The sequence below is a fragment of the Melanotaenia boesemani genome, chromosome 8 (genome assembly GCF_017639745.1).
Source record: "Melanotaenia boesemani isolate fMelBoe1 chromosome 8, fMelBoe1.pri, whole genome shotgun sequence".
Classification (NCBI taxonomy): domain Eukaryota; kingdom Metazoa; phylum Chordata; class Actinopteri; order Atheriniformes; family Melanotaeniidae; genus Melanotaenia; species Melanotaenia boesemani.
In genome coordinates this window covers 4,779,773-4,834,937 of record NC_055689.1, presented here as the reverse complement: position 1 = coordinate 4,834,937, position 55,165 = coordinate 4,779,773, and the positions used below count along the sequence as shown (strand labels likewise).

Below are 55,165 nucleotides of genomic sequence, written 5' to 3'. Positions count from 1 at the left end.
CCCAATGACTTTGTGTTGACAGCTCACGTGTTCAGGAAACAGCAGGCAGGTTTTTCATTCACACCTTTCATCTGTAGAATTTATCATGTTGTTTGCCTTTTGGTGGATTTCTTTGTGTCCAAAAAGAGATGTTTACCTATAGTCCAGCGTATAAGGGGCACTTCCTGTCCCCATGAAGCACTGCTGTTTGCAGGGTTGCAAGTAGAAGCTTTATTCCTCACTAAACAGGATTTATCTTCAAATAAAGTGTTTAACAGCAGAAATGCACCAAAGGTAAAGTGTTATTTGTCATTGTCTCAACTTACATGCTTTGTAACCAACGGCTGGGGAGTAGATGCAGTTGATCTCAATAGTTTAGGATAAAAGTGGCTGTAATTTTTCACAGGGCTTTCCAACAGTCGTGCCGTTCTGCTTCAGCCAGCAAAGGAGGACGGGGATCATCAAGAAAGATGTTTTTTGTAGCAGGGGCCAAAAATACTGCAGCAGCAGGGAGAGGAAATGAAAGAAGGTAACAGATTTTTACATTTCAGGCCTGAAAACACTGACTCATGGGTTGACAAGAGAGGTTTTCTTACTAATAAGTCACTTTCTGTCAGTGTTTTGAAACTTAAACTTTCATTTTCTATCATCAGGTCCATTTATCAGAAATTTCGTGAGGTAGACTCCTTTTTAGACAAGAAGAAGACAGTGACAGCCCTTAAGCCTGGAGAGGACCGGGCCATTCTCCTGGGACTCGGGATGATCCTGTCTTCAGTCATGATGTATTTTGTCCTGGCTATCACCATATTACGCTACTATGCAGACAGGTACAGGCTCGCTGTTAGAGAAGAGCTGATTTTTCACCGTAAAAGAGTGAGAAATTAAGAAATGTCAACCAGAAACGTGTTTTACTCATCAAACTGTTTCACTGCTCCTTCAACCTGAAAATAGCAGAAAATGAAAAGTTAGATTTGCCAGAACAAATGATACCCCCTAACACTGAGCAGATGTTTATTTATGTTTTATATCAAACTGGATCTTCATTTGAATGTCGATGCAGCGTGTGGACAGAGGAAGGCGTGTGTGTGGTTCTCAACTCCACGGTCACAACAGAAATGAACTGTTCCTACAGCTGTGGGTCAGACTGCTGGAGAGTGTCCAAATACCCTTGTCTGCAGGTCTATGTGAGTGTCAATAACACAGGACGAGTCACTCGTTTATCTCACAACGAAGAGACGCAGGATGCCAGCTCTGAAGTGAGTACTGTGTCAGAATGAAAATACTAGGAATTACTGAACCGTTTCAAGTGTTGACAACAGCAGTCAGATGTTGGCCTGGTGACAGAGCAGAGTTTGGCCACAATTGGTATGGAGCTAGCATAGAGACATAAGTCGTGTGGCTTTGCATTTCCAGTGACTGATAATGTAGCTGAGTCCCAGTGGTCTACTCACTTCAGAGTGCACAGACTACATAGTGTATGCAAGGGTTCTCTCTGGGTACCCCGGCTTCCTCCCACCATCCAAAGAAATGCATGTTAGGTTAACTGCTCAATCTGTGTGTGTGTGGTTATCATCTTCTTGCATTAATACTTAAACATTGAACAGTTGTATACATACATTCAAAAGTTTATAGAAAGTCAAATTAAGATCACCTGTAAGGGTTATAGTGGATTTTAGCTTCATCCTGATGTCCTACAAAAAGCTCAATATCCCTAACTTTTTGTTTGAAGCCGAGAGCAGCCAGGCTCGACTATTTTATTTTTTATTTTAATTGTTATCTCCAGATAACAAGAAAGTTTTCTTGTTATCTCGAGAAAACAAATTAGATAACAAAATGATTAAGCTGGGCTCAAAAGTAATTGTTACTGTGTTACACCTGGTTTTATTGATCAGAATAGACCCCATGACAGCTGGGGAGGGAAGTCATGGTGTATATGTGTTATTCTGTGAATGACTGATTGTAAAACATAATTATCAGACACGTCCACATTTCAGCTTTTATCAGACCTGACAGAAGTAAAATTGGATGCATTGATCAGTGATGAATGTTCCTCTATTTAACGTCAGCTTGCATCCGTTGACTGTACTAAAGCATCCCAGTACAGAACAGCTCTGTACTGGGATGCTCCTTGCAGTGACCAGTTAAGGTGTTAGGCGAGAGGGGGATGATGGCTAAGCTCTCATCGACGTTGAAGGGCAGTTTTTCTTCCCACCGCCCCACACCCCTCCCGAACACTGACAGCCCTGCAGAGCTCCTTCAGCAACAGACTGCTGCATCCAAACCAACACTGCTCCCAGTAGACCATACACTCAATAAAAGGCAGTATAATTTAATAATGTACAAAGACATGCATGTTAGGCTGATTTGAGTCTCTAAAGGTCCTTTCTTACTAGTACCTACTAACTCCAGCCTGACACCACTCCTCCTGATTTGTAGATATTCCAATCAGGATTTTCCAATCAGGCATGCAGACACATTTTTAGCATCTACTTTGTTGGGGTTTTGAAGGTGCAGAGCCAGGCCGAAAACCGTGACATGTCGAGATAGCAGCCAGAATTTGAAGTCATGGGATGAGTCATAAGAGAGAATCCTGGCCCTGCCATCTTTTAAACTCTGAAGCTGTGACTGTGGATAACAACATTGGCCAACAGCCTTCTCTGGATTAGCTCAATAAATTGTCTATGATTATAAGCATTAAACCATGTAAATCACGAGCTCAACGTCCTCCGTTGTTGTTCCGCGTAGTAGTAGTAAAGGCCCATTTATGCTCAACGCAGATGACGGAGCAATATCACCATAAATACCACTGGAACCTTGGGGAACATGTGGAGTTCCCCAAGGTTCCATCCTGGGGCCTCTTCTGTTTAACATCTACAAGCTCCCACTGGCACAGGTCATAAAGAAAAACAAAATTAGTTACCATAGCTACGCAGATGACACACAGATATATATTACAATGTCACCAGGAGACCGAGGCCCCGTACAGGCTCTTAGTAAACGCATTGAGGAGATTAATAACTGGATGTCCAAACTTTCTTCAGTTGAACAAAAACAAAACTGAAGTGATTGTATTTGGAGCCAAAGAAAAACTATTAAAGATCACCACAGAGCTTCAGTCTATACACCTAAAAACCACCAACCAGGCCAGAAATCTGGTGTAGTGATGGACTCAGACCTTAACTCTGAGAAACACATTAAGGGAATTACAAAGTCAGCCTACTATCACTTTAAGAACATGTGAAGGGTAAAAGATCTGATGTGTCAGCAGGACCTGGAAAAACTAGTCCAGCTTCCATCTTTAGTCGGTTTGATTATTGTAACAGTGTTTTTACAGGTTCTGCCTAAAACATCAGTCAGACACCTGCAGCTTATTCAGAACTCTTCTGCTTCAGTCCTCACTAAGACCAAGAAAGTGGACCACATCAGTCCAGCTCTGAGGTCTTTATACTGGCTGCCTGTTCATCAGAGGATAGACTTTAAAGTTCTGCTGCTGGTCTAGAAAGCTCTGAATGGTTTAGGACCAAAATACATCAGTGACCTCTTGACCCAGTATGAACCTACCAGAACCCTCAGGTCATCTGGATCCAGTTTCTTATCAGTTCCCAGAGTCAGAACCAGACATGGAGAAGCTGCATTCAGCTTCTATGCTCCACATGTCTGGAACAAACTCCCAGAAAGCCTCAGATCAGCTGAAACACTCAGTTTATTTAAATCCAGGTTAAAGACCCACCTGTTCTCTGCTGTTTTTCAATGGTTTCTATTTAGAAGTAAAAATCTACATCTAGTTCTTTTAAGCTGGAATCTTTAAACTTGATCATGTTTTAATACTGTTTTTCTCCATATTGGAACTTTATTTCTTGCATTTTATCTATTTTATTTTAGCCTTTTCTTTCTGTTTTTGTTCATTAATTTTATTTCTTTTAAACTCAGTTTTTTTTAATGCACTTGTATTGCTTTTTGTACCCTGCTGTAATGTTTTATGTAAAGCACTTTGAATTGTCTTGTACATGAAATTTGCTTTACAAATATATTTGCCTTGCGTTGTTACAGTTTCAAATGTAGAGATACGAGTAACAAAACTGGTGATTCAAGCTGCAAGACTCAGGTCTCTATTCTAGCTCCATAAAGAAGCCCCAAAAGCAAAAAGTGTGACACACACCTATTGCTCGGTGTAACCTTCACTCCTTTCTTTGCAGTGTGTCTATGTGCCGCGGTGCCAGAAGGACAGCATGGCCATGCACGCCGTAATCATGAACATTTCTGAGCATCTGAAGGTGAACCAGCAGGTCTCCTGTTACTATGATCCCAGCGAGCAGCAGGAGAACGTCCTCCTGACACGGCTCTATGACCACAGCGTCGTCTTCCACTCGCTGCTCTGGCCCTCGTGCATGCTCTCGGGAGGGGCCCTCATCATCATGATGGTGAAGCTCACCCAGTACCTCTCAAGACTTTGCGAGGAGATAGGGAAAATCAAGAGGTGAATTACATGTAGCAACGGTGACAGGCAGTTAGATGATGGACATCTATCAGGAAAGGGAATGTTTGAACCAAGCGCACTTATGACCCCTTGCAAACTTTCCTCCTGGGCTGAGACACTGGGAGCAGCTGACTTCCACTGCCAGAGAGGATGTTTATAAAAGTGAACTGAATGTTCCAAGGCGGAAACCAGGCGAACATGTAACAGGCTGTTGCTAGAAAAACAAAGATTGCATTTTGCAGGATGTTAAATGGTTGTAAAGCCTTTCAGTGTACTTGTTTACAATTGTTTGCTATATGCTATATTATGAGCATGTGCTTTTCATGCTACTTGACAGAGAACACCTCTGTCTGCATAAATGGTTAAAAATGCTGAAAATTTTCCTGCATTTTGATGTTTTCTGGAACAATGATTATTCTTAATCAACTTTAACAGTGACCAAATAAAATGTGGTCTTCCGGTGAACATTGGTGGTTAATTTATTTTTTTCTTTTTCTCTGATTATGTTATGAGAAACTCTTCAAGACATGTTTCCAGTTTGGCATCAAAGTTTACTTAATCCACACTGGTTTAATGTCCCAATCCTTGAATATATGACTCATTCGAGGGTGGATGTTCTCATTTCTAAGAATAACCCAATGAGTATTGAGGATTCAGTACATTTTGCTGGCCACAACTTTTTCCTTTAGCTCACTGTCAGCACAATTTAAAGTTTTTTTGTTTTTTTTTTACAGATGCTGTCAGAACAAGTTGGGAAAACATGATTTATATTGTGGGTTAAAGCAGTAAAGCAGACTATTGATCTTAGCGAACTGTTCTCTTCTCTTCTATGAAGGATCTATTCACAAACAGCTAGAAGGAAGAATTATATTTGCTTTCGGCTCTGCATATGACTTTGTTCAGTAATAGACCAACAGCTTAGCCACTGTTTTCATGTCCTCTTCGGTGACATTTCTTAATGTGTACTTCAACACGACAAAACACTGACAATTTGGACGTAGTTTTATCCCGTTTATGTAAACACAAACTGATTCTCCAGCTGCTAACTCGGAGGGCGGTCCGTGTGGAAATGATGAGCCTGGTAGCTAGCTGCCCCCGGACAGTCTTTAGCCGCTAGCGTGCTAGCAAACAGTTCAGTTTCTTTTTGGGACAGCACGATGACGAACATTATGAACTATTACAGACTTATTCCGCTACAAATTATTGACAACACTACCGGGAGCTAGGGACGGCTTTCTTCCCAATAATCTGGGACTGCCCTGACCACCTTAAGACAACCGTTTAGATGGACTAACAACGGAGCTAGCGCTGCTGCTGAGACTTCTGGAGCGGGCACGAATGGGATTAGCCGAGCTAGCCGCGGCTAATGACGGTGCTGGCTGACTAGCTTCTCGGCTAACCGGTTGGCGTTAGTTAACACAGGTAGCCTTATTTATTTGCTTTTTCATTAGTGATCAGCTAAAACAACCGATCAGTTGCTCACACAACAGACTATCGGAGCGTATAATTTAGTTATAACAGACAAAAATTAGGTCATGTATGAGGCGATGTTTTTATGTAGCAAATGACATTTATCTGCTTAGTGAACTTGGCTAACGTGCTAGCTAGCTCGCTAAGAAACAACATTTAGCTAAAGTTTAAACAACTAAACACTCCCAAAACTAGTTCAACTGACTGTCCAGCTCAGGCTTAAAGTTGAATCTTAAAATTGTTAGCCAAATTTAATTAATGTGAGGTTAAGATTGGTTAGCTAGCGAGTTTGTTTACATATTGTAGGAAGTCCAGTTAACCGACATCACTGGACATTATCAGATTAAAGCTACCCCATAATGAGTTATGAAATATTTTAACATGCCAGTCATGTAAATGTGTTATTGTCGATTATTCGTCTGGAATGAGATGATGAGGTTGGTCACGGTTGTAATAATGCTCCATCAACTGACAGCTAAATGGTCGAAGTTGAAAACAAACGAAATGAAAGTAACTTATGTCTGAGTCATGATTAGCCCAGAGTCGCAGTAATTTGTTGAATAGTCCTCCTTAGATATTTAGTTACTCAACTTTTCTAGTACTTTTGGGACCCATTGTTAACCTTGAATTTGCTAGGAGTGTGTATTTAACCTTTTTAAATGTCCTATCACATTGTTAGACTCATGTATTTTTGACAAGTGTTTTGCATTTTTGCACACAAGACCGCAGTTCTCATATAATTATGTTTCCTTCTTCCTCTCAGTTTGGTTGACATCGCTCATCTGGTAATTACCAGGCTCTAAATAGAGCAGATTTGCTGGCACAACCATGCCTCCCCGACCCTCCTCAGGAGAACTATGGGGGATGCACTTGATGCCCCCCAACATCGAAGTGGACTGCCTTCTGCCAAATGGCATGATTCTGACATTGGAGTGCCTCCGAGAGGCCACGCTCATCACTGTCAAGCATGAGCTTTTCAGAGAGGCCAGGAAGTACCCTCTTTACCATCTGCTACAGGAGGAGAGCTCCTACATCTTTGTCAGCGTCACCCAAGAGGCAGAACGGGAGGAGTTCTACGATGAGACCCGGAGGCTGTGTGATCTTCGGCTGTTCCAGGCCTTCCTCAAAGTTATCGAGCCAGTGGGCAACAGAGAAGAGAAAATTCTCAACAGAGAAATAGGTATGGGTCTGTTAGCTGTCTGTACTTCTCAGTAACGTAACAGCTGTTGGCCTTGGCAGTGTTGTTACCCATAGTGAGAAGGATTAACTTAATACTGCGTCTCTTATTCTGTGTATTGTGTTTCAGGGTGTTATTATTATATCAAATGTCACAGTACAATGTATCTGAAATATTTTTACAAGCAGTTTTTTTCCTTTTGTAGGTTTTGCTATTGGAATGCCGATTTGTGAATTTGATTTAGTTAAAGACCCGGAAGTTCAGGACTTCAGAAGGAACATTTTAAATGTTTGCAAAGAAGCTGTGGACCTAAGAGACAGTAACGGGCCTCACAGCAGAGCTTTGTACGTCTATCCTCCTAATGTAGAATCCTCAGCAGAGCTTCCCAGACACATCTATAATAAGCTAGATAAAGGTAAGACTTCTTGGGGCAACGAGGGTTCATTATGTAGATAATATTTATATGGCGCTAGGATAGGGACATACCTTTTTCTAATTTCATATTTGAAACTGTAAGAAGTATGAATAAAATTTATTACAAGTACACATGAATTCTGCAAGTCAGAAAATACAAGTAGCCTAAATCTTTATAAACCAGAAAATATATTTCAATTGTACAAGTCTGATAATACAAGTCCTAAATTACTAGTAAATCTTACAAGTAATATTGTACAAGTCTTAAAATGTACTTTTTAATGTTTCCTCTGCGCCCCGCTGTAATGCTGTTAATGTTTTATTTAAAGCACTTTGAATTGTCTTGTAAATGAAATGTGCTTTTCAAATAAACTTGCCTAGCCTTACTAGTACAAGTCAAGTCTTAAAATACTAGTAAACATTGGTCCCACGTACTTGTAAAACAGATGTGTACTTTCAGACTTGCACAGTTAATCCATACTTGTAGATTGTACTTGTGCCTTTACTTGTTGTTACTGTTCCAAATATGAACATACAAGTTACAAAACTATGTCCCTGTTCTAGCTCCATTGTTACCCAATATTTTGCAATATCTAATGGGATAAAATTAAGAGATTTCTTTCTCTGTGTCCCAGACAGACCTGTGAGCAACTAGTTTTACTTCCAAACTACAGCATGTTTGATCATTTATTTTCCTTCCCCACAGGTCAAATCATCGTAGTCATATGGGTCATTGTTTCACCGAGCAACGACAAACAGAAGTACACCCTGAAGATCAACCATGACTGCGTACCAGAGCAGGTCATTGCCGAAGCCATCCGTAAGAAGACGCGCAGCATGTTGCTTTCCCAGGAGCAGCTGAAGATGTGCGTCCAAGAGTACCAGGGGAAGTATATCCTCAAAGTGTGCGGCTGCGATGAGTACTTGCTGGAGAAATATCCCCTGAGTCAGTATAAGGTGACTTACGTTCCCCTGTTATTAAGTTTTAGCTTCAAAATGAAGCAATCAGTGCCATCTCAATATGTCACTTTGTCCTCCGCAGTATGTCCGCAGTTGCATCATGCTGGGAAGGATGCCAAACTTGATGCTGATGTCCAAAGAAAGCCTGTATTCTCAGCTGCCCATCGACAACTTTACCATGCCGTCATACGCCAGGCGTATATCCACAGCAACGGCGTACATGAACGGGGAAACGGCCACCAAGTCTCTCTGGACTATCAACGGCGTGTTGAGGATCAAGATACTCTGCGCTACTTACGTTAATGTAAACATCAGGGACATCGACAAGGTACAACAGCTGATTTTATGTTAGAAGTTTTTCTTTAATTTGAAACAATGTCTCCTATATACAAAAAGTAATTTCATCTGTGCACATCCTCTGCTCTTGTTTCTTCTAGATCTATGTCAGGACTGGGATTTACCACGGTGGAGAGCAGCTGTGTGACAACGTCAACACTCAGCGCGTGCCCTGCTCAAACCCCAGGTACAGAAGACGTAAAGAACAGCATTTCATGTGCTGTGATTTGAATATATTGACCTCGTCTTTATGAAGCCTTTTTTTATCTGCCACTTGAATGAAAAGACATACCCCCCAAAAATTAAGTTAATCTTCACAACTACAAGGGCTGTAAGTATGGTTTGGTCTCTAAAGAAAGCTGAGACATGTGAGATTACTGCAGAAGTGTCAGGATAAGGACATTAGTTATTGTGTCAGAGTAAATTCACCTGGAACACAGTAGAGAATGTAAATGATTATCTCCTACTAAAAATAAACCCATGTTACTTTCAGTAAAAAGGATAGCAGCCAATTTAATCTAGGAACGAGTAAAGTAATGTCTGGTGAGGAACTGTGTAGAAGTAGAAGCTAAAAAAGGGATCCTGAGCAGTTTTACATGTCTTCTAATAGACGTGTTACACAGGTAAATATCTCAGGAAGCCATCAGATGGTTGACTTATATGTCAATCTGTCAGTCAGGAGAATCCAGGGATAGCCCCCAACTTCTCTGTAGAAACACCATGAGGATCCAGAAAGAAGTGCAGCCCAAGATAGTAAATGACAGGTAGCGTGAATGCTTAATTATAAAACCTCCTTCATCTCCATGGAAACCAGCAGGGCCTTCGTGATTCTGTTCTCATGGTTTTGTTACAATCTCATATTGAGTTGTTCGGTTTAGATGAAATGCTTGGTAGAGTCTTTTAGTTGAGTTTCACCTCGTCATTGTGGTATGCTACATGTTAGCATTGCTGCTTCCTAGCATGTGCAAAAATCTTCTGTGTTGCATGAATCTCAATGAGGAAGAGATGCCTGAGATTTACATCCTGTTTATTAAGACTAGATGGAAGTGACAGGCAGGAAAGCCAGACTGACGAGTAAATGCAGATTATGATGTAAGAAACACATTTTTACTGTGTTTGTCATTCAGCACATGGAGGGGGATACTCCCATATGATCTTCCTGCTACTACTGCTGCCCTCTGTACAGGGGCTGTCCTCAAGAAGAGGTTAATGCTTCTTTTTGTTGTTGTTGACTTCAGGTGGAACGAGTGGCTGACCTACGACATGTACATTCCAGAAGTTCCCAGAGCTGCCCGACTGTGCCTCTCCATCTGCTCTGTGAAAGGACGGAAGGGAGCTAAAGAGGTTAGAAATGCTGCCTCATAATCAAAACAAGAGAGAATCGCTTATTTTTTTAAAAAGAAGTTTAACAGTTACAGGGTTTTTGTTTTGTTTTAACAGGCTAGAAGTAAATGGGATTAGGCAGAAAATGGCCCGCGTCATATTTGTAGACACATTTGTTTTTGCTCAGAGCTGTTTATGTTTCTTCTATTCATGTTCAAATCAGAAGGGATAACAGAACCGGTTCCTGATTGAATGAGGAACTACCGCTCCTCTCTGTTCCATAGCCCCGAGCTGTCACCTTTCTATTGATTTTAATTTTTATGGTCACGCCTGTGCTTTCCTGTAGGAGCATTGTCCCCTCGCCTGGGGCAACATCAACCTGTTTGACTACACCCACACACTCGTAGCAGGAAAGATGGCTCTTAACCTGTGGCCGGTCCCACATGGCCTGGAGGACTTGCTCAACCCCATCGGCGTCACAGGTTCCAATCCCAACAAGGTAACACTGTTTTTACATATTAATCATACTGACATGTCTTTCTCATGACCAGCTGGGGGCACGCTGCGAAGCCTCACAGCCGGCCCTGATCCGCCTTGATCTAAGCACCCAAGCTCCTTATAACACTTAATTAATTACTCGTTGACACAGGCACCTTACTGTGTTTACAAACCTCATATAACCCCTTTCCCCTCCCACCACTTTCACACAGGAAACCCCTTGTTTGGAGCTGGAGTTTGACCAGTTCAGCTGCCCTGTCAAGTTCCCTGATATGGCCACCATTGAGGACCACGCAAACTGGAATATATCCAGAGAGCTTGGCTTTAATTACTCCCACACTAGTCTGGTGAGATCTCATCTGGCCTCTGAGCTGCTTTTACATCCTAGAAACCACAAACAGAAAGCTAATGTTGCAGTTTCATCCACAGAATTAGCTTTCAGAGCCCACATCTTGATAAAATCCATCGTCTTATTGAACTGCTTGTCATGTGTTTTTGTAGAGTAACCGGCTAGCTCGAGACAACCCCCTGACTGACAGTGACAATGAGCAGCTACGGCAAGTGTGCAACAGAGACCCGCTGTCTGAGATCACTGAGCAGGAGAAGGACTTCCTGTGGAGGCACAGGTAACTTACATCTGAGGGGTCTGTTTGGATTAAATGTTCACATTTCTGTATCCTGAGCTACAAATAAAGTCAAACACCAGAGTCTGATCTTATGGAAACATATTGCTGCCACCTGAGGAAAGATGGAGACAGTGATGGATGCTTTTATCAGACCTGGAATTATTTTAACTTACTTTTTTATTGACATTAGGCAGGCTTCGCTCTTGTGCTGGTTCAAAGTGCTGTTGCACAAATTCGAACTGGTACAAGCAAACAAGAGCACATCAGTCCGGTTTTAGCCTCACTTCACCATCAGCTGAGTGTTCCAACCATGGCCATAGCTTTCGTTGAGGACACAGAGGTCTGGATGTCGGTATTTTTCCACTGTGTTCATAATAAATTTATTAAAATAAATGCTTTTGAGCTTCGTGGTTATCTGAAAAGAGTAATTATTAGTGATGTGTAGATTGTTAGTGTAATATCAGTTCCTTTCATACCAACTATTTATAGTCTCAGATTGATTTTCAAACTAAATCTGCTGCTCATATTAATAGTTATCACTAACATGAACACAGTGGAAAGTAACTAAACTATCAGGATAGGTAGGAAGTACTACTTCTTCCGCCTGCTCACTCTCTGATCAGTGATCATTCAGTACAAACAGCAACAGCAGTTTGATGTGAGAGAAAACCACAAACTGAGAATCAACCAGAACACAGAAGCAGAGGCGATGAGGTCATGATGGGGTGATCTGAAGAGGAGAAGGACAGGTGCTGCAATAGGGTGAGACAGACGCCACTCTGGAGTCCTTTCATGCTGCAGTCAGGTACTATCCAGGTACAGAGAGAGAAAATTTGGAGCTGTTGTAGACGTGTTACACGGTCACTGACTTTTGGGAAAGTAATTTCCATCTCTTTTAGGTTTAAGTTTTTGTGCTGATAATCAAACAGGACTTGCCTGCAATCTTAAAACTAAGGCTTCCCATTTTCAGTATTTTGATATAAGTAATGAAATAAGTAAATGCAACAATATAAAGCTGCATGAGTTCAGCTTTAGTGTTAAGTTAGTATGGGCATGGTAATTAGCTCACATCACTTCAACAGGCCTACATAAGGTTGTCTGCAGAGTAAATCCTTACGCAGACCAGGTGATGTTAAAACATCCAGCACAGGGAATAAAACAGCCACTGTAAGCTTTTAAAGACGAAAAAAATGACTAAAAATGTTTGATAAGATCAAACAATAAAATCCACCAGTCTAATTTGTTTAACTGAAGGAAGTGGATGGATGGATGGATAAATGTCCCCGTGTTCAAAACAAACTAAATCTGATAGCCTCATTCCATCCAGTGTAGACTTCTGACCACAGAGAGATGTTTTTTTTCCACATAAAAAAAAACAAAGGAAGGTGAAGATAACTTAAATGTTTCTAATACACTTTGGTAGGAGAGATGTGGGAGGAGACAGAAAGTTCAGAGGGAAGCAGAGGAAAAAAATGGGACGATGACATGAGACAGAGGGAGTGGTTTGTGTAAAACAAAAGTTCCTTCCTTTTTCAATAGATGTTGGTCCTTGTTTTTGTCTTTTAAAATGTGTGGGCGGTAATGGGTGTTGGACCCCAGTATATCTAAAACCCTGGATACGGCCCTGGTTCTAACAGCATTTTATATCCTGGTTTGGAAACCTCTCAATTAAACAAGAAGAAACTACTACAAATGATTAATCAGACCAGGTTAAGAGTGGGACGGGGCAATAGGGGCAAAATGAAAGCTCAGAGTTTTTTCAAACCAGATCAGATTTTAATGGATTTTTATTTCTTTTCTTTATTAAAAATATTGTTCAAATCAAAGAAGATTTTTACAATATTTTTGCTGCTATTTTGATCATCCTGTCTGGGAGTTTACCTGCATTTACAGTGCTTGTAAACAAAATAATAATAATGGATTAGATTTTTTTGTTATAGCGTTTTGCAAGGCACCTACAGCGCGTTACGTTGTATCCATTATTCATTCACTTCTTAGTAAAGCCTCGTTTCCACTGAGCAGTTTGGTCCAGGCTGGTACGGTTTGGAAGTTTTAGAATGGTCCAGCTAATTCAGGTGGGCGTTCCCACTGCAAGTCGGACCGTCACTGGGCATGCGGGGTTTAGACCAAATGCCTAGCATGGCGTCATACTAGTGCAACAACAACAAACATGATGTTACAAACAAGAGTGGAGGCCGGTCAGCAACTGGTTTTTGTTCTGCTTGGCTTTTGGTTCTTTGTACAAACTATACATGCCGCATTGTACGGCCAGACCTTACTGTTGTTTGCAGGCATCCTTTTCCTCTTATCTTTCCAACATCCAACTGAACCATGAACTGTACAGCAACGTTGTTTGTTTCACGTTTGCTTTTGTTGTGGGCAGCAACATTTTTCTGTCCACCAAGCAATGAATTATATCGTTATGGTAACAGTAGCTCTACCTTAATGGTAGCATTTTCCTATGGACCTACAACTGGAGGGGGTCCATAAATGGTGCAGTACGGTTCGGTTGTATGGGCCCCTTTTATAATGGAAGCACAGAAAACAAAATAAGTGTACCGGACCTCATCGGCCTGAACTGCTCAATGGAAACGAGGCTTAAGCTACATGTGTAGCCACAGTTGCCCCGGGGCAGACTGACAGAAACGTGGCCTCTCCGACCACCACCCCCCACATTCATACACCATGCTTCTGATTATTGGACGATCCGTTCTACCACCTGAGCCACTGCTGCCCCGAATGCCAGGTCCTAGCATTATAAACAACCATGTCATAACTGCGTCTCCAGGCATGTACATGATAAATGTCAGTGAGGTTTAAGGTCAGAAAGTTACATAGTGCTACTTTAAAAACACATTTTATTGTGTCATTAAATATATTTTATTAATATATTTCTGCTTCCTGGCTCTATTTTAACTCGGTGGGATTTGTTGTTTCACTATATTTATTCATTGTTATGAATAGACATAACATGTACAGCGGCAGCAGGAAACATCCAAAACCTGCAGGACAGTGGCCCTCGAGGACCCACGCTGCATGCACACTCTGCATACTGTTATATACTCCTGTACAATCTGGATATTAGAACCTATCTAACCACTTTCTTTCCCCTCACCTTGTAGACATGACTGCATTAATATGCCAGAGATCCTTCCCAAGATCCTCCTGGCTGTGAAATGGAACTCCAGAGATGAGGTTGCACAGGTGAGCTCAGGTTTCGACACCTGACATGAGCTTGTGCTCTCTTCTGTATTTAGGGTTATAACATTAAAATGACTGAATATTTGTGTCAATTGCAGATGTATTGCCTTCTGAAAGACTGGCCCGCTATTAAGCCAGAACAAGCCATGGAGCTGTTGGATTGCAACTTCCCAGATCCCATGATCAGAGAGTTTGCTGTGAAGTGCCTTGAGAAGTACCTGACTGATGACAAACTCTCTCAGTACCTGATTCAGCTGGTTCAGGTGTGTTTGGTCTTCAGAGGAAAATCTCCAGCGTGTTGTATATGATAAGTGAGCTGATGTTATTTTCTGTGCCCAGGTTCTAAAGTATGAGCAGTACCTCGATAACCCACTGGTACGCTTCCTCCTGAAGAAGGCATTAACCAATCAGAGGATAGGACACTTCTTCTTCTGGCATTTAAAGTGAGTTAATTTAAAAAAGGCCTTCTTTCAGGAAGACGGAGCTGTTTGTGTGTGAAAAGGTTAAACTGTTGTTTGAATGTCACTGAGCGGACTGTCACATTTTTCCATCAGGATGCAACCTCTTAATGTTTGTTTTTTCTTTTTAAAGATCAGAGATGCACAACAAGACGGTGAGCCAACGCTTCGGTCTGCTGCTGGAGTCGTACTGCAGGGCCTGCGGTATGTACCTGAAGCACCTGAGCAGACAGGTGGAGGCCATGGAGAAACTCATCAATATCACCGACCTCCTCAAACAGGAGAAAAAAGATGAGGCACAGAAGGTAATCTGACAGCTGGCAGCTGTTAATGTGATCTGCTGAAGCATTGGGTGTAATCCGTCCAACATCTGGACCAATGTGGCAACAGAGATGCCAGGAAGTGCTGGAGTGATGCAGCTTGGAGCAGTTCCTTTTCTCTGTTAGCCTGCAGCCAAACGGGGATGAGACATGTCTAAAAAGAAAGAAGTCTTTCCAGGAATAGTCATTGATTAAACGTCTTTTATGCAGGTTTGGTGACTTAAAAGTTTTTATCTGGCTTTTGATGCTTTAATGAAGTATGCAAATAGAAGGAAGCTTTATTGTCATTGTCGTTAGGACAATTAAACTTTGTTGGCAACTGTCAGTCAAGTAGCAGATACAAGTAAATAAAGTAAATCAATATATAAGTAATATAAAAAGATGTAGTTATTAACATATACACAACTGTAACAATAGGCCAAATTACACTAAAGGCACAGTCACAATATTGCACAGATCTCTCTTAGTACATATCCATCTGCTTTCAGTGGATGATGTAGCAGCGTGTCCACAACACAAGGGAAGGAACTGTTTCAAAGCCTGTTTTTGCATCCTCTGTAAGCCCTCAGAGACAAACACTTCAAGTAGCAGGAAGATCATATAGGAGTATCCCCCTCCATGTGCCGAATTCCAGACAGTAAAATTGTGTTTCATACTTCATAATTAGTCTGAAATTGCTCGTCAGTCTGGGTTTCCTGCCTGTCACTTATATCTAGTCTTAATAAACAAGATGTTAATTACAGGCACCTTCCTCACTGAGATCCGTGCAACACAAGATTTTCACACATGCTAGGAAGCAGCAATGCTAACATGTAGCATACCGAAATAACGGAGAGAAACTCTACCAAGCATTGGTGTCTAAACCAAACACAGTTGTGGATCTGTCCACTTTAGAGCTTATTTCTCAACACAAACAAAAAGTGTCACATGTAAACAGAGACTTTGCTGAGCTAGCAGCTAAAGAACAGCAAAGAAAACACCTCACGGAATCATAAATCATGTCTTACCTTTGCTGTTTCCTGGTCAAAAGTTTAATTCCATCTCTATAAAATCTGCTAATGTGTTCCCATATGACTCTGGCTTTGTTTGATATGAATCATGAGGTTCCTGGTTGTTTAGAAAAAGACAACGGGGTCTACGGTGAGGTGTGCGCCCTTCTTACAATATACAAGCTTTGAGTTTACTTTCTGGAATGTTATTGGTGTGTTATTGGTGTTATGGTGAATTTTGGTGTCTTTTTATTCTCTGGACTGTGATTGGTTGATAGAGGTATTGTTAATAAATGTCAACCAATGGGTTGCCAAGATTTTTTTTTTTTCCCAGTGAAACAGAATTAATTTTCCAGTCTGATACCCGAGAGACAGCCTAAATATACAAAATGGAACATTTAGGTGGTTTTGCCTAAAAACATCAGTAAAACGTGATTTTTTTAGCTTTTACTTTTGCACAATTAGTAATTAGATATTTTGAAAATTCCTAGATGAATTGGGCTGCTGTTTTAAGATTTAAAGGTTATTTTTACTGTGAATGTAGTGATTTTTTCATAGGCGGAGATCAGAATTAAGATCGTGCTACTATGTCAGAGTAAATTTGGTTTGGAACACAGTAGAAAGATTAACATTTGATCTCCGCCAAGACTTCACAGCTGATTGTAGCTGTCACTTTTTTTAAACCTCATTGTGGACAAATTTTCTGGAAATGACTGAAACACTGTGACAGAAAAAACATTTGGTTTTCGGTTTTGGCCAATCGATGACTTTCTTACAACATGCATGTGTTTGGAAGGGAGGAAGCCTGAGTAACCGGAGAGAACCCCCTGTTTGAATCTCCCCCGCCTGAGGCTCGAACCAGCGACCTTCTTGCTGGGAGGCTGCAGTGTTGACCACCACACCACCATGGATTTACCTTCTTCTTCTTAATTTGTGGTGGTTTTGGGGAATACTGCCCCCTAGCGAGCAGTAGTTGTAACTGTGTGATGTTGTCCAGGCGGTTTGGTCTGATTCAGTGTGAAAGCAAACCGAAGGAAAGTCTCCCAGACTATCCTGGTGTGAATGCATTCATACTTTCACTATTAAACATAGCTCTGGGTTCTGTTGGTGCTTTTTTCATGATTTGATTTCACTAAACGTTTGAGCGATCACTGATCGCCATCGTTCAGGATTTTTTTTCTGGCCACATTTCTTCCTGGAAGACGATAGTTCCCCACTATCCTTCCAGTTTTTAATCATGTGTTGGACAGTTCTGAACCCAGTTTTAGTAATTCCTGCTTTTCCTTTGATGTTTTCCCTGCTTGATGCCAATGATTTGACCCTTCTGAAACAGACTAACATCTTCTACGGCCACGAGATGTGTCTTCCAGCGTGGTTGATTAAGAAATGAGAAGTTGCTCATTACATCAGTTGGGGTTAAATAGTTTGTCACAGCTACAACATCGTTATCCATGCAGTAATTGTCCAACAGGAGACTCTTAACTATTTACACAGTTAGAGCCAGGTGGTGTTAAAGGACAGTGTTATTTATGCAGCATGTAAATGAACAAAATCTCGTTGTCACTTGGATTTTATTCAGAAGTTGTGGGTGGAAATGACAATTTTCTTCTTTCACATTGACTGTTTGGTCTCTTTACTGCTGCTTTGCTGCTGTTCACATCCATTCACACTGATGACATGTGCTCCAGTGAGCTTCATCCTGATTGTGACACAGCCAGTCAGGCTGTGGTTTGGGTCGTGTGGAGGAGAAGAATCTGCTCTGAACCGTGCAGTGTGAGTGTTTCCTCTGAAAAGCATCATAGCTGATGTGACACTGTCGGATCAGCCATGTTCACTTGATGCATTTTAGATGATGAGGGTGTTTCCACAGCCTTTGTTTTTTTACTCATCAGTGACAAAGCGGTGCTCCCCTGATGGGCCACTAGAGGGTGTGTATTACTACCCAAAAAAATAAAACAAAAAAACTTTGTAAAGCAGCATTACCGCACCGTGAGTTATAAACTGGTCTGCTGAAGAAGAGTTTACAGCGCGTAAACCAGACCAACCAGAACTGATGGGTGTCTGATTTCTTTAAAGGTTCAAATGAAGTTCCTGACGGAGCAGATGAGGAGGCCTGACTACATGGATGCACTACAAAGCTTCACTTCCCCGCTGAATCCAGCCCATCAGCTGGGATACCTCCGGTATAACAGTGCTTTCTTATCTCACCCTGTCCTCTCAGAAGGTTGGAGCAGAATGTTTATTTCCTCTGCTGGTGTTGACTTTAGCCTTTTCTTCAAGGCTTCGACTGTCACTAGATACAGTGAGAATTGCTTGTGGGTAAAGAACATTTAGACATGATGTACTCACAGCTTGTAGAGCACAGAGAGTTCCTTTATAATAGAACTGATGAGCGTTTGAATGTTTATTCATTTACAATAAAAAACCTCCATGTTTTCAGGGCTTTAAGTCTTCCAGCACCGTGTGCTGCAGTTGTTAAAGCAGGAGAGGAAAAAAGATAATTTAATAACTTGTTCATGTGAGTTGTTGTCACATTGAGTTAATTGACTATGGTATGAGAGGAAGGCAGCTTTCGCTCTCATCCAGACAGATTGCTAACCACTCAGAGGTTCAGCAGGTCTTGGAAAAGTTTGGTTGAAGAGATGCAGCTGCATGGTAGACTGGTGCCACACTGCACACACGACAGAGCCGCTACAGTCTGTCAGTCATGTTGACGTCTGAGTGAGTGTGTGTGTGCCTGTGTGTCTGCATCAGGGCAGAAACAGCAGCTGCACATTAACTTCCCATTCCTGATTGCTGTTTGTGATGCAATTCCACTGCTTTTTTGTGGACCATTAGACCAGGTCCTGCTGAAAAACTATGATTCAGGATGTTCAAATCTGGGTTAAATTGTTCCACAAAGCATGTAGATTCATTAGCACGCAGGTACTGATGTGTGAAACCTGTGCTCTGTTTATTAAATTATTGTTTTTTTGGGGGGCATCTGGACCACATCAGTCCAGATCCTGTTACAGATTGAGCACTTTAGCCACCTGCTTAGCTTTGCTGTCTGTAAAATGCCAAAATATGGCAGGTAGATGCTTTAAAAGAGATGGGAAATAATTTCAAATAGTATGTTTGCGTTGAGGCAGGATACTTTTTGCTTTAACTCCTGTGTTTGGTTTTAGCCTGGACGACTGCAGGTTGATGTCATCTGCGAAGCGACCACTCTGGCTGAACTGGGAAAACCCAGATATGATGTCAGAACTGCTGTTTCAGAACAATGAAATAATCTTCAAAAACGGAGATGGTGAGTTCTGGATAGATGCTTCAGTGAAAGCCCGTCACACCCACAAACACACACACCCATCTTCCTGCTTTTTTTTTTAATACACAGCATATTTAGAAACATGTTATTTTGCAGCATTCTTCACTGCAGCAGTCTGTGTGTTGAGCTGCATCTTCTGAGATCGGCTTTACTCTGACAGCTCTGCTCCATAATGCATCTCATAGTTGATCAAAGCAGCTAAGCAGCTAACATCCGCCTCGCTGTTATGCACCTCCTCTCCTCCGCAGATCTGAGGCAGGACATGCTGACGCTGCAGATCATTAGGATAATGGAGAACATCTGGCAGAACCAAGGCCTTGATCTCAGGTAGGCTCCTCACTTCCTCCTGACAGCGGGGATGCAGGTACAGCCACTGGGACCTTTAATGTTCTGCGCTCCACACTTCAGCCACTTTAGGTCCTTTTATATTAGAATGAATCTTTTTTTTTTCTGCCTCTCATGTTGTCTGTTCTTCCTCTCAGGATGCTGCCGTATGGTTGTCTGTCTATTGGCGACTGTGTGGGTTTGATAGAGGTGGTGAGGAACTCTCATACCATCATGCAGATCCAGTGTAAAGGTGGTCTGAAGGGGGCGCTGCAGTTCAACAGCCACACGCTCCATCAGTGGCTCAAAGATAAAAACAAGGGAGAGATGTGAGTGAGACAAAGCTGTGATTTTTACATGCAGTTACTGAATAATCTGAGCTGAGTTATTCTCTGTTTGTTGTTCTCAGGTACGACCAGGCCATAGATCTGTTCACGCGCTCATGTGCAGGCTACTGTGTGGCTACATTCATCCTGGGAATAGGAGACAGACATAACAGCAACATTATGGTCAAAGATGATGGACAGGTAAAAATGACTATTTTGTTCAGTTACACATTCATGGTCCACTGTATCAGGTCCACCTTACTAGTGGACTGGTTATACTCCCTCTTACCTTCGGAAATGCATTAATCCTCATGCATTTTTTGTCCATTTTGCAGAGCCTGTCGGCTGCATTTTGTCTACGTTTGTGCATAAGGCTTGGGCTGGGCCATTAATCGAATTTTAATCTGTGTTTTCAACATTCATAAAAATGAAATGATCTGATTTTCTGCTCCTTCTCAGTTTACTCTTGTGCTGTTTTCGGTGGCAAATCGAGCGCCACTGGCATTGCAGCGCTCTGCTGCAGACTCCTCCCACAGCCCCAACTGTTTTAGTTTAATTCAGCACGAGTTGCCAACACCTCTCAAGTTAGGCTGAAGAGTCGCAACTAAATAATCCACCAGCTCCCAGGCAGACAAAGAGACAACACACGTTATAAACAAACATAACTGTTTTTTTTTGCCAAAGACCAGACTTAATTAACCCAGTGAACAACCCGGGATTTAAGAAGCTCACCAACACTTTGGACAAATGGTATCACTGCCATGTCGTCACAATGTTAGTGGAGTGTCTCTCCTGCCATGTATGATGAGTGTGGTGAGGGTGTTGTGAAGGACGTGGCTACAGTCCAATGTTTCGCCACCGCTACAGACCTGTGGTCAAGCTGCACCGTAGAGCCGCATATAAATGTCACGCTACATTTTATTGACGCAGATTTCAATGTGAAAACAAAGTTTCTCCAGACTCACTTTTCCCAGATCACACCAGGCAGAACATAGCTGCTGGTCTGAGACAAACAAGAACTACATGGGACCTGGGTGGAAAGAAAATAATCTGTATTACCACAGACAACACTGCCCCCCCAGTCAAAATAACCGTGATTATCATTTTTCACATAATCGAGCAGCCTTACATAAGGCACAATTTTTTCTTTGAAAGTCTCATAAAAAGAAACTTTTCTAATTCATATTAATTAGATGGACATAGTCAGCAACAATACTCAGGTAGGCTGTGGTGTTTAACCCTTAAAACTCTGCTAGACCACTGGTGCTTATACTGTCAACAGTTTCTCAGGAACCGTAGTGTGTAACTCTGTGGGGTAAATTGTGATGGATAACGTACCCTTTAGGTGGTCTACTGAAGTTTTTCAGGCATTTATATCCCGTCCAGGAGGTTTACAATCCAGCTGCAAAATGTTTATTCAGAGACTTTATAGTAAATCCACAAAAAGTGATTCATGATAACATTTCACACATTTTTGTAATAAAAAAAAGATCACTATCACTTGCTAAGAGACCTCTGTTTTGACCCAGAAATTCTGATGAAGCCACTTCCTGTCAAACTCTCCAATCAGAGAGCTTAAATTGATAGTAATGTCCAATCAGGAGCCAAAGATCAGCAAGTGAGAGAAAGTTTTTTGTGTCTGAAAAGGAAAAAAATAATGTTCCTCAATGGCTGGAATAAAGCCAAGACGATTCAAAAAGCAGCAGAATGGATTTTGTGAGGATGAACAGTAAACAGTAGCATAAATAACTGTAAATAGCAAAACTGGCTGGAGGAAAAATGTAAATAGTTTCTGTTGTGTGTTTGTTTCAATGCCAATATTTTTTCCCCGGAAGCCAAGACTTGAGAGAATGAGTGCCGATGGGAAAAGGCTTGGCCAGTGTTGATCTGTGGGTTATCTCTACAAACTATAGTTAGTAATAAATTCGGCCTTTTTGATTTGTTTGGCCTTTATGCTGCTATATCTATTGATGCATTGTTGACATCATTTAGCCTTATAATCTGACAACTGAGGCTGTCCTGAAAAATAATGTCTGGATGTTGACTGGGATTAAAAGGGTTGAGCTTCTACATAAATTTTTACACTAAGAAATTCAAAAAACAAAACAAAGCAGGTGCACCAAAAGTAACAAAACATGGCGGAGTTTTAGGGATAAACCAGACCACGTTGGTACTAAGACGCCCAGAGTGGGCCAAGAAAATCTCCCCCCACCATTACACCACCAGCAGCCTGAACCGTTGATCCAAGGCAGGATGGATCCATGTTTTCATGATGTTTCCAGCAGATTCTGATCCTAGCATCTGAATGTGGAGCTGAAATGGAGACTCATCAGACCAGCAACGTTTCTCCATCTTCTATTGTCCAGTTTTGGCGTGGCCGGTAAGTGTACTATAAATAACTTAAATGTTTTCTGTGTTGCAGCTGTTTCACATTGATTTCGGCCACTTCCTTGACCACAAAAAGAAGAAGTTTGGCTACAAGAGAGAGCGTGTACCATTCGTGCTCACGCAGGACTTCCTGATTGTTATTTGCAAAGGAACACAAGAGTGCACCAAAACGAGGGAGTTCGAAAGGTAGCAGCAGCAAAAAACAACAAAAAAAAAAACCCAAACAAAACGATCCAAACCTAAAACAATGGATGGATTATTATTGCATTTTCACATGGAGCTGACCCAGCTTCCTTCTCCTTCCCCCTCAGGTTCCAGGAGATGTGTTACAAGGCGTACTTGGCAATCCGACAACACGCCAACCTCTTCATCAACCTCTTCTCCATGATGCTGGGCTCAGGCATGCCTGAGCTGCAGTCTTTCGACGATATCGCATACATCAGGAAGACTCTGGCCCTGGACAAGTCGGAGCAGGAGGCCCTGGACTATTTCATGAAGCAGATGAACGACGCTCACCATGGCGGCTGGACGACCAAAATGGACTGGATCTTCCACACGATTCGCCAGCATGCCATGAACTGAGGAAGCAGGCAAGCGAAGAACCGTGGCAACAGCAGCACACTAAGAAACAAGACCTGGTTATTCTTTCTCCCAGCTTCTGACCCAAACATTATCCACGTTTAGACTACAAAACGAGGATGCTCAGAAAAGCTTATTTTATGGACAAGATGCCTAACAACTTGTTTGAATTTAGTTTTCCCTGCTTAATGTAATGGACCTCGACGAGACTGGTCTCTTTGTGAACTACAGACAAATGTTTATTTTTCTTACCTTTTTATTCCTTTCCATCTCCAGCCATCAGCACTAAGGGCCGGTTGTTCAAACGTATTCCGATGGGATTTTGTTTAACAGATAGGATCAAATCTTGAAAATGGGTTATTCAGAAGGGATATCCGGATTCATAAATTGGCTTGGATCACGTAATCCAATCCTGGTTGTTATCCGGATAAAACCCTCAGTTTGGGTTGTTCAAACCTTTTGAGTAGGATCCGGATAACTTTGATCCAAAAAAAACAGGATTACCCTGATCCCAACAGATTACAAGGCGGATTTCAAAAGGAAACTGCAGTAAAACCTCAGATTTGAACAAACAATAGTATCTTTTTAGTCGGTGCATATGCTAACATTTATATCTATAATATAAATAAAAACATACCTTCATGCTGTCCCCGTGGAAATAATCCCAAACAAATTCAATAAGAACACACATAAAATAATTGATTTACCAGTCAGTGCTGCATAATCAGGCCCTGTCAGAAATAACGTCTGCATCTCTCGCTACACGTCTGTCCGTCCCTCATTCTGACAGAATGCTGGAGGCTGGTCCGGTTCCTCCACACGGGGCTCTGGTGTCATTAACATTGTCACAGAGAGGGACATCCGCAATGTAGTTGTTAACAGAGTAGTATTATCTTTGTTGTGGCTTCGATGGGAAGTCATACACTTAGACCTGACGTGACCCCGTACCTGCTGTTCTTCACATAGCCGGAAGTCCACATTGATCTACATGCTGGAAATCCAGATTTGGTGATCCTGAAAAACAGGATTCTGGATCAGGATGATCCAGTCCTATTTTGCTTTGAACAACCGGCGTAAAAGTAAGCCGGATTACGTGATCCATCGTCCCAAAAAACAGGATTCCCAAATCCGGATAGCTTTTAACTGGATTAAATTTTTTGAACAACCGGCCCTAAGAGAACATCTACCATGAGACATCTAGCTTTTTCCTAACCCAACAGAGGGCAGCAGACTTATTTCTTCTACCTATTTTGAAACTGATGAAGACGAGGTGTGTGTGGTGAGGGATGGGGTTATTAACATGCACACAGCCAGGAAGGTGTAAGCCTGCAGGCGCTCACAAAATGCAAGACTGTCCTCTACAGCTGTGTGAACAGTCCACAACACTTTAAGCAACAGACTGACGGTGGGTGGGTTGTTGAAGCACCTAAATTAGCATTTAACACTTTTTGGAGCAAACTTGTACATCCGTATATCCACATACATGTATGCACACGGTGCACATATTCCAATTTTCTACTGAGCCAAAGTACTACATGTATAACCCCACTACAAAGCAGTCTTATTAAGAAAAGAAAAAAGTCACTACTATTCCAAGATTTTTGTGTACATGTTGCACTGATCCCTGCAGTATTTGTTTAGTCTATCAGTATTACTCTGTGTCCGAAAGCCTCCATCATCCAACCTAACACAGACGGACCAGAGGACCCCCTATGATGGCTCGCTGGCATGTAGGATCCCACTTCTGTTTTTGTTAGATTTTTTTGTGTGGGGGCATTTCCCGAAGGAAAAAAAAAACGACCCTTAGCAGTCATTTAGCATCCTGTGCTGTTACACTATGCAAGTCAGGGACTTCAGATGTCCTGTAACCACAAACTAAAGAACAAAAAGTGATGTCTGAAAGAGGAAAGAAGAAGAATCATTTTACCTGACAGACGTGTACAGAAAGGTGTGTGAAAACGGTGGGAAGAAGAGGGGAACAGAAAACAAGGCAAAATGCTGCCGTGGGACAGTTTGGAAGCAGCTCTGGATCCTGCGTCTACTTCTTGCCATTCTTCTAACTTTGAAACTTTGATTCAAGCCATTGGGTTAACGTGTGAAGTGGAGTTTCCCTCTCGTCACACCCACAGTGTTTGAAGCCAAGATGGGGACATAATTTGTATCTTCATATTTAAAACTGAAAAAGCAAGTACAGGTACAAATCAAATCTACAAATACGAATTAATTGTGTAAGCCTGATCCTATAAGTCAATTTTACAAGTCAGAAAAATGCAAATAAATTTTACAACTTTTACAAAATTTAATAATAATTTTCTGATTCTATGTGTTTGTATTTTCTAATTCTACATTTTAAAAGTTAATTAGTCCTGAAAAATGAATTTCACTAAATGATTTTTAATTGAAGTCATACAATTCAAGCAAATTTTACAACTTGTAAAATTCACTTGTATATTCTGAGTTGTAAATGTACTTGTACCTTTTGCTTTGTAAAATGTACTTGTATTAAGTATGAAATAAAAGTACATTTTACAAGTCAGAAAATACAAGTAAAATTCAAGTAATAAAATTCAAGTAAATTGTAAAATTTACTTGAATTTACATTAAATTTATGTAGTTTATGTAATTTACATAATTTATGTTTTCTTTTCTGACTTGTAAAATGTACTTCTATTTTCCAATTCTAAAAGAAAAGTATATACAATAATTTTACAAGTCATGAAATCTACTTGTATATTCTAACATGTAACATGTACTTGTATTTTTTTTCACTTGTATTAAGTGTGAAATACAAATACATTTTACAAGTCTGAAAATATAAAAAATATTTAAAAAATACACGTAAATATTCAAGTAAATTTTACAGGTAATAAAATATAAATATAATGAAAGTATGAAAATTCAAAACTTTTGAATGCAGTAAAATTGATTTGCGTTTTCTAATTAGTAGAATTAGCTTTTTTCAGACTTGCAGAATGAATTCATACATAGATTTGATTAGTAAATTTGCTTGTTACAATTCCAAATATAAAGATACAAGTTAGAAAACTAGATAAAAGTAAAAAAACAAAAAACTTATGTTTCCATCTTTACTCCACAGAAGTGAGTTTTTCTCAACCTTCCAAGTGTCGTCTTCTGTACTATTCCCTTTTTTTTGTTTTGTTTGTGAAGAGTTGCTGCAGAGGCCCATTTAGTGTTAAAACACTACAAAATGACACAGAAAGACCAGGAAACCGATCCCACCAAGATGCTTGTGCTTCTGTACTGGATACAGAGAAGTGGGCCGGACCCCAACTGACAACTAAACCGTGCATACTTTATTGAAGAACAACCTAAATGATGCCATTTCCCTTTGTTCTAGTTCTCGTTCTTTTCTTTCTCACACTGCATTATGCATGAGCTCCTCAAATAACTACTTTCTTTTTTTCTTTTTCTTCTTTTTTGTCCTGATGTTGTTTACTTGAATTTCATGTCTCAAAATGTTACTTGTTTGAGGTACAAAAAAAAAAAAGAGTCACAATGAAGGTAACAGATACTGCTACTACATGTGCAAATGCTTTCCTTGAATAACTACAGAGGTAATATATTTTTGTATTTTTAAATGTAAACAAACGTATATGTAAACTGCTAACCAAAATAAAAAAAGGCTTCCTCTTGCAAAGTTCAGCAAACATCCAGCTAGTTGTTGAAAGGAAGAGGTAAATGAAGGAAACCTTCTCAAACACCATTCTCGCATCTTTCTGCCTTTTAGTGGAAGTCTGTAAGCACAATAAGTTTGAAGAAACTACCCTGCATGTTTTAAAGCGACCCAGAGTCATGTTACTCATATATATTTATCTGTATATATCAAAGCTGCTTCAAATAACTTGTTTTAATCATCCTCATATGTCTGTCTGATAAGAAACTGTATGCATTCATTTATTGTGCTGTTAAATAAAAGCATTTTCCCCACTTGGATACATTTATAAAGGAATTTATTATGGGTATATGTACAGTTTAAAAAGCATTATTACACAGAAAAATGTAAAAATGAGGCTTAAAATTCAACTGTCAGAAGTCCTTCAATTTACACACAAAGTTTATTTTTATGTCAACAGGTTTCCAGAAAAACTGCCGAACCAGGGACAGTGAAGTAGAGCTGAGGCGACATCACATGATGTTAAATGTTTTTCATCATGTGGCTGTTCTGTCAGCAAGTTAGGATTCTGCGTACACTCAGCATGAATCAGCTCTACCTGTTCAACCACTTAAAAATATCTAATCAGCCAATCACATGACAACAACTCGATGCATTCAGTCATGTAGACGTGGTGAAGACGACTTGCTGAAATTCAAACTGAGCATCAGAATGAGGAAGTAAGGAGATTTAAGTGACTTAGAAACTGCTGATCTGCTGGGATTTTCTCACATTACAAGTGGCGTGGCAAGACTATCATGTCACATTGACATGAGCACGTGTCCATTGTTTCTCTGTCCATTTGTGTTAAGTCCTAAAAAGTCTGTTTTTTTACAGTTTCAGGTTACATATGTGGATGTTGCAGTGGACCATGCAGACTTCTGAACCTATTTGGCTACACTGACCACATGCAGGGATCAAAGATCGTGCTCATTAAGCAGAGGTTTCTGGCATTGGTCTTTGCACTGCAAGATTTCATAGACTTTGCTTTTAGGCATATTTTTGGTGTTATATTTTCAGTAGTGATGGGCAACTAGTAAAATTTTTAATTGCGATTAATCTCAATTAATCACATTGTTTGAAATTATCTTTCCTTTAAAAGAAGGCCTACTGCTACATAAAGAAAATGCAGTAAATTTTGGTTTACAAACACTACATAAGGGGTCTCCAACCTGCGACTCTGGAGCCACAAGTGGCTCTGTGGACTTTTCACAACGCCTCTAAATACATGGCTAGAATATTTTTTTTAAATTTATCTTTCTTGTCAACCATGGACTTTTTTTTTTTATTTTTTACTTCACATCATTTTCCACAAATATCTACATCCCTTAGAAGAAAGTCTGTCTATCCTCTTTTTATAAAGGTTAATGTTTTTCTTTATTTTAAAACCTAAAAATGGAAATAAAATGTGGTTCTTCAAAAATAACAAATATTCTTATGTTCGTGAAATTGGGGAGGGGGTTTAATAAGCTATTAATTAGTTTTAATGAATACCATGTTCTTTTTCATTCAATTTCATACTCAGTACATGTATACTTGTGTTTCTTTAGTTAGATTGACGCTAACAGAATTATTGATTATTCAAGACAGTCAAAGCAGTGATTTGATAAGTGTTTTTTTTTTTGTTTTTTTTTTACTTTTATACAAGAATGAAGGCGAGAGTGCAGCATTCTACCAGGTGGAACTTTCTTTAGGGAGTCTGTATCAGACTTTTGAGACACAGCTAAGCTAAGCTTGAATGTTAGCCTGCCCCCGAGCAGGCTGGTGCAGTTACCATGGTTACTCAGCGGGCATTCAAATAAGCCACCTTGATAGAACGGAACTCTGGCTTAAATGGGCCAGACATCTCAAGATAAGCCCGGCTTTTTCTTAATCCAGCTTCGTGAAATACCCCCCAGGTACACAAAGTCAGAACAATATGTAAACACATATGACATATGATCTCCCTGTGGCCACCCGATGGCATGAACACGAACAAATGACTCCTCTACTGAAACCTCACATCTCACAGATTCTACAGCTGGAAGTTTCATCTCACTAAGACCAAGGTTCACCGAACCAGAGGCAGAAGAAGGCCAGATTATTGCTTTACATTTGTAAAAGTCAGACATGTCTTACCTTTGCTGTCTTGCCTAAATGAAAACCGCATTTATTGAAAAAATAATAATAAATAAATAAAAAGTTTCTCATTATCTTTTGGGAGCAGTTTCCCGTCCAGAAATCACAATGTTCTACCCATGGGTTTTGACAGACAAAGAGAAAAGTCGGTTCTTCTTCTTTCTTAAGTTCCAGACAGAAAACGTCTCTTCATTTTAATAAACCCGCTCTCTCCTGATTACATCAGACACACCGTTGCAGCAGGGAAGGGAGACATGGACGCCATGTTTCTGTGATAACAGCCAGCGGTCAGCAACAACAACAACAAAAAAAAAACAAAAACAAAAAAACAAAAAAACAATGCGCGATTAAAGAAATGAATGGCATTAATTAATCATTGTGTTAATGTGCAATTAACGTGCCCAGCCCTAATTTTTACCTGCACCAACTGCCAAGAAAACAAGAAGAAGAAGACAAAGGACAAGAAGAAGTTGTTGCATCTATATAATGGGGGACTATGACCTGATTGAAAAACCCGTTGGCCCTTTATATATGATTCTCTGACTGAATTTGGAACACAGTTGTGAACAGCAATTCATATTTGCTTGGAAAGACCGAGAAATTGGTAGAGTTGCCTTTTATACCCAATCCTGGCACCCTCACCATCACCAATGAAACTGCTAGTTTTAGACTCTTCTCAAACTGTGGCATTTATATGGACTATAAATTGCTATGTGATCATGGCATATTTCAGCATAAACACTGAATATGTCATGAAGGAGACTGCATACTGGGCATACTGGATCTCTGCAGGAGCCTATACAGTTTGCCCTGAGTGTGTCTTGAAGTCATCTGCCTTCCTCCTGCTGTCTCACTGCTTATTTCAGAAGACACATGAGCTAAGCACTGTGTTAGCTTCACAAGCCCCACCAGCAGAGCTCCACCAGCCAACATCAGACATGGCCACAGCAGCCCAAACAGGGCTCTTCTGAAAGTGTACTTCATGGTGTAGATGGCGTGGTTGGGGTACGTTGTCTTGTTGCTGAAGCAGGACAGGGTGATCCCCAGCTTACTCTCCAAGCTGTTTTGTACATTCCGTGTTTCATTTTTAAGAGTTTCTCTGTCCATTTGGCATTTTGGTAGGTAAAAACACTGGGAACAAAAATAAATTTTTACCACATGACTAGTTGGCAGCACTATTTGCAATCAATTAAAAAAGTTTTTATGAGTCCTTTATGACTCAAACATTTTTTAACTGTCCCATATGCTGCTATGGGACTGAAAAGTGCTTGATTCAATGGCTTTATATATATCTGAACATTTCTTAATGATATATGTTATTTTACTCACAAATACATAAATACTACTTTTCCATCATGTCCGTTGGGACAGGATTTGTGTCCCTTTTTAATATTCTTTCCTAAGTTAAAGTTAAACTCCCAAACTTTAAACTGCAATAAATTCTTACCTCAGAACCAAGGAGAACAGACTCCTCGTCAAAATGAAGGAAGGTTTCCTGATTGGAGTCACTGAGGTTAACTTTCACTTTGAGACAGGGCACTGTGCTCACACCTTTGCAGTCCACCCATTCATCCAGGATGAGGGTCTTCCACAGCACACAGCTGGTCTTCTTCCAGGAACTAGAAGACAACCGCCAGGAAAGGTTTAGAAAAGCCTGACCTAGGCACCTAGTATATAAAACCCACATCAGAGAAGCATTAAAGGGGCAATGCAGACCAAAACAAAGGGTGTAATGAACCACACCTTTCTTTTCCACTACTTTCTTTGTCCACAAACAAAAGTGCAAACACACTGAGGAAAAGAATATCACCATTTTGTGGAACGTGTCGAAGTAACTCATAACATTTTTGCTGCTACTTACCTGTCCAGAAGTGCTTTCCTTTTTAGAAATACAAACCCAATGTTAATCTGGGTTATGTCCCTTTCTTTATCAGACAACTTCTTCGCCAACGAAAGTTGTTTTTTTGAGGGAATGTCGGATTCTGGTTGTCGTCTGGTGAATGTTTCGTTCTGCTCTCTTATTTCACTTAGAAAATATGCGCTGCTATTGCTTGCTGGCTGAAGCCTTTTATACTCTGAATTTTGGTCTTAAACAAACATTCCCATCAAACTTATGAGTGTTGATGGATGGTAATGAGTGTTAGCATGCTCAAATGACAGTGTGACTATGGTAAAAATTACAGGTTCTTATCATTATGCTAACTTTGTTCAGACATTCCCTACAAGCTCACTTGCGTTGATTGATAATAGTTAGTTATCTAACAAGCTCGAATGACTGTGATGATAATGGTAAAACATCACCATCATCATGCTAACATTAGACATTCCCATCAAGCCTCCTTCTGTTAATTGATGCTACTTAGCCGGTATAAGCTAACATACTCGAATTAGTGGTCATTATGGTAGAAATAATACCTCCTCACCATCACCATGCTAACTTTAGGCATTCCCATCAAGTTTACTTTTGTTAATTGATGCTAGTTAGCCAGTATTTGCTAACATTCTCAAATTACAGTGGTGATTACGGTAAAAATACCTCCTCAACATCATACTGCCATTAGGCATTCACATCAAACTTACTTCTGTTAACTGATGATAGTTAGCCACTGTTAGCTAATGTAGACTTGAATGACAGTGGTGATTATGGTAAAAATGATACCATCATCATGCTAACTTTGTTAAGACATTCTCATCAAGCTCAAGTGTGTTGACTGATAGTACGTTCCAGTTGTCTTGATTTTCCGAGCGGTCATGAATATGTGATATCATTATCATGTAGTTGGCATTCCAACTGCACCAACTCTGAAAAAATTAAACCTTAGTGAGCATCTACAATTGCCATATGAAAACTAGAAAATCACAAACCCATAAAAAAATTGTGCACTATGAAAACACCAGCTAATTTTGGTGAAAGTAAACCACACATACTGACATGGTTTTTCACTAACAAACCCTCCGTAAACAAAGTAATTATTGAGAACAAAAATGTGCTACTGTTTACAGTAGAAACTTAACAGACACAAAATATAAAGAATTTTATAATGACAACAATGCAAGTGGGCGCAGCCATCTTGAAATCTGGTATCCTCCGAATATTATGAGTTTGCCGCTTGGAAAAACGAGATCACTATCATTTCGTTGCAAAAATTCCTCGGAATCTAGTAATGCTAGAAGTGCTAGCAAACTTATTTGAACAACAGTTTATATTTTTCTTACTTTATAGATCTGACTTAAACTTGTATTATGAGGGGACTCAGTTCAGGTGGTCAGGATTACTACATACATATGGAAATGTACATGTATGTACACTGAAAATGTATGTACACGCATGTACCCACATCGGGTACAGACCTGTGAGTCTACCTGCGTGAGTCCCCTGAGCAAGGGCGCGAGCTATAACCTTCTCACAACCAAATCATCGCACAATGTGAAGACGTGTCCAAGACATGTCACCCGTAGACAACTCAATCTGCAAAACTTGTCCTTTCCAGTGGCATGCACGTCAGCCACATCCTCTGTTACCTTCGGTCTCTGGAACCATCAGTCCGCAGTGAACAAAACAGAATTTATCAGTTCATTGATAAATCTCTCAGACATTCAGGTCCTAGCCCTGGCTGAGACCTGGATCCATCCAGAAAACACAGCTACACCAGCTGCCCTTTCTGTCAATGCAGAATTTACCCAAACACCTCGCTCAGCTGGTCGAAGTTATGGTAAGGTCATTATAATTTCTAAAAAGTGGAACTTTACCTCTCTCTGTCCTATGGCTAACTTCTAAAGGTCTCTACACCCATCACTGCATACATTCTGGTAATTTACCGCCCTCCGGGAGGCAATATAAATGAGTTTGTCTCTGAAATGGACATGATTCCCTCTGACATTCCTGATGATGGCACACCACTAAATGTCATGGGAGACATGAACATTCACATTGGCAAACCACAGTGACTGACTTTCTGGCTCTCATCTACTCATTCAATCTCAAACTGGTACCGACTCCTCCAACACACAAAACTGGCAATTCTCTTGACTTGGCGATGACCAGAAACTGTTCCGTAGCCGACTTGTCAGTCACCCCACTGCACCTCTTAGACCACTTCCTGGTTAAGGTGATTCCCAATCTGCGCACTTTTATACTTAGGAACACTACATTTAAGTGCTTAGTGTGCTGACAAAGAAATTTCAGTAAAAACTCAGTGCACTGAAAGTACCCGGATGCTGCCCTAAACTCGGCCAAAAATCTAGTGCGAACAGATGGACGCTACGCGCACTAAACGGACGTCATCTTGCTGACATAGCAGAAGGGGAGGAACTTTCGACCAGTTTTCCAGAGCTGAGTAATGGCAGCCAACGACTCAGCTGTACTGATGCAGAAAGAGGCTATTTTGTATAGATGTAAGTATGAAGTAATAATAATATAATAATAATAATAATAATTCTAATAAAAACTGCAGCATGCTACCTATCTACTCTATCCCCGACAACAGTTATGAATCTGATAATTTGTTGGAGGCTACAGTAGAGTTAGCACACGTAAAAGTTGGCAGTTTCTTAGCCGGTATCGTGGACGTAGATGGGCTATAAGTGTTAGAAATTATTAATGCTATGGGTTCTGTATGTATGATTGTTGAACCTCCAGATTAAGCACTACAGGGTCTCTGGCGTAAACAAAATGGTCCTTGATCTAAAAACTGATTAGGAAACACCGCTGGTTAGAGAATCGGCCCGTTTCCATGGTACCATTGAGTAGCAGTAGCTGTTTGTACATCACTTTAGATAAGAGTCTGCAAAGTACCCATAAAGTACATATAAACAAAAATAATGTTTGCTTTCATATAAACTGCCAATGTATGTTCACCGTAGGTCACTGTGGCATCAAACTACCGAGTGGCACTGTGGCATTTACCACCTGGGTGCTAGGACCCTGCTGTGGAGAAGAGGAGGCAGCAAGAGAGAAATAATTCAATAAAAAGTTTCAGTAAAGAGTTTTCTGGATCCCTGTGTTTAAGCCTCTTCATTACTGCAGATCATATTTTAAATGATGATTTCCAATATAATCGGTTTCCTGTATATGATGTAAAGTTCTTTAATTCCGTGAAGATATCTTTGCATATTTAAAAGCTGTTTTACTAGTGTTTTAAATTGCACTTTATACTAACAGGTAAGGGGAGACATGCAAATACACATGAACGTGTGTACTGATGGTTTTTATTGTTATCAACTGAGGTAGACTAATACAGTGTAGGCAACAGTACTTTGTTTCACAAATGAGGCCTTTTAAAAGACATTTAATAGCATAAAGTATGACATGCAAACACTTATGTGAATGGGATTTTGGATTTGGATAGAGCACTCATTCTCTTTGCGATTCGGACACGAAGCTGCCTATTTTTTCCTCACCGCAAACCACGTGACAGATGTCATTACAAATCCAATCCAAAGTTGTGTGTAAATATTTTTATTTTTATTCCTTGTGTTGTATTTTATTCTTTGTTTGTTTGCTTATAGGTGATTTCACGCAGCTCAATTTCTTCGCCTCCTTGCGCCATGTTGAGCTTCTGCCCGCAATGCATTGTGGTCTATATTGACCCGTCTAGTGACCATCGATGCTCACTACTTTTCAAGATGCATTGTGGGTAATTTTGTGTGCCTACTTTTTTCTCTCTGGACATTCGGACACTCCGACAAAATGGCCTGACCCCTATATAGGGCACTATGTAGGGAGTAGGGTGCACATTTGGACACAGCCTCTGTTTTCTTTCCTCACGTCACTCAAGCAGCTCCAAAAATGGCGTCCTACCGTGCGTGCCATCTTCAGTCAGGTCTCACAGTTCCTCCAAGACAACAACCTGTTCGATCCATATCAATCTGGCTATAGGCAAGGCCACTCTACTGAAACGGCTCTCCTGTCAGTACTGATTCCCTACGGGTTGCCAGATCCGCTGGTCAATCCTCAATCCTTATACTGCTGGACCTGTCTGCTGCCTTTGACACGGTCAACCATCAGATCCTCCTCTCCACACTCTCAGAGCTTGGCATCTCAGGATCTGTCCTCTCGTGGTTCATCTCCTACCTCACAGGAAGACCCATCAGAGTATCGTGATAATTTACTTGTACATTATCAAGATACATTATTACTTTTTTATGTTTATTTTTTTTAATTGGTCCAGCCCTATTTGAGATCAAATCGCACTGAATGTGGCCCCTGAACTGAAATGAGTTTGACAACCCTGCCCTAAGCCTTCATGATTACCTGTTCACATAAGGTTTGACTGTGGTGATGCCGACCACAAAGAACATGAGCACAGAGAAGGCCATCATGGTGAAACCCAGCAGGATGGCTCGGTCCTCTCCAACACTTGACACCAGCATCTGGGTCTGAGCTCCCCCAGCTCCACGTCCATCCACTTTCCGTTTCCACTCGTGCTCAGACGTTGCTGCTGTGTGCAGTAACTCCCTGTGTCTTTCATACACACACATAGACACAGGAGTTAGGATAGGTATATACTGTAAGTACATAAGTATCTTCAGTTACCATTTAGACGTACTGCTTTTGGAAAGGAAGTAATTTCTGGACTAATCATTTTACTCTTCTAAGAAAGTGTTCCACATATTCCAGCTTTAAGGCTTATTAAAAAAATAGCTGAAAGAACATCAAACTTGTGATAATTTTTACTTCTTATCTTATCTATATGTGTCTGTTGTATGTTTATTTATATTTATTGTTTTATCTCTTTTTGTTTGTTTTTATTCTACTGTATCTTCTTACCTGCTTTAGTATGGAAACTAGAATTATTTGCTATAATCCAGCATCTTTTGTTTGTAACCTGCACTGTTCCAGTTAAATAAACACATAAAATAAATGAATATTTGTAACTTTAAAACAAGTACAGGTACAAATCAAATCCATAAGTATTAAATAATTCTGTAAATCTGAAAATACAAGTCAGAAAATACAAATAAATTTTAAGTACAAAACATTTGTCACACAATTTACTCAAGGACCAATCAGAAGTCTCTAATCTTGAACTAATTGCGGAGAACGAAGGGTTTAGATTCTCTGTACCCACAGACAAACTTTGTATACATGATGTAGAAAAGTAGCGCTACGACTGACCAAGGCTAGCGTGACCATCATAGCCCCCTAACAGTAACTTTGGTTTGGATATTCTTTATATTCTTTCTGGAGATGGAAAAATGCATCTTTTCTATTAACTAATTCTTTAGTGTCTTTAAGTGTTTTATTTGTCCATAAACAGACTTACTGTTAGGAAGTTATGGATGACGCGCCGGCTTTGGTCACCTCGCTCTGTGATTCAGAGAAATCTAGTTCTTGAATAGGCGTAAAAAATGTTTTGTCCTTGTAAAACTGACCTGTATTTTCGACTTGCAGAATGAATCCGTTTTTGTTGATTTGATTTGTACTTTTTTTCAATCTGAGTAGAAGTACTTACTGATACCGAGTACAGATATGAGTACTAATAAATTCCATTACAGTTTCACTGATAAGGAGTTTGGACCAGACTGTGAGATGCGATGACACATGATTTTGTGATATATCAAGTGGGTCTTCCTGCAACCACATCCTATGAATATAAGGCTTGAAAATGGTCAGAAACTTAATAAATAACAAGAATAAACTATTTTTAAAATAGATTCTGTTCACAGCTGTAACAAGGCACCTACATGCCCAGAATCAGCTTCACGGGAATAATGCCAAATTCGGATTTTTAATATGGCACGAGTAATAATTTAGTTGTATGTGTTAAAAAATTAATCTCACTAATTAATTTATTTACATTAACGGATTAATTTTCACAGCCCTAGTTTTTTCAGATTATCATTGGGTTCTGTAGTATTGGAACATTTCAATGAATACTAAGTACTAGTACACACACATAGTATCGGACTAATACCTGATACTACTATCGGTATACATCGGCTCCATACATGGATAGTAGTCATCCTTCAGTAAACTGAACAGTAGACTTCAACAGATTTCACCTTTACTCCAATTTTAAGTCAGTTCATATTCTTTGACTCTGCATTATCCTACTTAATCTTTAAAATGAAATATTTGTCAGATTAAGATGTTTTAGATACAAATGTGCACTATTTGATGACACCATCAGGGGAATTTTCATTTTAAAGAGCCACAGGAGACATGCAACAGCTTTTCCATTAAAAAACAGTTCTAGTCAGGGCAAACCTGGAAGATCCATGCATGTATTTTAAACGCTGCCCCAATAGACACCTCTAGTGTTTACACTGTGAAGCACTGGTTAAATTCAGCCATACTTTTTTACATTATAATGAACTCCCAGCAGTGTTTCCAAAAGTCTTGCTGACCGCTCCACTCGATGGTCTGTCCTTACCGTGTCTGCCGTCTCAGAGCACCATGCAGGTTGATGCTAATGGGGATGCTAAACGACCTCCGGGGAGAAGTTGTATTCAAGAACATACCCACTCCTTTCTCAGCCACCACCCAGCCTTAAATATGGATATCCACATAACAAGCTCTATCTGAAAGTCAAATATTCTTTTGCCAACAGCTGATCATCTTATATCTCTAACAGGCTCTAGTACAGTGACTGACTGGATGCACCAGATTGTAGGTCATTCACCAGGGAACATGCTGTTGTTTACCAAAGCTCAAAGGTAAGAGCAACATCTTCCACCCTCATGCGTTTCTATAGAAACAACCACAGGTAAGGCAGGTAGCATGCTAATGGCCCCTCACTGGGCCTGTGACACTCAGCTAGAAGTGTTTGTCATTAAAACAAGCTGAGCTGAGTGAACCCCCTGCTGACTGCTAACTTTTCGCACAGACAGAAGCAGCACAGTGATAATGCACCAGCATGAAAACTCCTAAGACTTGGTGACAACTAGTTTGCAAACCAACCTTTTTAAAACAAAACAATCATTTTTTAAACACAAAAAGAGAAGACACTTACACAAGCACATGAGCCCTGTGGACTTTCATCACCACTTAGGTCCTAGGAGCTAAAAACACTCAGATTATGTGGAGACTGTGTGACATAGGAGCAAGATGCAGAGTGAGTTTATATGTGTTATTCAAACAATCAGAATATCCTCTATTATTCATGGGTTGCTGAAAAACAGATGGAGGTATTAACCTGGTGGCAGTTCAGTTTAAAATAACAAGCCCAGGGCTAGAAACACCACAGCAGCTTGAAAATGGAGCAACTTCTCATCAGAACAGACAGCATCGTCATACCTGGCTTACTCAGTATTGGATTCAGTGTATAAACATAAACATGCAGACAAAAACACATTTTTCCATGCAGCGTCAATATATGACTGCTTCTTTGCAAGCTACTGTTTACAGTTATATTTCTGGATACAGCACCAGAGTAAACATGGTTTTCCAAGGTTTTCCTGAGCCCATATGGCCGAGTTGTGTTGCATTCAATTCAGTTCAGTTTAATTCAGTTCAAAGCCTTTGTCATTACACATAGTAGTGCAACAAGATTACTAGGCACTCCGATTACATAAAACACATAAATACAATGAAAAAAGACACATTGAGTATATTGGAAATTATATATTAAATAACAAAATGAGTAAATAAAACTAAATGAAAGTGAATTGTGCTTAAATGACTAATGTGTTCTAATAAAGTGCAATTGGTCACGAGTTGGTTATTTTTTTTGTTCAGTAGGCAAATGGATAAAAACTGTCTAAACCGAGATGTCTGTGCTCTGGTTGCTTCTACAGAGGGCAACAATTCAAAGTGGTGGTGACCAGGGTGGGAGAAGTCCTTCATGATGTTTGAAGCTCTGCTGAGGTAGCCTGCATGCAGTGCAGCTTGGGGGCCAAAGCTTATGGCCATCCTGTGGTGGTTTATCCTGTGGTGGTTTCTGTCTTCGGCCTTTATTCATTGAGATTCCCGAGACTCCCTCCATCTTTTCATATGATTATACATTGAAATGTTTAAAAATCTGTTATTTGCAGTTTGCAAAAAGATTTTTTGCAGGCATGAGCAGTTTAAAATAAATTTAACTGACAAATTTTACAATTCATTCATTCATTCATGTTCTATACACTTAGTCCAATTAGTTTAGGGGGAGCTGGAGCCTATCCCTGCAATTACCAGGCAAGAGGCAGGTACATACTGGACAGGTCGCCAGTCCATCGCAGGGCCAACAATTATTATAGTATAGTCTTTTAAAGTTTCAGCTTCTTCTCAGTGTTTACAGATAAATATATTTATTACATAAGATGGAGGATTACCACGTGGTGACGTCAAAATATGAACGGCTCTATATTCTAACAAGGACAGAAAGTTGAGGTATGAACTGCTTCAGTTACCAACTACAAGATGCAACCTGGGGCCAAAAACTGAAGTTTCCTGTAGAAGAGGTTTCTACTTTGTCCTTGTAGTAAAAACTAGACAGTCTGATTTATCTTATTTACACCACAGCTCCTCATTTCTGTCTACATGATGACTTCCACCCACATGTGCACACACACAGACATGTGCACATAAACGCAGGTGTGTTGTATGAGGAGAACGTATGTCAGACAATATGTGGCTTCATCCAGCTGAAAATCAGACCGAAAACCTGTTTTGTTTTTTGTTTTTACTCTCTCAGGGAGGTGAAGTCAGGAATACTGGTGCTACGCTGAAAACTTCATGTCCATCAGGGAGACGCAGCTGAACAAACTGAATCTACCGTCATTCTGGTCATTTCTGAGTGGTATTACAGCTTAAAATGGATCCAGTATTCTTTTAAGGTTTCATTAACTTCAACACGTTACATGAGATCTGAACTTTAAGATATTTAGAATATTTATTTAATATTCAATATTAAGAATATTTATTTAATATAAAAATATTTATTTATAACTCCCTTCACTAAAACCATCTTTATTCACTTCACCTGGACTTTTCAGGAGTTGGACTGTTTTCTTTCCTCTGTGTTTTTCTCAGCATTCAGTTGTGTCAGTTATTGAAAATTTGTCTGTGATGAGGCTTGAAAATGTGACTTCACAGTTGAGTGTAGCTGTCACATGATGTTTAAATAACTATAACACAAGAAAGATGACAGGAATTACAGCTAAAGCGAGTGGATTTGTAAAATTGTGGACACTGCAGGTTTGAAACCTGAATTAAACGCAATGTAACATGAAAATTAATTGCACTCCTTTGCTCATTTGCTAATTGCAATACTTTAAATTGTGATTAATTGAAAATCAATTAATCATTGTTGCTTAATTTTCCTAATTCTTTTGCATAAATTAATGATCATGACCTATAGTGCTTAAAAAGACTGAGTCTTGGTGGATACTCCTTTTATACCCAATTGTGACACCCTTACCAGTCACTGATTAATCTGCTGATTGCTGACTCCTCCAGAGCAGTTAAACTTATATATTCCATTAAAGCTGCAGTGTGTAAGAATTACTGACATCTGGTGATAAAGATGGTGATAAAATTACTTTAAATGCTAAACACAGTTGTGAATAGTAACTACTTCAAAATTGTGTACGTTTTTACTGTCTTCTATAGTCCTTTCAGGTGTTACGTATCCCAGTTGATGCTCTAGCGCCGATCAAACAAAGCCGGTACTGCAGTTTCAAAGCTTCACACAGAGTTGTTTGTCCATTCAGAGACATTGTAGTAAAAATAGAGGCACAAATATGGCAGCTGCCATATATGTGGACCTGCAGTAAGTAGATATGAATGGCTCATTCTAAGAGAGTAAAATAATTTATTTTAGTAAAGTGATTAGATAACAATGGAAATACAGTTTTTAAGTAAATCAATTTTTTTTTTCGTTGACCTGTAAAATTGTTACACATGGCACTTTTAAGCTTTGTTTTCCTGTTGTTGTAGACTTGTTTAAATTGACTAAATTCGGTTAAGTTAATCAGTAAAAAAATATATATTCTTTGTAAAATCAAGCTCCAAGCAAATTAATAGATATACAGATTTAAGTTTTTTCTTGTACTTCAGAAACTTCACAGCTCTTCTGGGAAAGAAGTTTGTCATAAGAAGCAGTATGATTAGTTACAGGTTTTGTCAGGAGATGGATGTTGGGCTCCCTTTTTCTTTCTTTTTTTTAAAGTAAAAACCACAAAGTTATTCATCTCTGTAACCTAGAAAAGAAGATAGGCTTTGCACATTTCCTTTCAGGGGTCTGGTGGATCAAATGCTTTTGATGAAACTGAAGAAAACAAAATTAAATATGTATAAAGCGCGGGCTACTTTACCTCAGCTGGCAACCTGAGACCTTGCCTTGACCGTGAGGCACGCAGTGTTGCACCTCACTTTGGTCAGGACTCAAACAGAATTTCATCTTTAACATAAATGCCAAATGGAATAAGACTATTCTCTTCAAATAGTTTCCTGTGCAGATTTTATGTGTTCTGTCCTGTGTGAAGGCCTCACCACTGCTCGTTTTTTTTTTTTTTTTTACATTGAAAAAGCCTCATTTTTTGCCATTTGTCCTTGAGAAGTTGTGCTATGATCTTGTACAATGATACAACTCATTCCTCTAGGTAACGGGACTAGCAGCTGTAAGTGGACACATGTTGTTTCTTGTTATCTGATTTGGCCTCTGAACATCATTTCAGTACATCATGCTCTGACAGAGATCAGTGCATAAAAGGCAGCGGCTAAATGAGAACAATGGATAACACCCATAAGAGGACTCTAACTTTTCTAACCATTGGACTGATATTTATGCTGAGCGGCATAGAGTATGGTAAGTTTATGCTGACAGCTTTGTAGAAAGGACTGGAGTTAAAATCAGATTTTGCCTGTAAGCGCACATCACAGACGACTTGGGATCTGATCTAATTTTTATAAATTTTGCTCTGGGCGCATGGTTCTCCCTCCTCTTCTCTATACTCATCCTCCCTTATTCCTCTGTGATACTCTTAGCTGTCATTCTACCTACAATATGGAAGTATCTGCAGATTTTGGAGGCTCCACCTTACTTCCTGGGTTTGGGTTTGTCTGCCTTCAGTCTGAGTGGGCTGTTAACTGGTCCACTTTTTGGGTTCTGGTCAGATCGGAGCAAAACTACAAAATCCATCATCCTCTTCTCCAATCTTTTTGAGATTGCTGGTGAGTAGCTAAATCACAAGACAAATCACATGACAGTTTAAATTAGACCATTTGACAAATATCTCATTTGCTTTTCCCTGGATTCCTCAGATAATTGTGTGTAGACTAGTGTGTGTGACAGTGAGTTAAAGTATTTTTATTTTTTTCATGTGGCAGCCATTGGAATGAACTAACTGAAAGCTAATACTGGCACTCAGAAACTGTGATACTGACAGTGCTAACACAGATTTATACCGTGGTCAGGAAAATATGGAGTTTTTTTATGTTAGCATGCTAACAGTACAGCTGTGGATACTAGGACGGTAAAACATTGACATCAGCTGTTTTAGATCCAACTTTTATGTAGACTTTGAAGCATTCATCAAGTTCACATGCAACTCGTTAACAAACCTGGTCGTCTCTTTTTCTTTCTATCCATCCTCAGGTAACTTCATGTATTTTATCGGATATTCAAGGTGGCTGTTATTAAGCAGTCGGTTTGTAGCAGGTGACAAACAGACACACACACACACATACACACACACACAGGCATGCCAGTTATTAATTAGGCAGAGAATATACATGTTTTTTATTCTCACATTCACTAAAGCAACCAGTTCCATCTTAAGTGTAAATGTTTACACACAGTGGTGTGAAAAGTGTTTGCCCCTTTCTTGATTTTTTAACTTTTTTTTGCATGTTTGCTTAAATGTTTCAGATCAACAAACTAATTTAAATATTAGTCAAAGACAACACAAGTTAACGCAAAATGCAGTTTTTAAAACAAGGTTTTTCTTACTAGGGGAGAAAAAAACAATCGAAACCTACATAGCCCTGTGTGAAAAAATGATTGCCCCCTCTGTTAAAACATAACTGTCATTTATCACACCTGAGTTCAATTTCTGTAGCCACACTCAGGCCTGATTACTGCCACACCTGTTCTCAGTCCAGAAATCATCTAAATTGGACCTGCCTGACAAAGTGCAGTAGACCAAAAGATCCTCAAAAGCTAGACATCATGCTGAGATCCAAAGAAATTTAGGAACAAATGAGAAAGAAAGTAATTGAAATCTATCAGTCTGGAAAAGGTTATGAAGCCATTTCTAAAGCTTTGGGACTCCAATGAGACACAACGAGAGCTGGGAAGTGGTGAACCTTCCCAGGAGTGGCCGGCCGACCAAAATTACCCCAAGAGTGCAGCGACAACTCATCCAAGTGGTAATAAAAGGCCCCACTTAAACATCTAAAGAACTGCAGGCCTCGCTTGCCACAGTTAAGGTCAGTGTTTATGACTGCACCATAAGAAAGAGACCGGGCATAAATGGCCTGCATGGCAGTGTCCTAATACAAAAACCACTGCTGAGCAAAAAGAACATTAAGGCTTGTTTCAAGCTTGCCAGTAAACATCTGGATGATCCTCAAGACTTTTTTGGGAAAATACTCTGTGGACTGACGAGACAAAAGTTGAACTTTTTTGGAAGATGTGTGTCCCATTACAGCTGGTGTAAAAGTAGCACCACATTTCAGAAAAAGCACATCATACCAACCATAAATTATGGTGGTGGTAGTGTGATGGTCTGGGGCTGTTTTGCTGCTTCAGCACCTGGAAAACTTGCAGTGATAAATGGAACCATAAATTCTGCTGGCTACCAAATAATCCCGAAGGAGTGTCTGGCCACCTGTTCGTGACCTCAAGCTGAAATGAGCTTGGGTTCTGCAGCAGGACAATGATCCAAAACACACCAGCAAGTCCACCTCTGAATGGCTGAGGAAAAACAAAATGAAGACTTGGTAGTGGCTTAGTCAAAGTCCTGACTGAATCCTACTTAGATGCTGTGGCATGACCTAAAAAGGTGGTTCGTGCTCGGAAACCCTCCAGTGTGGCTGAATTATAACAATTTTGCAAAGATGAGTGGGCCAAAATTCCTCCGCAGCGCTGTAAAGACTCACTGCAAATTATCGCAAACGCTTGATTGCAGTTGGTGCTGCTAAAGAGAGCCCAACCAGTTATTTGGTTTAGGGGGCAATCACTTTTTCATTCAGGGCCATGTAGGCTTGGGTTTATTCCTCCTTTTAATAATAAAAACTTTCATTAAAAACTGCATTTTGTGTTTACAGTGTTTTGGACTAATATTTAAATTTGTTTGATGATCTGAAACATTTAATTGTGACAAACATTAAAAAAAAAAACAAAGAGAAATCTAAAGGGGGCAAACACTTTCACGTCACTGTATTTCTTGTGTACTACTAGAGGATTCCACTAGGGGCACATTAGAGACTCAGACAGGATATAGTTGTCAAATTTATTGGGTGTAAACAAGACAATAAAAATGGAAACCGAGTTACTATTTCTTTCATTTTGAGATGGCAACAGAAATATTGGAAGCAGTGGAATAGCAGATGGTACGTAAGGCCCTTAAGCTACACATGTCATGCTTTGTCTTCGAAATGTTATGTAAATTTTTTTTTACTGCTGACAATTGTGTAACCTTACATCTGATCAAATTGGTTTCTACACTGCACCTATTGGTTAGTTGCATGTTGCAGCTTGTGAACGCATAGCGTTAATTTCTATGAATGCGCAGAAACAACACTTTAAACCAGGGGTAGCCAACGTTGGTCCTCAAGGGCCCCAATCTGGCAGGTTTTCCAGATTTCCGTGCTCCAACACACCTGACTTAAACTAACGAGTCATTGTGGAGATCCTTATAGGCTGTTGGATCCAATTAATTTGAGTCAGGTGTGCTGGAGCAGGGAAATCTGGAAAACCTGCCGGATTGGGGCCCTCGAGGACCAACGTTGGCTACCCCTGCTTTAAACAAAGAAAAACATCATGATAAACACATACGTGTAATTTAAAGTAAGTATATTCTCAGCCTTAGACAACACCAAATTCATGCACGGGCTGTATTATACATCTGTACAGAAAGTTTAAATATGAATTATTGGCACCACTGAACAATAATGCAGAATTAACAAAGAATACAAATAATGAAGGTCTTTTGCCAGCTTCTCGAAGTTTCTGCCACCACTTACATTGCCAGAGTTCCTTATGCAGTTACAAATTTCAACTCTTTCCAATGTTTTCGAAGGAAGTTTGTTTGGGATTCAGCACTGACTTTTGTGATTTATGGATTGTTCTCTTGAGGGAAATTCAGTAGTACCCAGAACTTGTGTGATGCAAATTTCATTATCTAGTTCATTGGATCCCAATGTGACCGAATGTAGGCAGCCCAAATATTTAGTAATCACGCTCAGCAAGTCGTTGATGCAGCTAACCCATATGGACATGGAAACCATGTCCCTAGCCTTAATAAGGAGGCCAAGCCTTTTCCCTTCAACCTACACTATCTGACACTGGGCAGAAAGATCTTTGTATTCCTTTGATTCTATCACTTCTTTGATAGACCAAAGCAGCCCTACAGCATGACGAAACATCCACCATGTTTTACCATAGACAGGCTGCTCTTTTTTATGTTTGCATAATTTTATCGTCCAAAAGCTCATTAACTGCATCTCCAAAGAACTCAACTTTGAGCTGTGAAGAACATGAGAAACAAACAGAGATGGCCTCTTGGTCCTTACTAGTTGAGTCCGTCTTGGTTCAGTTGGGCTGAGAGAATAAGATGCATGCTAAAACTACACCTCTGGATTCCACCCAAGACTCTTCAGATGTTTTGGATGGTGTTTTCTTCCTTAAACCTATGAACCTTTTCAAGACTTTCTCATTGTTTCTTAGTGTCTTTTAAACATTGAAACAGTTTTATGAATATCCATCCATCCATCCATCCATCCATTCATTTTTTTTTTTTTGCTTATCAGGCAAGAAGTTGGGAAGGAAAACCTAGACATCCCTCTCCAGCTCTCATGCTGGATCCTAAGGCATTCCCAGACCAGAAGGGATATATAACCGCTCTAGCATGTCCTAGGTTTTCCTGAGTGTTTGGTCCCACTGGGAGTGCTCGAAAGATCTGCAGAGAGAGACGGCCAGGGCACATCCTAATCAGATGTATATATCACATCACCCGACTCCTTTCAGCATCTCTCCTCCCAGCTCCCTCCAGAGGCTTAAGCTCCTTACCCAATCTCCAAGGCCGAGCCCCACCACCCTCTGAAAGAAACTCATTTCAGCCACTGATATTTTTGATCTCTTTTTTTCAGTCACTACCCAAATCTCATGATCACACGTGAGAGTTAAGATAGACCAGTAAATTTCGGCCCAGCTCCTAATTCATTACAAACGACTGGAGCAATGTCCTCACAACTGCTGACCTGCCCATCTCTCGCTCCATTCAACCATTACTTGTAAACAAGAACATAAAATACTTAAATGCCTCCTCTTGAAGTAAAGACCCATCCCTGACCTGTAGGGAGCTTTCCACCCTTTTCCAGTTTAGAACCATGACCTGAGATTTAGAGGAACCATAAACCAATTCAGTGTGAGATGAAGGCCATGGCTAGAGGAGGCCACACTGAACCACAAAATCCACAAAAGGTTTTATGAATGTGCAGCTTTTTTTTTTTTTTGAGCAGCTGACTGTAAACTTGGAATTTTAATATTTTTGGATTAGAACTTTTGTGATGCTGTCAGACATCATTATGCTTCAGGGATGCCAATAATTCTGACTGAGAACACACGTGAATGTTGAGAAGATGAAACTAATAACTTGTTTTTCCTCTCAGGTATTGGTGCAGGAGCAGGCTCCTCCATCTTTGGTTTTCTAACCCGGAGCACTCTACCAGAGGAGCGTGCTGGTATCTTTGCAGCCATCATGGCCTGTCGACAAGTTGGCCTACTTGTCGGTCAGTTTTTCCTTTTCCTCTTCCTGCAGAAGGAGGGGTCTTTCTCACCTCTGTGCGTCCCCATTTTTCATTCTACAAACTCACACTAGGAAGGATTTTGAGATGTTTTCTTTGATGTGTAGTTTCAACTGTGAGGAGGAAAATGTATTCAATAAAATCACTAAGGTGTAAGCCACTGTCTTCACACATTTTCCATTTATCTTATCTTTAAAGAACTTCGTTCTGTTTCTCCAGGGCCGGCGTTCAACTTGTTCCTGCGGCTGTGTGATTTCAAACTGGGGCCCTTTGTTGTGAACAAGTATACGTCTCCTGGGGTAACAGCATCCTGATAATCAGTAATCTGAGGCTCTTCAAAAGACTCATGCATACTGAAACAACCTTTAGAAACAGCTGCTCTAAATTCTGAACAAATAGCTTTTTCTTCTTTACCCTCCTCCAAATTAGAATACAATACTCTGGCCTGTACCAGCAGATCCAGTGATCCAATGAAACACCTGTAACACAGGTGCAGATTAGTTTAAATAAAGTACAAACTCCTTTACAGTTTCATCCATTTTCCATATAATTAAAAATAATTGACATCCAGATCCTTTTCTAAGATTCTGATGTAAAAGATATTGAATAAATTTGTGCCTTTTCTCTCCTTGGTCTCAGATCTTCATGTGCCTGTTGTGGGTGTTGCTCCAGTTTGTCGTCCTAACCATTTACTGGGATGTACCACCCATCAGCTCAGAGGGGGGTGCCATAATGATGGAGATAAAACAGGAGGAGGAAGAGGAGGGGGTGCCGTTGATGGGGTCGGACGAGGACCTGGTGCACTCCTACAGAGCTGTTAACTCTGACCAGTTGGAGACTTCCTTCTCCTCAGAGATGCAACCTGTCCACGGAGCCATGAACCCCTTCAAAAACTTCAATGCCAGCAGAGGTGAGGGAGTGGGTCTGACTGCCATCCTGTGTGATGACTGTCAGCCCTATTAGTGGGCGTCCTGTGGGAAGAGGTGTCACAGTCAATACACATGTTTTGTATCTACTCCATTGATTTTCTTGCATTCGCACACACAGTTATACTCACACTCTCTTTTTCTGGTCTCTCTGAGGGATTTTGTGCCGCATGTCAGATCACATTCCCTGTGTATTGATTGGACCTGTGTGTGTGTATGTCATGTTTATATAAGTGTGTGTGTGTGTATATATATATTTGATGTCAGGTGTCCTATCGGATAAACATCGTAATAAGTTTACATATGATGTGAGCAGTGATTGTGTGCCATCATTGATTATCCTCTTCTGTACTATATTAGACAATATGTGTGTGTGCATGTGTGTGTGCATGTGTGAACTTACTTGTGTGTGACAAATTAAAACCATCACAATGAGGACATTTTCAATTTCTCAGGGTACAGATTAGAATAAGATCTCAGTGTAAATAAAAGATTTTTTTAAAACATTCTTGCTTGAAATAAGCACACTGGGAGAGTATTTCACCATTCAGCAACATGCTGTTGAAGCTGCAACCATTATTTAAACAGAGAGCACAAAAAAAACAAAAAAAACAAAGAAAAACAAAAACAAATGGAGGAAGCCCATGTTCAGAATTTTCAACATTAACAGCAAATCTGGATGATAAAGACTAATCATGGTAATTTTCTCTTTGTGCATTTCAGACCTTCTGTAGAGGTGTTTTAGGCAGAAAAATGTGTGTGAGTTGACTACATTTGTTTGTCTTCCAACACAATGTTGCACAAGGTACAAAACAGCTTATTTTCACTTTCATGGTCAGCACTAGTAAAGTATTTTCAGACTCTTGGACCTTTATTAGTCAGGAAAAGCATGTCGGAGAGGGGAATAATGCAGCAATAAGTCCCCAGCCGGTATTTGAACCATCTCTCTGGCTTCATCAGAGGGCTGTGGTGTCTGTATGTGATGTGGTTGCTCAACCAGTTCAGCAAAACCAGTCCCTGAACACTGGGCAAGAGTCATGTTATTTGATGATGTAAGTGTATGAGGTAACATGAAGGAATGCTGGGATTTCTCAAAGTTGTTTTAAAGTTGCTGTGATTGGAAAAAGTTGCAATGGCATGCAGAATTTGTGTTAATAATTACAATCACAACATTGTGAATTCCCGGAGGGACTGATTTAGGCAGTGGACAGAGTTAGGACCTTATTTATGATGATAAAAAAATCTGTCTTGATAAATTCCTCTCTTGCCCACAAAGGGAACAGTAGAACTAATACAACAGTAATTCACTAGAAAATAGATCCACAGCTTTTCTAGTTGTTGTTTTCAACTGAGATATATTTCAGACTTATGTGTAGAAATTAAAGTCATTATAAACTTTGGTCCAAAAGGAGCTTCTCAATTTGATAGTGTCTGTGTGTCTGTGTTGGAGGACCACTCCAGCTTCTGCTCTAGAACCAACCCCCTGTAGTTCTGCACAGTCTCTATTTCCTCTTTGTTAATGCAGACTGGCTGGCTAGGTGTTTTAGATCTGCTGAAGTCTGCCACCACCTCCTTAGTCTTGTGTTCAGGAGAAGACAGTTCTTTTTACTATAGTCGGAGAAGGCCTCCACAAGGTCCCTATACCCCCCCACTCACCACCACTGTCCACCACTCACATATGCCACAACAGCTGTATCATCTAAATACTTCTGTATGTGGCAGGACTCTGAGTTGTATCTAAAGTCTGATGTGTAGAGCGTAAAAGAAAGGGAGCTAAAATAGCCTCTTGTGGAGCCCCAGCCCTGCATTCCAGTGTCCCAGAAACACATGTCCCCACCCTGACCTACTGAGGTCTGGATGTCAGTCCATTATCCAGGATGTCAGGGAGGGGGCCACCCCCATACTCATAAGTTTGTCTCTCAGTATGGGAGGCCTGATGGTGTTAAAAGTGCTGGAGAATTCAAAGAACATGATCCTCACATAAGAACCAGGCATGTCCAGGTAGGTGTATGCCCAGTGCAACATGTAAAGAACCACGTCATCAACTCCTAAGTGTTCCTGGTAGGTAAGCTGGAGGGGGTCTTCCACATTACCGGGACTTTTTCCAGCTAAAAGCTCATACTGAAGGGCCTCTGAAGAGGGTTTGCTAATTGTCCTGCACAGTCCTTCAGAAGCTTTGGACATACTCCATCTGGACCAACAGCCTTTCCTGTCTAAAGTTTCCTGAGCTCAGGTCTCACTTTTTCTAGACAGGTGGAGCGGCTTGGGATGCAGTGGAAGGGGGACAGTTGGTGGATGTGGGGGTAGCAGCAACTGAGGTGGAGGGAGCAAGCTCGGAGGTGGAGGAAGTAGCCACAGACATGGAAATGGAATAGGGTAGAATGAGGAAGAAATGGGATTTAAGTGGCTTTGAACTTGGCATGGTTGTTGGTCTGAGTATTTACTGGGATTTTCACACACAACCATCTCTAGGGTTTACAGAGAATGGTCTGAAGAGGAGAAAATATCCAGTGAGCAGCAGTTGTCTGGACCAGAATGTCTTGTTGATGTCAGAGGTCAGAGGAGAATGGACAGATGGTTGGAGATGATAGGGAAACAGGAAGTCAAAGAAGAACTGGTTTCAACCAAGGTCTGCAGAATAGCATCTCTGAACACACAACACGTCCAACCTTGAAGCTAGTGTTAATTTTGTTAATGAAAACTAAACTAAAACATTTTTGTCAACGCACATTTTGCACCGGACGAAAATCAGACTAGACGAGACTAAAATCCCCATTAATAAAGAATAACTGAGACTAAATCAGAATGCATTTTCGTGGACTAATAAAGACGAGACAAAAATGTAGTTTACTAAATAAAAACTTAACTAAAAGCTATGGACATTTTAGTTCACGAACAAAGACGAGACTAAAATGATATTATGTCATATGACTGTCAAATCCTCTCTCCTCCGCCTCCTCCTCGGATCTTTGGCCACTAGCACACTCACACAGGTTTACAAACACATGGGACAGACAGGAGGTGGATTCACGGCAAAGGTTAAAAGTAAAACATTAATGACCATGCTTTGCACGGGGCCCAAGAGAAAGAGAAGACGTGATATATGGACCCATTACGCTACACTGAAAGAAAAAGATAAATAAATAAAAATAAATAAATAAAAAAAAACGTATGTCTGATCAAAGGAAGGGAAGATGATCCCAACAAACCTGAAGAGACACGTCGCAGTTCACCACAAATACATCGTGGTAAGTTAACAAAACGTTTGGTGGTGGTTGTTCATAACGTAACATTAAACAAATGGCTGTAATGTTCCAACAATAACATTAAACCGACTGCAAACCGCTGGCTAACTTACTAGCTTTGTAGCATGTAGCAATAGTAGCCACTTGTTGGTAGAATTGTGTGTGAAGTTGAATTTATGCTAACTTAAATACGTTATACTGGTCGGGCAACTATGTTTTCGGTTGGATTGCAAGTTTAATTAAATCAGACAGAAGTATGAGCTAATCTAGGAGCTGCAAGCGAACTATAGTTAACACAAAACACCCGAGTAGCTACACATGGATGCAAACTAAAAACTAAAACGTACTAAAACAAATCATCTAGATAAAATAATACACCATACTTAATTCAAAACAACTTTAACCTACATTTTCATACTTGAAGTAGTTTAAATGTGGTATAAAAGTAAGTAAAATTGTGTTTTGAATGTCTGGGGTCACCAGAGTTTTGTGATATCAAAATGGGGTTCCACGCTAAAAAAGGTTGGGAAGGAGTTTGCATCCCAATGTATTTACTTGGTGACATAAATGCTGTTCTATTTGTCTTCAGGTTACCATCACAAGGACATTTGATTTAAATTGGCATCAATATTAATATAAATAAATGCATGTAAGCATAAAATGCCTGCAATTATTTCTGCATAAAATAGGGTAGTTATGTTTTAAGTGAGTTTTAAATGGATTGGTAAATGTAGTTTAACAATGTTAAACTTCATTTAACAATGTTCTACTAACAATGTAATATACTACTAACAATGTTCAATATTATCTGCTGACAAAAAAAGTAAAAGGGTAAAATGATTGTCCTGACTAAAACTAGACTAAAATGTTGACAGTTTTAGTTGACTAAAACTAGACAAATAAAATTATGTTTTCTTGGACTGAAATAGAGCCTAAAATGCTCGACCTATAGTCGACTAAAACTTGACTAAATAAAAACGACAATGACTAAATGTGATAAAAAACTAATAAGCACGACTGAAACTGGACTAAAACTGAGACTAAATTTAAAAATGGCAGATCAAATTAACACTACTTGAAGCAGATGGACTGCAGCAGCAGAAGACCACACCAGGTGCCTCCTGCCAGCTAAGAACAGGAAACTGAGGCTAAAAGTCACACACACTCACCAACACTGGACAATAGAAGATGGAGAAAGGTTGCTGGTCTGATGAGTCTCCATTTCAGCTCCACATTCAGATGCTAGGATCAGAATTTTGTGAAAACATCATGGAAACATGGATCCATCCTGCTTTGTGTCAACACTTCAGGCTGCTGGTGGTGTAATGGTGGGGGGATATTTTCTTGGCCCACTTTGGGCCCCTTAGTACCAACATCGCATGGTTTAACCAGCACAGCCTACCTGAGTATTGTTGCTGACCATGTCCATCCCTTTATGACCACAGTGGAGCATCTTCAGATGCTACTTCCAGCAGGATAATGCACCATGTCACAAAGCTCAGATCATCTCCAACTGCTTTCTTGAGCATGACAGTAGCCTTGTTTCCACCAACGGGTAAGGGTTGGGATGGGACAGTTAGGGTGCAGATATGGTTTGTAAACTGTAATCTCGTTGCGTTTAAACTGCCAACTGTGACCTAATTCAGCGGCAGAATATTAGTCTGAAAGCAATGTAACTTAAGCCTGGTACACACATAACGATTTTTTTAATCTTGTGAGAATTTTTATCTGGTCGAGACCTGTTTACTTCCTTGCTCCCCAGCCAGCTCGCTCTCTGATAGGCTACATTCCGTGCCACGTCACCACCCACACAGTCACAATGCACGAGTTGTCGGCGTTCTTCAGAAATCGGCACTGAAATATTAAACATGTTCAATGTTCCCAATTGTCGGTTAAGACCCATTTCGGAGTGGATTATCGGGACAAATTGGCTCGTAACACACCACAGACCAAATGATGATTGGACAGGTAAATCTCACGATGATCGGGCGTTTGCCGTCCGAGGGCGGGAAGAGGAAAAATCGGGACAAAAACAGTCCAAATATCGTTATGTGTGTACCAGGCTTAAGCTACGTAATAGCATGACACCACTGCAACGCCTTCCTGAAAGTACAATGAAAACATGACTCAGAAACAAAAGAGGAGAATGGTGGTCATCCAGCAGTTTGTGTTCTTTCTACTTGGTGGTGCTTTGTAATGCCATTTTAAACAGAGATTTAATCAACAAAAAGAAAATATGTTGCTCTAAACAAGGAGCCATTCCTGCTTTGTTTTTACACCAGGTCACATAAGTGACCTGTTTTTTTCTCAACCAATCAACGGATTGCAGTGTATCAAACTCCACCCTTTCTGGTCAGGTCGAAGGTGTGATTGGTACTCCAATGGAAGGGTCCCAACAAAGTAGAACGGGTCGGGTCAGATGTTAGGGTACCCTTCCCAGTTTTCACTTGTGGAAACAAAAGATTGCGTCCCACCTCGCCCTGACCCTCACCCGTTGGTGGAAATGGGGTTAATGAGTTCACTGGACTCCAACGGCCTCCACAGTCACCATCTCCATCCAACAGAGCAGCTGGGATGTGGTGGAAAGGGAGATTCTCCTCATGGATGCAGCAGACAAACCTGTAGCTACTGTGTTATTAAATGTATAACACCAAGAATTAAGACAGTTCCAAAAGAAAAAAGGGGTCCAACCCAGTACTAACAAGGTATACTTAACAAGGTGTTCGGTTGGTAATCTCCCTTTAGAGGTAAGGGTCAAAAATTGTCCCATGATAAGTAGCAATAGAAACATAATCATATCTGCGGTTCTGCTTGGAGTTAAGGGGTAAAATTGTACATTTAGATAAATTTGAGGTTGGGATTAGGGTTAAGACTTTTCACAATGGATGAGCAATGTCCCAGTAAAGATTTCTGTGTACAATTGTATTTGTGTGTTTCTGTATGTGTGTGTGTGTCAAACCCTCATATCGATTCCCTCACTCTTTGAAGATGAGGCAAAGGGATGGCTTGCAGACCTCCTTGTTTATTGACTGACTGGCTGTGGTTGACTTGTGGATGAAATGGAGACAGAATTGGTAATGTGGCCAGCGCTTTTCTTATCGATTTCTTTTTGTCCTGCCATGCTAGAAACTGCAGAATTGAAAGATGTCTGCTTGGGTACATACAGTAGCTGTGTCTCTTAGCTGTTACAGTGCATCTGGTGTTTTCTGTCTTGAATTATTGATTGTTTGGGACTTTTATGTATCTCTGAGGAACCTTTGAAAAATTGACAGAACATACACTTTCTTTGATTAAAGTCTTTTTTGCTTTTGACATAGGCTACATGGTTCTTTAAACACCTTGCTCATCACTCTTTCCGGTGGATGTATTTCAAATTAATTTATGTAAAAAAATTAATTTGAGTAAACATGTTCAACATTTATATAGAGAAAATAGCTCTGAATTTAGCTTTTTCCCTGTTAAATTATGAAAGATTTGGTGAACGATTCTTAGCTAGCATGACATTGTGTCCAGAAGTAGATGCAAGCAGCAAGATGGGCTAAGTTGAAGCATACAAAAAAAATTCAGTTTCTAATGCAGATCCTCCTTAATTTCTAATTTCTATATATCCGCACTGAACAAGATCAACACAATCATGATGACTAGCATTAATTAGCACTGCAGCCATTAACACAAACATGACTAGCATCCATTAGCACGGTCAACACAAACATAAGATTATAGCATCTATTAGCATCTTAGTTGTTGTCTCGTTATGTCTTGCAAGCTAATTTGGTTGTTGTATTTTCTTCTTTTTTCAAGAAAAACAAACAGTGAGTTTCAGAATTGGCTTCTAGCTTGTTGAAAAGTTAAATTTTGTGGTTGATTTTAGAGGGAGAACACATGTGCTGGGTATTTGGAAAAGACATTTGAGCTAAAAGGCTAACAAGCTATCCTGTCTTGAAAGCCACATGGGTTATCTAATCCATACATTTGTATTTGAACAATTAATGTTTAGCTAACATGGGTGCTGAAGTGAAACTGAAGGATGTTGTTAATGTAATAAACATAATAAACATTAATTTAATCCCAGACCATATTTTCAAAATAAACACATAAAAAAAATCCAAAGTAAAGAATTGCTTCACAATTATAAAGTTTACCCTCACCTATGGTCAT

General features: G+C 40.1%; 4 protein-coding genes across 4 annotated transcripts in view; 3 read left to right on the top strand and 1 right to left on the bottom strand.

Moving 5' to 3' along the window:
- Positions 1 to 393: 393 nt before the first annotated feature.
- On the top strand, positions 394 to 4,460 carry kcnmb2 (potassium large conductance calcium-activated channel, subfamily M, beta member 2). The gene is made up of 4 exons (XM_041992847.1): positions 394 to 508; positions 633 to 806; positions 1,040 to 1,235; positions 4,176 to 4,460. Exons 1-4 carry the CDS (start codon positions 450 to 452, stop codon positions 4,458 to 4,460), a joined length of 714 nt encoding a protein of 237 aa, XP_041848781.1. The 5' UTR covers positions 394 to 449.
- A 1,069-nt stretch (positions 4,461 to 5,529) lies between these two features.
- On the top strand, positions 5,530 to 25,455 carry LOC121644671 (phosphatidylinositol 4,5-bisphosphate 3-kinase catalytic subunit alpha isoform). The gene is made up of 21 exons (XM_041992792.1): positions 5,530 to 5,878; positions 6,690 to 7,106; positions 7,309 to 7,518; positions 8,224 to 8,474; positions 8,560 to 8,805; positions 8,915 to 9,000; positions 10,052 to 10,157; positions 10,483 to 10,635; positions 10,847 to 10,981; positions 11,136 to 11,260; positions 14,383 to 14,464; positions 14,560 to 14,724; positions 14,801 to 14,904; positions 15,053 to 15,224; positions 18,305 to 18,411; positions 19,396 to 19,517; positions 19,784 to 19,862; positions 20,018 to 20,188; positions 20,269 to 20,386; positions 22,608 to 22,759; positions 22,885 to 25,455. The coding sequence occupies exons 2-21, from the start codon at positions 6,755 to 6,757 to the stop codon at positions 23,153 to 23,155; spliced, it is 3,207 nt and encodes a 1,068-aa protein (XP_041848726.1). The 5' UTR covers positions 5,530 to 5,878; positions 6,690 to 6,754; the 3' UTR covers positions 23,156 to 25,455.
- A 3,720-nt stretch (positions 25,456 to 29,175) lies between these two features.
- Positions 29,176 to 37,973, bottom strand: LOC121644698 (calcium-activated potassium channel subunit beta-3). The gene is made up of 4 exons (XM_041992842.1): positions 37,898 to 37,973; positions 35,197 to 35,406; positions 30,391 to 30,562; positions 29,176 to 30,074 (listed from the first exon to the last, which is right to left on the bottom strand). The coding sequence occupies exons 1-4, from the start codon at positions 37,924 to 37,926 to the stop codon at positions 29,694 to 29,696; spliced, it is 792 nt and encodes a 263-aa protein (XP_041848776.1). The 5' UTR covers positions 37,927 to 37,973; the 3' UTR covers positions 29,176 to 29,693.
- Positions 37,974 to 41,598: 3,625 nt separating this feature from the next.
- mfsd8l2 (major facilitator superfamily domain containing 8-like 2) overlaps positions 41,599 to 55,165 on the top strand; it is a 24,331-nt gene continuing 10,764 nt past the window's right edge. The window contains exons 1-6 of the mRNA XM_041992817.1: positions 41,599 to 41,674; positions 41,854 to 42,039; positions 42,464 to 42,526; positions 46,702 to 46,821; positions 47,056 to 47,135; positions 47,476 to 47,746. Of these exons, the coding sequence (XP_041848751.1) occupies positions 41,599 to 41,674; positions 41,854 to 42,039; positions 42,464 to 42,526; positions 46,702 to 46,821; positions 47,056 to 47,135; positions 47,476 to 47,746 (796 nt within the window). The remainder of the gene's footprint in view (positions 41,675 to 41,853; positions 42,040 to 42,463; positions 42,527 to 46,701; positions 46,822 to 47,055; positions 47,136 to 47,475; positions 47,747 to 55,165) is intronic.

Bases quoted from the DNA above. Each gene is read 5' to 3' on its own strand.
- kcnmb2 (XM_041992847.1), top strand. From the start codon at position 450: ATGTTTTTTGTAGCAGGGGCCAAAAATACTGCAGCAGCAGGGAGAGGA. The intron at 807-1,039 runs GTACAGGCTCGC...ATGTCGATGCAG, and splicing joins TTACGCTACTATGCAGACAG to CGTGTGGACAGAGGAAGGCG. The intron at 1,236-4,175 runs GTGAGTACTGTG...CTTTCTTTGCAG, and splicing joins CGCAGGATGCCAGCTCTGAA to TGTGTCTATGTGCCGCGGTG.
- LOC121644671 (XM_041992792.1), top strand. From the start codon at position 6,755: ATGCCTCCCCGACCCTCCTCAGGAGAACTATGGGGGATGCACTTGATG. The intron at 9,001-10,051 runs GTACAGAAGACG...TGTTGACTTCAG, and splicing joins GTGCCCTGCTCAAACCCCAG to GTGGAACGAGTGGCTGACCT. The intron at 19,863-20,017 runs GTAGGCTCCTCA...TCTTCCTCTCAG, and splicing joins AACCAAGGCCTTGATCTCAG to GATGCTGCCGTATGGTTGTC.
- LOC121644698 (XM_041992842.1), bottom strand. From the start codon at position 37,926: ATGAAAGTCCACAGGGCTCATGTGCTTGT. The intron at 35,407-37,897 runs GTAAGTGTCTTC...TGTGTATGAAAG, and splicing joins CACAGGGCTCATGTGCTTGT to ACACAGGGAGTTACTGCACA. The intron at 30,075-30,390 runs GTAAGAATTTAT...TTTTGTTCCCAG, and splicing joins CTGTTCTCCTTGGTTCTGAG to TGTTTTTACCTACCAAAATG.